Source organism: Oncorhynchus keta, chromosome 7 (genome assembly GCF_023373465.1).
Source record: "Oncorhynchus keta strain PuntledgeMale-10-30-2019 chromosome 7, Oket_V2, whole genome shotgun sequence".
In the NCBI taxonomy this organism is placed as follows: domain Eukaryota; kingdom Metazoa; phylum Chordata; class Actinopteri; order Salmoniformes; family Salmonidae; genus Oncorhynchus; species Oncorhynchus keta.
This window is the reverse complement of record NC_068427.1, coordinates 20,521,343-20,593,431: the sequence shown is the minus strand read 5'-3', so window position 1 is coordinate 20,593,431 and position 72,089 is coordinate 20,521,343. Positions and strand designations below refer to the sequence as shown.

General features: G+C 45.0%; 1 protein-coding gene across 3 annotated transcripts; it reads left to right on the top strand.

Annotated features, from left to right (window-relative positions):
* The first annotated feature begins 18,221 nt into the window (after positions 1 to 18,221).
* Positions 18,222 to 69,126, top strand: LOC118386136 (cytoplasmic protein NCK2-like). Of its 3 annotated transcripts, none has more exons than XM_035773594.2 (4): positions 18,222 to 18,499; positions 51,843 to 52,087; positions 64,066 to 64,886; positions 65,158 to 69,126. In XM_035773594.2, the coding sequence occupies exons 2-4, from the start codon at positions 51,859 to 51,861 to the stop codon at positions 65,350 to 65,352; spliced, it is 1,245 nt and encodes a 414-aa protein (XP_035629487.1). In that variant the 5' UTR covers positions 18,222 to 18,499; positions 51,843 to 51,858; the 3' UTR covers positions 65,353 to 69,126. The 3 variants fall into 3 exon arrangements, with proteins under 3 accessions (XP_035629487.1, XP_052378152.1, XP_035629488.1); XM_052522192.1 differs by lacking the exon at positions 18,222 to 18,499 and adding an exon at positions 40,134 to 40,155; XM_035773595.2 differs by lacking the exon at positions 18,222 to 18,499 and adding an exon at positions 42,083 to 42,211.
* Positions 69,127 to 72,089: the final 2,963 nt, after the last annotated feature.

Here is a 72,089-nt window from a genome sequence, read left to right as displayed (position 1 = left end):
CCAGGGGTTCAGTCTGGCAGCGTTCATGACCAGGGGTTCAGTCTGGCAGCATTCATGACCAGGGGTTCAGTCTGGCAGCGTTCATGACCAGGGGTTCAGTCTGGCAGCGTTCATGGCCAGGGGTTCAGTCTGGCAGCGTTCATGGCCAGGGGTTCAGTCTGGCAGCGTTCATGACCAGGGGTTCAGTCTGGCAGCGTTCATGACCAGGGGTTCAGTCTGGCAGCGTTCATGACCAGGGGTTCAGTCTGGCAGCGTTCATGGCCAGGGGTTCAGTCTGGCAGCGTTCATGGCCAGGGGTTCAGTCTGGCAGCGTTCATGACCAGGGGTTCAGTCTGGCAGCCAACTGTGCACTTTGACTAACAGAAAAACAAGGTCAACAATTGTCCTCATCCCTCAATTATAACATAACATTATTTCTCAAGATCTCTCGTTTGGACGCTAATCCTATGCTTTACAGATGTAGACTAACTGGCTCCAGACTGGATTAGATTCAAGCCGGTGACACGTTACACTATGCAACCAACTGTGACACGTTTTGCTATGGCCCTGGGTTTGTTGCTACTAGTTAGTGCCCTGTTGTAGTCAGACATGAGTTAGATAGTAAGGTGGTTCTTAAACCTGTCCTCAGCGTTCCCCAGCTGTTCCATGTATTTGATCTAGCTAGGTAGCTAGTTGGGGTAGCCAGCTAGCTAACGTGTCATCAGCTATGCTAGGTATGATAGTGATAATTGTAGCAATAATGATGTTACACAGGAAATGGAAACCAATTGTTACCGCCTTCATGGACCTGATGTGCTGGTTAACAACATGCATAGTAACGTTTGCTTAACTATATATATCTTTGTCTGTCATGACCACAACAGAAAGCATATTGAAACATGGTGGCAGCGGTTCTCAAAAGAACCCAGATCTCATCGATGTAAATGAAGTATACATCCCAGGCAGCATTTTGAAAAAGTGCCACGTTTACAAGCTAGTCATCGCACCGAATGTCGACGCTAGCTGGCTATCGTGAGTGACTCTTTGCTAAAAGCTAACTGGCTATTGGACACAAGCAGATTTGTGAGTAACTACTATTATACAAATAAAATGCACTGAAACCTCCAGGGAAAATAGACTGATGATTTCAATTCAGCACTGACCTGGAAAAAATGAAAGCAGAATTCAACATGGCTCTTACAATGGGAGAAAAATATGATGACTACAAAGTTAAGTTTCTGTATTCTCTTTGGGGAAATCAGCAGATAGATTTATGAGACCCTCAGTGTGGGCAGTACAAAAGACAATCTCTTTGTTGAGGAAGTAATTGCAGCTCTGGATGCATTGTGTGATCCCAACAAAAATGAAACAACTGAAAGGTGTTATTTTTTAATGCGCAGCCAGGGCCAAGATGAGAGTTTAGACAAATATTTCACTGAATTGAGGACTCTAGTGGCCAACAGCAACTATGGAGTAATCACAGACTCTCTTATCGGGATTGTGTGTGGGATTGTGTGTGCGCTGTGTGACACACACTAAAGAGAGCCCTTTCCTCAGAATTACTGATCTCAGTTTAGAGAAATGCATACAGATTTTAAGAGCTGCAGAACTGTCCAGGCAGAAAGCTAAAGTCATAAATGTGTAGGGCCCTGTAGCAGTGCATGCAGTAACAGAAAGAGAGACAGAGAGGGAGAGGAGACCCTACAGAGGGACAGATCATTATACAATGCAGATACAGTGAACGGACACATGAGAGAAAAAAGGTCAAATGCCCTGCACATGCGGAAAATGTGTCAGGTGACTCAGAGAGCGGTGAGGATGTTCAAGGGCCAAAGTCTGATAGCATCAACGTGGTACAAGAGAAAACCACAGATCCCAATGCAGCTCCCTTTGCAACCATGCTGGTCAACAAAAAGTCAGTCAGATTTCAGCTAGATTGTGGTGATAGTTGTAATGTTATCCCTGCAAACCTCACAAAAGCCAGTCACCTAGAGCCCTGCAGTCAGGTATTGGTGATAACAAGAGTACTCTGACACCACTGGGGAAAAGCACACTTAAAGTGATCTATCCACGCAATAAGAAAACCTACAGAGTGGAGTTCATCGCAGTCAACAAGAACATGCACATGTCAATTCTAGGCAGTAAGGCTATCCAGGCAATGGAGTTGATTACAGTGCAGCATCACAACATCCTGGTAATCGAGAAAACAACAGGATCCTGGACTAAAGAGCAACTAAAACAGGATTACACTGATGTATTCCAGGGAGACGGCTGCTTACCCGGCAAACTGAAGCTGGATGAATGAGTGGAGCCTGTTCAGCTGCCAAAGAGAAGAGTGCCAGTAGCAATATATAAACCACTCAAAGAGGAGCTCAGTGGTCTACAGAAAAGAAGGAAGATAAAAGCAATTGAAAAAAAGCACAGATTTGCAGCCTGATCATAGTGCAGAAACCGTCTGGAAAACTACAAGTGTGTACTGATCCAAAACCTCTCAACAAGGTGCTAAACAGGGTTCAACAAGGTTCCCGCTGATGAAGACATGCTGCCAGACCTGAACAGAGCATGTGTGTTCTCAGTTTGTGTATGTAAAATAACAGATTTTGGCATGTAGAACTGGAAGAGGAATCCAGCTACCTCACCACGTTCTCTACTCCCATGTGAATCAGTCCAACCCCAGAGATTTTTCAGAGGAAGTTGAACCAGGCAACCAGTCTTCCAGGAGTCAAAATCATTGCAGATTACACTGTGACAGCTAACACACAAGGACTCACTGTGGGAGTGGTCAGAGAGACATGAGCTGGCTTTCAATAAAATCAGGGATACCATTGCACAGACCCTGGTACTGAAATACTACAACCCAACAGAGCAGCTTGTACTACAATGTGATGCTTCAGAAAGTGGCTTAGGAGCAGCCTTGATGCAGAGAGGACAACCAATAGGACAACCAAATTTTAATACATATGCAAAAATGTCTAAATGTGTTTTGCTTTGACATTATGGGGTATTGTGTGTAGATTGATGAGGGGGAGAAGTTTTATTAACCCATTTTAGATAGAGCCCTGGCAGAGACTGAAAAATAGTATGCACAGATAGAGAAGGAGCTGTTTTGAGTGGTGTTTGGCAAGGAGAGGTTCCACCAATTCACATATGGATGAACTGTGGAAGTGCAGTCAGATCACATGACACAGCCTCTCCTCAGCTACAGCGTCTACAGTGCATGCTCATGAGACTTCAAAACTATGACAGTTTCCGATACGTTCCTGGAAAACATGTGGTGTTGGCCGACACCCTGAGAAGGGCGTATCTCACAGAACAAGACAACAGAGGCCCTGTAGAAGTAGAAGTGGAATCAATCAACATGGTACACTACCTGCCTGTGTCAAGCGAGAGACAAAAAGCCACCTGGTCCAGCAACTGAGGAGCTCCAGACATTGAAAAATGTGAACCTGCAGGGGTGGCCTGAAGTGAATGTACCCTTGGAAGTAGCCATGTATTTTCACAACAAAGATGAGCTGATGTGCAAAATCTTCAGAGGTGTGCAAAATCTTCAGAGGTGAGCAAAATCTTCATGCATGCTGCCCTCGGGCGGCAGCGTAGCCTAGTGGTTAGAGCGTTGGACTAGTAACCGGAAGGTTGCGAGTTCAAACCCCCGAGCTGACAAGGTACAAATCTGTCGTTCTGCCCCTGAACAGGCAGTTAACCCACTGTTCCCAGGCCGTCATTGAAAATAAGAATATGTTCTTAACTGACTTGCCTGGTTAAATAAAGGTTTAAAAAAATAAAATAATAATAATAATAATAATAATGCAGAGAATCCATTCCTAACATAGGAATCGAGGGATGTCTGAGAAGAGCTTGTGAGTGTGTCTACTGGCCGGGCATGAATGCACAGCTGAGAACATACATAGAACAATGCAGCACCTGCACTGCATGGGGTGTGAAGCAGCAGAAAGAGACGCCAAGGCCACACGAAGCACCAAAGCGTCCCTGGGAAAAAATAGGGACTGACCTGTTCCAGTTCAACGACAGAGACTACATGGTCACAGTTGATTATCTCTCAAACTTCTGGTAAGTGGACCATTTGGAGAACACGCATTCGAAAACGGTCATTCAAAAACTGAAGACACACTTTGCACGCTATGGGATACCTAAAATGCTTTACTCAGACTGGCCCCCAGAACTCTTCAGACAAGTTCCGAAGTTTCAGCAAGGCTTGGGACTTTAAACACAAAACATATTCTCCAGGATACCCGCAAAGTAATGGGAAAGTGGAATCAGCAGTGAAAGCAGCCAAAAGACTAATGGCAAAAGCAAAGAGAGCAGGTGTTGACCCATACCTGGCCATGCTAGATCAAATAAATACCCCATCACAGGGAACAGACAGCAGCCCTGCAATGGCATTCATGGGAAGACGTACAAAGACACTACTGCTAATGAGTGAAAATCTGCTGGGACCGGTGATGACAAACTGTCAGCAGGAGAAGTTCAAAGAAAGACAGCAGAGACAGGCAAAGTACTACAACACCTCTGCTAAGGATCATACAGAGCTGCCAATGAGATGACAGGGTGAGAGTTCAGCCACTCACAGAACAGAAACAGTGGTGGCAGAGGGCCACAGTAGTCAGACCTGGGGAGCAAAGGTCCTACGAGGTGAAGACAGAACAGGGACAGGTCTTCAGAAGGAACAGGAGACACCTGAGAAAGAGCAGAGAAATAGAGGAGGATTACCCACTGTTGAGGAGCCTGGACAGAGCACCAACTGATGCCCGGAAGGGTGTGGAACACAACCTAGAGGTGGACGCTGCACCTCAACAAGAAGATTCAAACATCTCAGGTCAAGCACCTCCAGATGTTATCAACACTCCTCACACAAGGTCTGGTAGGGCCATCCGAAGATCAGATCTTACACCTGAAAGACTTTGTGTGAATGTACATTTAAAAAGTTATAATGTAATGGACAGTCAGAGACATTAAACAAACATTCAGTTCACATTCAAGTTGATTGCAGACATGGACTTACAAGCCAGAGTTAGGTGGAGTCTGCCTTTGTAAAAAAATTTTTTTTTAAAATAAAAATAACTTATATTGATGATACTCATATTGATGTTACACAGGAAACGGAAACCAGTTGTTACTTACCGTCTTCATGTACTTAAGTGCTGGTTAACAACATGCATAGTAAAGTTTGCTAAACTATACATCTTTGTCTGTCATGACTACAACACAAATCATATTGAAACAGTAATGATTATCACAATATGCATAACCAGCCGTCTATGGTCTAGCTACCGGTATGTTCTCCACCACTGGGAACCAACAAACTCCAACCACCTAGTGTGCATGATAGGGTCCTTTGGCAGGGCATGCAAACTAGTTGGCTGTGAACACTGCTAGAAGCATGCATTGCATGGTCAATCTGTATATGGCTTTTCAGTCTAAAAACTGTATGTGATCTTTTGAATGCGTTGGGGCATTGAAACAATGGAGCCTCACTCAATGAAGGGAGGAGAAGTGGGCAGATGGCCGATTTGCATGTTGAGTTTGGCAGAAGGGGGCATGATGAAGTTGACATCATTTTAATCTAAACCTGATCTTCATTTACTCATTGTGACAAAACTCAGTTTTATTTGAGACTTAAGTACACTTTGTAGTCAATGTTGACACTACAATAAATGTTTGACTCTTATTGATGCCACATACGCCATTTTCAAAGGGATTAGGTTTTTAGGGGCAGTTGCTCTCTAGGTTTCATGTAAATTTCTACACTCTGCCCTACTACTACTGAAAACAAGCTAAAAATACAGGGTTCTGCCAAATGCTCAGTGCCATTACTGGGAAAACAAAAAATATGAAGGAAAGGTTTCAGTTTGAAATGAACACAAAAGGTCTCTTGAAGATCAAAGGGGTATCCTATGAAGCAGGTTTGAGGAGTTAGTGAGGTAACTTTGGTCAACTATGAGTTCAACTCGGGATCACCAGTCATACGAAAGTAGCCCTGAGTTTGTCAGGTAAACTTCTATGACATCGAATCATTCAGAACTAACTTTCTCAGGGTCAGGCTAACTCAGAGCTAACTCCAATTATCCTGAATGAAGTGTCTGAGCCATGAATTGTGGACCAATGAAATCAGATACCCTCCCTCTCGCGAAGATTGTGTCCTCATCCCATTCATGTGAGGAAGATGACTGAAAATATTTTATTGATTTAAAGTGTGTAAAAAAATTGTAATGTTAAAATACCTACATATAAAATACCTATGGCGGAGGCTCAATCAAGCTAATCGTTTTGACTACTTTCTTATGTCATTCTCGCTGGCACCAAAAGTTTTTAAAAAATGTTGATAGGGGACAGAATGCGGTCGGACCATTAAATAATTTCCACGTGAGAATATTGGAAATGTAATCAAAGCCTATTGGATGATAACTTGTTTTTAGCTAAGACAGAATAATTTATAACTGACATTTCGACATTATATACGCACAGTACAACAGGTCCCCTTATTATATGGGACACTTTTAAATGTGCCTTTAGAAGCCATGCAATTCAGTACTCAGCTCTAAAACAAAAGCAATTTAGGTCAAAAGAGTCCATATTAAAGGAAATTGTAACGCTTGTCTTTGTCCTCCTCAGACGAGGAGTAAGAAATATCAAACCAATGCGCAGCGTGGTAGGTGTCCATATTGTATTTAATACGAATACTGAACACAATAAAACAACAAACCTGAACAGTCCTGAACGGTGAAGCAAAACACAGAACAGAAAATAAATCACCCACAACTCAAGGGTGAAAACAGGCTGCCTAAGTATGGTTCTCAATCAGGGACAACGATTGACAGCTGCCTCTGAGAACCATACCAGGCCAAACACAGAAATCCCAAATTATAGAAAAAAGAACAGACTGCCCACCCCAACTCACGCCCTGACCATACTAAAACAAAGACAAAACAAAGGAACTAAGGTCAGAATGTGACAGGAATGGAAGGACTATCAGTGCAGGTAGATCAAAATAAAAACTGTACCATAGAGGCACAGAATAAGTTAGAAGAAAAACAAAAATAAATTGAGGACCTTATTCAAGAAAGATCAAGTGTAATATACAGTTGTGTAAAGTACTTATTTAAGTAAAAATACTTTAAAGTACTACTTAAGTAGTTTTGGGGGGTATCTGTATTTTACTATTTATATTTTTGGCAACTTTTACTTCACTACATTCCTAAAGAAAATAATGTACTTTTTACTCCATACATTTTCCCTGACACCCAAAAGTACTTGTTACATTTTGAATGCTTAGCAGAATAGGAACATGGTCTAATTCAAACTTATCAAGAGAACATCCCTGGTCATCTCTACCACCTCTGATCTGGAGAACTCAGTAAATTATGTCTGAGAGTTGGAGAGTGCCTCTGGCTATCCGTAAATACAAAACAACTAGAAAATGTGTCGGTCTGCAGTGCTTAATAATGAATTTGAAATGATTTATGCTTGTACTTTTGATACTTAAGTACATTTTAGCAAGTACATTTTTATACTTAGTACAGACAGTACCAGACAAAAGTTGACACACCGACTCATTCCAAGGTTTTTCTTTATTTTTACTATTTTCTACATTGTAGAATAATAGTGAAGACATCAAAACTATGAAATAACACATATGGAATAATGTAGTAACCAAAAAATTATATTTTATATTTGATATTCTTCAAAGTAGCCACCCTTTGTCTTGATGACAGCTTTGCACACTCTTGGCAGTCTCTCAACCAGCTTCATGAGGAATGCTTTTCCAACAGTCTTGAAGGAGTTCCCATATGTGACAGACCGGCTCAAATCGGTCTTGTGTAGCAAAATTTGAAATTGTGTTTTTTACATTGGATAAAATTAGAGACTCAGAGCTACAAAATTGTATATCATATACTACAGTTGAGGAACAATGGGCAAGTAATTTAGCTTTAAAAGTTGATTAACTTGTAAACTCACTTTTGAGAAAATGGCCTTTGAATGTTTTGGTACTACTACTGGAGATCCCTTCTTTGTCTACAGCCATTCAGCATTCTCCACACCCTCTTAAGCTTTAGCCACACCATCTCTTTAAGGGTTGATCTGAGCAATTTGTACAAACTACAGCAGTCAAGCACCCCTGTAAAGATATTTTGTTATACACAGATTCAAAATAGCAATTGATAACAAATGTGTATTTTGTGGTTGTGACCCAGAGACACTTGATCATTTATTTTGGGACTATTATGTCAGAAGATTTGAGTGAGTTAGAACATTTTATTTTAAAATAAACTACTATTAATGCTAATTTGATAGACTCTGATATGTTTTTTTTTAATCCAAATTATATAGACCCTGGTTCAAATTTCATTGTTAACCTCGACATGGTGCCGGAGGAGATGGACGCCGTTTTACGGTCTCCTAACCAATTATGCTATTATGTGGGGTTTTTTCGCGATATTTGTAAATTATTTTGTATATAATGATTCTGCAACCATATCTTTTGGCAGAAAAAAGCTTCTAGATACCAGGACAGCGATCACTCACCTTGGATTAGACTAAGATTTTTTCAACAACAACAACAACAACAACAGCAAGCAGAACTCACACGATATTCTCCAAATACCCCGCAGGGTAGACATCCCAATTATTTGCAAAAGGAAGCGACGCAGAGGAAGAAGAGCCGGATGCCTCATCCGGACCCGCAGAAGACAACTAGGAAAGCTGCCGTTACCGTCTATTACTCGCCAACGTGCAATCATTGGACAATAAACTAGACAGGGTACGATCACGGACATCCTACCAATGGGACATCAAAAACTGTAATATCCTATGTTTCACGGAATCGTGGCTGAATGACGACATGGATCTTCAGCCAGTGGGATACACGCTGCACCAGCAGGACAGAACAGCACACTCCGGTAAGAGGGGGGTCTGTGCAAATTTGTAAACAACAGCTGGTGTACGAAATCTAAGGAAGTCTCTAGATTTGCTCACCTGAAGTAAAGTATATTATGATAAATTGCAGACCACACAACTTGCCTAGAGAGTTCTCAGCTATACTTTTTGTGGCTGTTTATTTACCACCACAGACATATGCTGGCACTAAGTCTGCAATCAGCCAGCTGTATAAGGAAATCAGCAAACAGGAAACCACTCACCCAGAGGCGGCGCTCCTAGTGACCGGAGACTTTGATGCAGGGAAACTTAAATCAGTTCTACCAAATCTCTATCAACATGTTAAAAGTGCAACCAGAGGGGAAAAAAATAGATATTGTAGATCACCTGTAGTCCACACATAGAGATGCGTACAGAGCTCTCCCTCGCCCTCCATTTAGTAAATCTGACCACAACTCTATCCTCCTGATTCCTGCTTACAAGCAAAAATTAAAGCAGGAAGCACCAGTGACTCTGTCTATACAAAAGTGGTCAGATGAAGCAGATGCTAAACTACAGGACTGCTTTGCCATCACAGACTGGAACGTATTCCGGGATTCTTCCGATGACATTGAGGAATACACCACATCAGTCACTGGCTTTATCAATAAGTGCATCGAGGACGTCGTCCCCACAGTGACTGTACGTACCCCAACCAGAAGCCATGGATTACATGCAACATTCGCACTGAGCTAAAGGGTAGAGCTGCCGCTTTCAAGGTGCTGGTCTCTAACCCGGAAGCTTACAAGGTGAGAGGTTGTAACCTAAGTTGTGACCTGCTTGACATCATGGGAAAATCAAAAGAAATCAGCCCAGACATCCTACAGTCCCATCCTATTTTCCCATGATGTCAAGCATGGTTACAACCTCTCACTTTCTGTTATTTGAAATGGAAATCATCTCCAACATGTCTCTATTTTTAAAACAAGCCATAGAAAGTAGGTTGCAATTTCAGTTTAATCCTCCAGAGAAAACAGAACAAATAATACAACAAATATTGTGGCTAAACTCATATACTACTTGATTTTTAAAAAATGCATTCATTTATTTTTTATTTTTTAAAAGGTAATCTTTGTAAATGATATCATACAAAGGACTGGTGGAGTTATGTTACACATGCAACTATAAAACATAATTTGAAATGTCTGCTCAACTCAATGACTTCCAACTAATTGCAGCATTACTGAAAAAATGGCAAGTGGAAGGGGGAGAAAGTCAAAAACTTGTCTGTCAGCCCAGATTTAAAGACCAAAATTGGCTAAAGAAAATTATGATGAATAAAAAAAGTATACCAGTTTCATTTAAGGACTTAAAAACATAAAAATTAACAGCTGCGCCATATATATTGCAAAATAATTGGGAAGAGATTTTCAATGTACCGATTCCATGGCACATGGTTTATGAACTGATACACAAAATAGCGCTGGATTCAAAACTTTTTTCAATTTATATTATTATACAAAATTCTTGCAACAAATAGAATATTATATATATATATATATATATATGGGGGATACAACCATCCCAGCTCTGCAAACTAACATTCAAGACTCTTGGTGCAAAGAGACAGAATCATTAGATCATTTGTGTTGGTACGGTGCATATGTAGCTTGTTTTTAGTCGCAGGTTCAGGAATGGCTGAAGAATAGCAACATTTACCTAGAACTAACTAATAGCACTGCTGGGTGATTTAAAAAGTCATAGTCAATCAATCAATAATATAATAAAACTCTTAGCAGAAATGTTTCTTTAATTTACAATCTGTAGAATCTGTGAGAATAGAAAGGTTCAGAACTTTAGTGAAACATCACAGCACAGTTAAAAAAATTATGGCAAATAGAAATCAAAACTGGTATTTAGAGATAGATGGGAGGCGTTGAGTGGAGCTGAAGGATGGAATATTGACAAAATAAAATATGGGGGATTGGAAATTATACAGAAATTTACATTGATGGAAGCCACAATCTATCTGCAATATAAATAACAATACCTATCACATGACACATTTAATGACAGCATTTTTTCCCCAAACAATGTTTTTCGCACAATTGATATTTTGAAATTTGCAAAAGACAAATGACAGCGGCAATCAACCATAGACATAGATTATGGAAGGCAGTCGGAAGGCAGTCGGAAGGCAGTCGGAAGGCAGTCGGAAGGAGGCAAGATCAGGTGGGACTTTTCTAGCTAATGAGAGAGCAGATACTAGTTATTACAGCTTCAAAGTCAAAATTGGTTATCATAAGAATGTGCTTTTTGGTCTTAATTTAGAGTTACACTATGCAGAAATTGTTCCACCATTTCCTGTTTGCTGAAACTCTAATAGTTTGCCTAATTTCATTTTGTGACAAAATAAGATAGTATAGTGTAAAGAATCATTGTACCATCTGTGTATACGATAACTGCTAGAAATAATAGAACACCATGAAACATTTAAGAAGCCAGGCCTGGTATTTATAGCGGATTTTGAAAAGGCTTTCTATAAAGTAAGACCACATTTTATTTATAAATGCCTTGATAGTTTCAATTTCAGTGATTCTCTTATAAAATGGGTAAAGGTAATGCATAGCAACCCCAGTTGTAAAATAGCAAATAGTGACTACTGCTTAGAGAGTTTTGAATTGTCAAGAGGAGTTAAACAAGGGTGTTTGCTGTCACCATATCTATTCATTATGGCCATCGAAATACTAGCCATCAAAATAACAACAAAACGATTAGAAATCCAATACTTAAAAACAAAGGTGTCCATGTATGCCGATGACTCAAGTTTTATATTAAGTCCGTAAACTAGATCCCTGCAATGTCTCATTGAAGATCTAGATAACTTTTCTGGACTCTCTGGACTAAAAACTCATTATGATAAGCGTAAAATATTATGTATTGGATCTTTTAAAAAATACAACTTTTACATTACCCTGCAGTTTACCTATAAAATGGGCTCATGGTGATGTAGACATACTTGGTATTCATATCACAAAATACATAAATGAGCTCTCCACATTAAATTTCAATAGAAAAGGTGTAAAAATAGACAAGATCCTGCAATCACGAAGAGGTAAATACCTGTCTATTTATGGAGAAATTGCCCTGATTAACTCCTTAGTCATATCTCAGTTTATTTATTTACTTATGGAACTGCCTATTCCTGATGATTAGTTTTTCAAAACATATTAGCAACAAATATTTAGCCTTATCTGGGACGCTAAACCAGACTAAATAAAGCGTGCCTATCTATATAATTAATATGAACTGGGTTGGTTGAGATGATTAAATATAAAAGCACTAAACCTCTCTCTAAAAACTGTACTTATCCAAAAGTTTTACTTGAACTCTAAATGGTTCGCAACTAGATTACTAACAAAAGCTCATCCATTGTTTTAAAACGTCTTATGGCTGTGATCCTTTTAACAGAAATCTCATAATTAAAATTCCTCAAACATTCAAGTATTTCACACCATTTGAAAGATACACTTCTTGTTAATCCCATCACAGTGTCCGATTTCAAATAGGATTTACAGCGAAAGCACCACAAACGATTATGTTAGGTGAGTGCCTATTCACAGAAAAACAGCCAAAGAGGAGTCAGTAATAGAGATAAATGAATCACTAACCTTTGATGATCTTCATCAGATGACACTCATAGGACTTCATGTTACACAATACATGTATGTTTTGTTCGATAAAGTTCATATTTATATACAAAAATCTCAGTATACATTGGCACGTTCTGTTCAGTAGTTCCAAAAACATCCGGTGATATTGCAGAGAGCCACATCAATTTACAGAAATACTCATTATAAATGTGGATGAAAATACAAGTATTATACATGGAACTTTAGATAAACTTCTCCTCAATGCAACCACTGTGTCAGATTCAAAAAAACTTTACAGAAAAAGCAAAACATGCAATAATCTGAGTATGGCGCTCAGAGCCCAAAACAACATGTTGGAGCCATGTTGGAGTCAACAGAAGTCAGAAATAGCATTATAAATATTTACGTACCTTTGATGATCTTCATCAGAATGCACTCCCAGGAATCCCAGTTCCACAATAAATGTTTGTTTTGTTCAATAATGTCCATAATTTATGTCCAAATAGCTCCTTTTGTTAGCACGTTCAGTTCACAAATCAAAATTCATGACGCGCGTTCACTAGGAGCAGACGAAAAGTCAAAATGTTCCATTACAGTCCATAGAAACATGTCAAACGATGTACAGAGTCAATCTTTAGGATGTTTTTAACATAAATCTTCAATAATGTTCCAACCTGAGAATTCCTTTGTCTGTAGAAATGCAATGGAACAGAGCTCGCTCTCACGCGAACGAGTGTCAACAGCTCGTGGCTCTCTGGCAGACCTCTGACTCATTCCCCTCTCCCCTTCACAGTTGAAGCATCAAACAAGGTTCTAAAGACTGTTGACATCTAGTGGAAGCCTTAGGAAGTGCAACATTACCAATATCCCACTGTATCTTCAATAGGGAATGAGTTGAAAAACGACCAACCTCAGATTTCCCACTTCCTGGTTGGATTTTTCTCAGGTGTTTGCCTGCCATATGAGTTCTGTTACACTCACAGACATCATTCAAACAGTTTTAGAAACATCAAAATGTTTTCTATCCAATACTAATAATAATAATATGCATATATTAGCAACTGGGACTGAGTAGCAGGCAGTTTACTCTGGGCACCTCTGGGCACATTATTCATCCAAGCTACTCAATACTGCCCCCAGCCATTAGAAGTAAAACATGTCATTTTTACCTTTATTCAGATTGCCATGTCTCATGTTTGATTAATTGAAAAAAAAAATGTTTTCAAAGTATCTCTCTTTTTCCAACAAGCATTGCAGAGCTGGCTAGAATTTCAATGTCATCCCCCTGAAAAGATATAACAAATATTACAACAAATATTATGGCTAAACTCAAATGTATTGGTTAATAAAATACCTGTATTTATGGAAAATAGTATTTTTTGTTTGAAAAGGGTATTTTGTTTTTAAATTATATTTGAAATTGGAATGGTAGAGTTATGTCTTTCATGGAGTTATCAGAATTGTAAAGGAAGGACTGCTCAATCCCAGATTACAACCAATTGATAACAGCGTTACCCCAAAAATGGAGGACAGGTGGCAGCGGGAGCAGGTAGGGAACTGGTCTGTCTGCCCAATATAAAGGATCAAAACTGGCGGAGGAATAAAAATAGCATAAATAGCAAAGTATACCAGTTTAATTTGAGGACCAGGATGTTGACAGCTGTGCCGTACAGATTGCAAAATAGTTGGGAAGAGATTTTTGATGTACCGATTCCATGGTACAGGGTGTATGAATTGATATATAAAATGTTGCAAGATTCAAGACTTTTCAGCAAAAATTATTGTACAGAATTCTTGCCACTAACAAAATGTTGAATATTTGGGGCATACAATCATCGCTGCTCTGCAGATTTTGTTGTGAGGATACAGAATCATTAGACCATTTGTTTTGGTATTGCTCTCAGGTAGCCTGTTTCTGGTCTCAGGTTCAGGAATGGCTGAAAATGACATTGATAACAGTCAAGTTGCCAGGTTTAGAGGTTCCAAAACCCTTCTATGGATTATATGTCTATGGCCACAACACAACAAGCTGTTCCACAGATATAATAAGTGATTGGAGGGGGTAGAAAAGGTTATTGTGCATTGGTGAGCACACCAAAGACGGCATTAACGATAAGTTAAAAAAATAAAGACGGCACTTCTAAAAGCCTATTTCACACCATCACCAGCTTTCACGCCATCGTCTCTCCTACAGCAGCACCCTGGAGAGGTGCGCTGGGAATGGACAAGATAAATATTTTGCACCTCCGTCTTTGAAAAAGTGTGAACTGCTTATCATAGGACAGCATCAGCGTTCACATAAAAAGCCCATACGCCACTGGCTGTCATTGTTTTTGGCCAGAATTATGTGAGATTTGTGTTGTTGGATATGCGTCTTGGTCAGTTTAGTTCAGAAAATGACGCCCTCTTCAAACCGCCTAATCTTACCTAATGAGCGGGTCAGCTCTGCCTGTATTAGCAGATCAATCGCGGTTTTCTGCAGTGCAAAAAAAATGTATCTGAATTGACACAGCTTTCTGCAGCGTGGGGGAAATTGTTTTTCTCCCATAACCCCCCCACCCATGCAAAATATTCACAGCACCCCCATACAACTTCCCACAGCCATGCCAGACGATCAGTTACCATCATAGAGCGTTCTTCCATCTGTTGGGGATAGTAACAGTAATAACGATGTCTGCGGTGGTCTCCAAATGTAATGGTCTCCTCGGTCATTCTTCAAATCACTGATTATCTGTTGGCCCTATGTTGCCACAGTAAGGACCACTCATTAAGGAGAGAGCCGATTCAGTCTAATTGAACCCATTACCCAATTAATTGTTCTCCCATTTTGCAATGACCGCATTCAAATTGTCTCCATTAGAGGAATTCACATTGTCTCCTTCCTTGCATTGTATCGTTGTCATGTTTGTTTACACTATGCTATTAAATGGAGCATGTAATGCAATGATTTACTTCTAAAGAACCAAAGCCAAACCAGACCAGGGAGGGAAATGGAAGTGCAACAGAGAGATTAGTTGTTTGTTGTTCTTTAGCCTCATCGAGAACCAGGTTTACCTATACTGAGGGGTGTCACGCCCTGACCTGAGTATTCTTTGTTTTCTTGATTGTTTTTGTTAGGTCAGGGCTTTTACATGGGTGATGTATGTGTTTTTGTAAGGTCTATGGGTTTTGTAGGTTTATGCGGTTGTTTATCATCTAGGTGTTTATAAGTCTATGGTTGCCTAGATTGGATCTCAATTAGAGGCAGGTGTTTATCGTCGTCTCTGATTGGGAACCATATTTAGGCAGCCATCTTCTTTGGGTATTTCGTGGGTTATTGTCTACGTCTATTTGTCTGTGTATGCACATTTATAGTATAGCTTCACTTTTGTTTAAGTGTTCTTTGTCTTATTAAAGAAGATCTATTCATATCACGCTGCCGTTTGGTCTCCTCCATACGACGAAAGTGACAAGGGGGGACACCGACCTAATTTTGTAGGTCTGGCTACACCAGACTAGTTGTTCTGTAATTACACGGAGATCAGGGTTTCCTTATTGGAATTAAGAGCTGGTCAAAGGCAGGGTTGGCCCTCTTCTTCTTTGAGGTTTAACGGTGGTTGGCATCCAATAAATGTTGCAATGCCGCCACCAACTAGACTGGGGTATATATCCCTTATACTTTGTGTGGAAAAAGGGGAAAGGGAAAAAATAACCAATATATTTTAAAAATACCCTGCCATCTGACCCTGCACTCATTAAAAACCCACCACCCTATTACACTATTGAAACCTATTTGGTCCTAGCTCAGGCCAACGGCCTGAGAGGACAGGATTCAACCACTCAACACACCCTGTAACTCTTCTGACATCAAATCTCGTACACTCAAATTCTTCTCTACAGCTGCCACCGCACAACCTCTATTTTCTGCAACTGAAGTTCCATCGCTGAAATACAGTTAACTATTGCTATGAACGTTATAAAGTACGTCTTACTGAAGCATATATCACTCAAGGTCCTGTCCCTCTGTGTTGGCACAGATCTACTGCTCACACGAATCCTCTCAGGATCCCTCCCCATTGACCCATCTTCCTCTACTTAAAAAAAAATATGTATTTCATCTTTATTTAACCAGGTAGGTCAGTTGAGAACAAGTTCTCATATAACTTTCTTCACTGCCTCATCATATGACACCCTCTGCACTACTCTAATACTGGTAACCTCAAACTGCCTCTCTCATACTGGACACTTCTGATCCCCAACCCCATGGGCACCCCTACAATTAACACATACCACTTATTTCCCCAATACTACACATTCCTTTGTCTCATGCCCTTCTGCACACCTACCTCCCTCCTACACACTGCTGCCACATGCCCATAAGCTTGACACCTGTAACAACGTAATGGATTCGGCACAAAAGCTCGTATGGGATAACAGAAAAGCTCGTATGGGATAACAGAAAAGCTCGTATGGGATAACAGAAAAGCTCGTATGGGATAACAGAAAAGCTCGTACGGGATAACAGAAAAGCTTGTACGGGATAACGGGCAAATACTCAATATCAACTCAAAAGAACTCTTCTGTTCAATGAGTCTTCTGTTCCACCTCTCACGCCACCTTGTCTGCGTCACACCAAACAATGAGATTCACAAATACCTGGAATCTTCCCCATCAGTTGGTCCACTTTTTCATGGCACTATTTTTTGAGGACAAAACAAGCCACAGCTCTTGACCCCATTCGTGTGGCGTGGAGCGCCTGCTCCCTCGGACTGGCAGAAACACAAACAGAAACACAAACAATTATCACAAGACCACTTCGTATTACCTTCACCGATTCCACAGCAACCAACTCCATTTTCACCCACCCTGAAACCACATATGGATCAGCCAAAAGGCAGGGGGTCCACTTTCTCCAAAAATATGACTCATTTTTTGTGTACTTGCAATGTGGAGGAGGTCGAAGAGAGTGAGGGAGGGAGAGGGTGAGCTTGAATCGGTTGAAGGACCCCCTTCCACTTTCTCCAAAAATATGACAAATTTTATTCCCGCCATCTTCAACCGATTCAAGCTCACCCTCTACCTCCCTCACTCTCTTCGACCTCCTCCACATTGCAAGTACACGTCTCCTAACATGGTAATATTGCACTTCTCCTAACATACATCTAGCTTTGGACCTCCACAGTGGTGTTTATTTTTATTCCCTGAGACATGGGTCACGTTCAGTAGTGACAAAAATGTTTTGAAATGGGGTGAAACAGGAAATTCTGTACAAAATAATACTGAACATCACAGTGGGTTGCATTCAGTGGTCACAAACTCCATTTAATTGGTCATACTTCCTCAAAATAAAAATGTATAATTGTTCGGGCTCCTGAGTGGTGCAGTGGTCTAAGGCACTGCATCTCAGTGCTACAGACCCTGGTTGGATTTGAGGCTGTATCACAACCGGCCGTGATTGGGAATCCCATAGGTCCAGCATTGTCTGGATTAGGATTTGACTGGGGTAGGCCGTCATTGTAAATAAGAATTTGTTCTTAACTGACTTGCCTAGTTAAATAACGTCCGAATGCACAATAACCAGTCATTCAACAACGTATATTGTATGATTAGTGGAAGTAAATCAATCTCCATGTCATTTTTTAAATTTTTATTTTTATTTTTTTTATTAACAACAAATCAATACATAAAGCACATGAGGGAACACAAGCATACATAGATTACAAACAATGATCAATCTCCATGTCATACCACGCATTGTCCCTCGGCGGTGACGTCACCAGTCGGACGAGTGGATCGTGGTGGAGGCAGTTTGTGCTAGAGAGGGAGAGAACTAGCAAGCAGCGAGTGGAATAGCTGGGCCAGAGAAAGGAATCGTTCTGAGAAACCGAACCAAATACGTGAATTTAGTTTTGTTGCGCTTTTGATCACGACTCGGTTGGTTTGTGAAAAGGTTTTCTGTTTCTTCCCCAGTGTGTGTGGCTCTCCAGTCCCCGTTGCTCGTTGGAGTGAACACCAAGGTAAGGACAATTTTCAACTGAGCGTAAAGTTGGTGTGGTCGCCCGGGCTTGATGTTTGTGGCGTGAACTATAGGCTATGGCTGCTGTGTTTTCTTTTCACAAATGTAGTAATGCAAACTATGACACGTCAGTGGGTACAAACATACAAAGTCGCCTATCCATTGTTTGGTACAAGGCCTAGACGGGGACAATATCCATGGACCATGTTGTCCGTTCACTAGTGTAGACCGTCACTTTCTGATTCTTTAGGGCACTTGTCTTTGTGTCCACACTCCACACGGTGCAGTTGATAGGCTATATGTGCGTTATTACAGGCTTCCAGTAAAATATGGTTAACATACAAATGTAATGTTTTCATTTTACATTAAAGAATGCACTTATTATATTAAGTAGGCTCGAATATGTTATTACCGAGTAGCCTATAGCCTTCGACTCATTCATTAACATCACTTGTGTTTCCACTGTTTTAAACGGTCGTGTTTGGTTTACATCGTAGGCTGTCTGTTTTCTTTAAATAATTCTAATTGCTTCCCAGTTTTTCCATTTTGTTTCAATTTGTTTTGTGCTTAAATCAATTGGGGAATTTCTAAATGCTATCCCATAGCCCATTGGCTTGTTCCACAATGGGTCTACAATCCGAAAATCAAATTCCCGCATACAGCTCATATTCGTTGGGATGATTATTGTTAGCCTATTGTATCGCTGGTTGTTACACTGTTGCTTTAACAGCTTCGCTTAGATGGACATTAAACACTCTTCATAGCACACTTTTCTTTCTCCACACATTGCAGAAAGTGATGTTTATTTGCCAGAATTAAAGAGCTTCACATTGTAAGCTACTGTAGCCGACAGGGTTTACATACAGTAGCCTGTTTTGCAGTCTGGCTGCTCTCACCCACAGCCCAGACAAAAGAGCAATGACAGCAATGTGTAAGTAAATCCCATTAGAATCCACCATGGTGTGTCCACTCTTTTGTCTACTACAGTTTAAAAACTAATGTGCGGTTTGATAGCCTGAAATGCACACGGTTTTGAGTAGCCTAATGTAGCTTCCAGTTTCTATCCACCTACACCCCACAGTTCTCTAATGTTATTCCTTCCATTAGGCTTCCGGATGTGTGAAGTGGTTCCAGCTGAGAGATACTGGACTTTACAGTCAGGCCCTAATACTATTTTACTCACATTATACTGCAAATGCCGCATAAATGCCAGAACTAACCCATTTTGCTCCTAGATGTGGACAATAGCATGAACATGTTCTAGGGATTAAGAGACCTGTATGGAAACTGAGTTCATCAGTGTTCTTCTCCTTATCAGACAGTTTTATGTGATGACAGATTAAGGTACTGTAGGCTATCTGGGACAGTCAGACAGTACGGACGCTCAGGGGTAAGGAGTAGTTTCAGGGCGCACCCACAGCGCCGCCACACCCCTGTGTTAAGGTAGGTCACCGTGGCAACACAGTTTTTATGGTACACGGTTTGCTGCCGCTGTTGCAATGACAGGTATGTGTGTGGAATGCAGGGTTTGGCCTTCTCTGTAGTCCTGTTGTTACATTTGGGAGGGGACCTGTTTGATTTTGGCATTATGTAAACTACTGTTTGCTGACTGAGGAAGGGCAAGCCATTCTGCTGCTCTGTGTGGCCTGCACTTGTGTTTTTGGTTGGGGGGGAAACGTGGCCTAAAGGACAGAAGTCAGAAACTACCACAGAGTCTTCTCGGCACACAACCATTAACCTCAATCCACGCCTAAAATGATCAACGAATCACCAAGCTGTTGATTAGTTGAAGGGGTGTGTTAGTGCCGGGTTAAAGGGAGACTTCGGGATTTTGTCAATGAGGGCCTTTATCTACTTCCCCAGAGTCAGGTGAACTAGTGCATAGCATTTTTATTGGTAGTTTCGCGAGTCAATGTTAACTAGTGTTAGCTCAGTGACTGGAAGTGTACGGGTTTCTGCTAGTGTGCACGTGAAACTACCTCTTTCGTATACTGGACACAGAGACAGAAATGGTATCCACCAGTTCACCTGACCTCTGGGGAAGTAGATAAAGGGCCTCATTGACAAAATCCCAAAGTAACCCCTTTATAACTTACAATACAGAAATAGATTGAGCAACACTGCTGTACAACCTGATTGGAAATCAAGGTGCTAAATAATTTAGTGCTGACAGTAGAAATCATTAGTTTGTTAGCGAGACCGAACACTAGCCTAGCCCAGTTGGGTTTTCTATGGCTGACTCAACCGTTTTAAGAAAGGCCGACACAACAGTCTTAAACTCAATCACGTCAGGTCTGATAAAGGGGATACCTAGTCAGTTGCGCAACTGAGTGCATTCATCGGAAATGTGTCTTCATCATTTAACCCATCTGAATCAGAGAGGTGCGGGGACTACCTTAATCAACGTCCAGGTCATGTGCGTCCGGTGAAACGAAAGACCGTCATGCTTCCCAGACGAAACAGTTTGTTCGAGTTCATGCATATATTACAACATTTTGTGACGTTTTTGTTCAGACTTTGGTGAGGGATTTTTGGGAGCACACTTTTTTCTGGAGATAGACTTCGTCTTTGAACTTTAGTTTATGCCCCTGCATCAGTGATTGGTCAACAGTAGGCATTCTTCAAAAGTCTTTGTCATTCAACCAGAGACGACTCGTTTTCATGCTGATTTTCCTTTAAAAAAAATATATAAAATTGTGCGACTAAGATCTCATCAGCAAAAACGTATTAACTCAAATCTGTCATTAATTATCTTAGATGAATTCAGACTATATTTTGAGGAAGTCTACTGGCTACGGTGTCTCAAAATGGACAAACTGCACTATTGCCCCTTTTTGTTTTTCAAACGAAGGTCTTTCAAGGGAGTTTGTGAGCACACTCGTTCGGCTGGGCGTCAGCCAAACTGAAGCATGCTGATGCCTTAAACCTGCTTTGTCATATCACAACAACTATGGGACAGTGTTCTTTCTTAAATAGCCAGAACATTTAGGCCTAATGCTATCACAACCCACCATCCTACTGAGCTCTGGAATTTGTTGTGTACACACTGTGCCCCTTCAGTGCCATTATCTGATTTTACACAAAAGAGCTGTATGGAGCTCCCACTTGGTCTGGTGTATTTGTAGAGAGGGTGTATTGACCCCACTGAGAGAGAAACCACTATTTGTCCCTTGACAACATGGGCTCTTTCAGGCTCCTAGACATATGAACCTCTAATGCGGCGGTCTCCAAGTCCGAGCTACCGGGTTCTTACATTTAAAAAAAATATAGGCTACATGCAATGGTAAAGAAACCTCATCTGTTGTGCTTGTTATAGAGAAAATCAACAAGCTCCACATCAGAAGCCATGTTGGAAAACCACTGCATCACAACACAACTGATTTGGTAGCAAAGTAGCCAATGCTGAAAATATCTTTCTGTGACCTCTTTCTCCCACTGGAAAATGTTAATCTTCCCAAAAGGGGTGGACTAGATGGGCACAGCCCCAGATGAATGGATCATCAGTGGACATGGAGAGAGATTATTTCATACGGGCAGATAGAGTGATGGGAGCCAAATGAATTCATATAGCCCTTCGTACATCAGCTGATATCTCAACGTGCTGTACAGAAACCCAGCCTAAAACCCCAAACAGCAAGCAATGCAGGTGTAGAAGCACGGTAGCTAAAACTCCCTAGAAAGGCCAAAACCTAGGAAGAAACCTAGAGAGGAACCAGGCTATGTGGGGTGGCCAGTCCTTTTCTGGCTGTGCCGGGTGGAGATTATAACAGAACATGGCCAAGATGTTCAAATGTTCATAAATGATCAGCATGGTCAAATAATACTAATCACAGGCAGAACAGTTGAAACTGGAGCAGCAGCACAGCCAGGTGGACTGGGGACAGCAAGGAGTCATGTCAGGTAGTCCTGAGGCATGGTCCTAGGGCTCAGGTCCTCCGAGAGAGAGAAAGAGAGAATTAGAGAGAGCATACTTAAATTCACACAGGACACCGGATAGGACAGGAGAAGTACTCCAGATATAACAAACTGACCCTAGCCCCCCGACACATAAACTACTGCAGCATAAATACTGGAGGCTGAGACAGGAGGGGTCAGGAGCCAATGGTTCTCATTGTTATTCTCCCTCTAGTCATTGTAGTAATCTAGAGCATGGCAGTCAGGGCAGGGCAGCCGTTAACCGTGGCAGCCGCTAACCGTGGCAGCAGTTACAGTAATAATGGAACTGAACACACTGACCAGGAAGAGAAAGAGGATTTGTTGTGCCATTGAGAAGACAAGACACAGTGACGGCAATCGACAGTGGTGTTAGTGTGTTTTGTTCTGTATGCCATATCGATCTGTGCACACACACATTGCAAGCCTAATGATAACATGGGGAGAGCAAATGTTGAAGAGATTCATGCCATTATAGGCACCCAATACATGATTTCATAAGAACCGGCCCTTCGAGCTTGGAACTCTTCAAAGAGTTCTCCGGACACAGACAGTTCCAGGAGTCTTTGGACTTTGGCTGAACCTTCTTCATTCTGCCCTCTCATCAATTATGGTTTCACAGCCTTCACCTTTCCTCTATTTTATTACAGAGTGTACCAGCTCTCCCTCTTCGTCGCTCTTTGTTGCTCACTCACTCTCCCTGACTCGCTCTCTCACTCATTCTCCCATTAATGATTTTAAGCTGTTTATCTCACTTCTGTCTCAATGCTCCCACTCCCATCCTTCCCTCCCTCTTTGCCCTCTCTCTCAGGCCCTCACTCTGCTTGAGTCCACCTGAACCTCCAATGCCCTTGTGTCACCACTGGGAACCCAGCCTAATCCTGTTCTGGGATGCATATATGGACAGAGAGGGGGACAGATAGAGGGAATGGGATTGGTGTAGGGAGTGGGAGATGGCACTGGCATGTCTCTCTCACTACCCATCCACACCCCCTGCCCCCAGCCCCTTAAACTAGGCCCTTAAAAAGACTGACCTCTCCCATGGCTGCTGGAGGACAGGGAAAAGAAATTGAGCATGCTTGGGATTTCACACCACCACAACTCTCCCTATTTGTCCCCCTCGAACTGATGTCTCCACCCCCTGACAGACAAGAGGCCATTAATTCATAAACACCCCCAGAAGTGCTCGTTAAAGAGTAATTAAGGGTCGAAGGCACTCCCGTGCCCTCTCCCAGTTTGAATGGCTGGCTTCGAATTACCCCGGTGAAAATTGCCACTTTGGGCCGTGGAGCAAGACGGAGCGAGCAGCGAAACCCAACACTCCCTGAGAGAGAGTCCTCAGTTCAGGACCTCCACACACACACAGTTAGGTAATCGCGGCATCAAGGTCTGGATTTACTTGGCTTGCTATCTAGTCACAGGAAATACAGTGGGCGGCGGGATTCTGTGTGTGTGCACTTGCCTTTGCCTGCCACCCTAGGTGCAGCCTGATTGTAGGGCTCCCAAGTAGCGCAGCGGTCTAAGGGACTGCATCTCAGTGCTTGAGGCGTCACTACAGACACCCTGGTTCAAAACCAGGCTGTATCACAACCGGCCGTGATTGGGAGTCCCATAGGGCAGCACATAATTGGCCCAGCATCGTCCGGGTTTGGCCGGTGTAGGCCGTCATTATAAATAAGAATCTGTTCTTAACTAACTTGCCTTGTTAAATAAAGGTTAAAAAAATGTATGCTGAAACTGAAATACAAAGACAACATAATTTAGTTCCGTGCAACTTGTGCACTCTCCCTGACAACTCATGCCAGGGCTGTTCTGTGAACGTTGTGAAAAACATCCTTTCAACTTGAACACTGGGGTACTAGTGTGACTCCCCCAGAGGCAGCAGTCATATGCTGCTGCCAGTTTAAAGCAGCCAGTCACTAAGAGAAGGCAGGTTGCCAGAAGTAGCATGGAGCTGTGATTTTCCCCCTCTGCCTTCTGGCTTCAGTCATGTTCAGATAACAACCCAGATCCCCCGTGTGTTCTGAGGAGAGGTCAAACCCTCAAGGAGCTGGACCGGCATTACGGAGAGAGGGAAGGCCGAGTGAAGGGTAAAAGAGATGGGGGGGGGGAGGCAGTGGAAAGATGGAGGGTACAAGGAATGGAAAAGGTCAGGCTAAAGGAGGGAGGATGGAGGACACGGTTCTTGAAGTTTAAATAGCGAGGGAAGGTATGAACACACAGTAACTGGTAGAAGAGTGATGTTTGTCAATTTGTTTTAGTTAGAGCATGAAGGGCCTACCAACATATCTACTAAGTGGACACTGCAATCCTCTCTCTCTATCTCTCTCACACACACACACACACACACACACACACACACACACACACACACACACACACACACACACACACACACACACACACACACACACACACACACACACACACACACACACACACACACACACACACACGTGTTGTGATATTTTAATGGGTTTGCTGCAGGACATCAGTTTGGCTCAGTCCCAAAATGATGGAGAATGCTTTCATGAGTGGCTCACACCTGTCCAACGGCCTCTCTGTCTCTGGGGGTGTAAATGGCATTTCTCCTCTCATGAAAAGGGAGAGGTTTTTTTCACTCCATCTCTTCTCTTCTTACCTCCCCATTGCTGTGTTGGATGTGATCCTCTGTCCCGCTGGCTGTGTATGGATCACATAGCCATAGCCCTGATGATGAGACGGCTGTAAGGGTTAGACGTGGCTGCTATACCCTATCCCTGCTATACCCTATGTAGGTGTAATATGGCCTCCTTTGCGTACACACTCGCACATGTTGAGGATGCACTACGAAACCACTATTTATGAGACGGATGGCTTAAGAGTGACAGGGTCCTCGGGATTACCAGGGCCAAACAAATACACAGTGGACACAGTGATGCCTGTTGAATGTGGCTGTTCAGTGTTTTGTGTGACAGGGTTTCCGTGGAAGGAGACATCACCATTCTGCCTGGTAATACAAAACATAGAAACACTTCTGTTGTCAAGAGCTGGGTTGTTTAGCATGCCATTTTCAGGGGGGAAATCTATTTCATGGGGTGTTATTCTGTGACTACTTGTTATGGTGTAATGCCAGAAGTTTGTCCTTACCAAAAAATGTCAAGCTCGACAGACACACGCACACACAGGTTGATGCAGCAAGTCGTGACATTTATTTATTTTGTCCTGGGCCAGAGATGTTCCACCACACACAGACTGCTTCCGTTTCTCTCTCTGATTGTGCGTCAGACTTACTCCCTGGGTCTGAGGGCCTTGTCACGACGTCAGAGCAGGGCTTGTGTATATATAACACACACGTGCTTGGGCAAGTGACTCACCCCCAGTATATACCCGCTGCTCACCAGGCCAAAGGCCATGACAGACTCACTCACTCACACAGAGAGATCTCTTCAATCAAATAAAATACATCTAATTTTATTTGTCACATGCGCTGAATACAACAGATTTAGACCTTACAGTGAAATGCTTACTTACAACCAACAATGCTTTAAGAAGTAAAAAAAAAAGTGTTTAGTAAAAAAGAAGAAAATAAAGAAGAAAATAAAAGAAACAAGTAATTTCACAGCAGGAGTAAAATAACAATAGTGAGTCTATATACAGGGTATTACGGTACAGAGTCAATGTGGAGGCTATATACAGGGTATTACGGTACAGAGTCAATGTGGAGGCTATATACAGAGTCAATGTGGAGGCTATATAATATACAGAGTCAATGTGGAGGCTATATACAGGGGGTACCGGTACAGAGTCAAGGTGGAGGCTATATACAGGGGGTACTGGTACAGAGTCAATGTGGAGGCTATATACAGGGTATTACGGTACAGAGTCAATGCGGAGGCTATATACAGGGGGTACCGGTACAGAGTCAATGTGCGGGGGCACCGGTTTGTCGAGGTAATATGTACATGTAGGTAGAGTAAAAGTGTCTGCATAGATAATACACAGAGCGTAGCAGCGGCATAAAAGAGGTGTCTGGGTAGCCCTTTGATTAGCTGTTCAGTAGGCTTATGGCTTGGGGGTAGAAGCTGTTAAGAAGCCATTTGGCTACCGCCTACTGTGCGGGAGCACAGGAACTATGGTGGTCTGCTTGAAACATGTTGGTATTACAGACTCAGTCAGGGACACGTTTAAAATGTCAGTGAAGACACTTGCCATTTGGTCAGCGCATGCTTTGAGTACACGTCCTGGTAATCTGTCTGGCCCTGCGGCCTTGTGAATGTTGACCTGTTTTAAAGGTCTTACTCACATCGGCGTGAACACACACTTGTCCAGAACAGCTGATGCTCTCATGCATGTTTCAGTGTTACTTGCATCGACACGAGCATAGAAGTAAATTAGCTCATCTGGTAGGCTCGTGTCACTAAGCTGTGCTTCCCTTTGTAGTGTGTAATCGTTTACAAGCCCTGTCGCATTCGCCAAGCGTCAGAGCTGGTGTAGTACGACTCAATTTTTACCTGTTTGATGGTTCGTCGGAGGGCATAGCTTCTGGTTTAGAATCCCACTCCTTGAAAGCGGCAGCTTTACCCTTTAGCTCAGTGCAGATGTTGCCTGTAATCCATGGCTTCTGGTTGGGGTATGTACGTACAGTCACTGTCGGGACGACGTCATCAATGCACTTATTGATAAAGCCAGTGACTGATGTGGTGTACTCCTCAATACCATCTGAAGAATCCCGGGAACATATTCCGGTCTGTGCTAGCAAAACAGTCCTGTAACTTAGCATCTGCTTCATCTGACAACTTTCTTGTTGACTGAGTCACTGGTACTTCCTGCTTTAGTTTTGGCTTGTAAGCAGAAATCAGGAGAATATAATTATGGTCAGATTTGCCAAATGGCGGGTAAGGGAGAGGTTTGTATGCATCTCTGTGTGTGGAGTAAAGGTGGTCCAGAGTGTTTTTCCCCCTGGTTGCACATTTAACATGCTGATAGAAATGAGGTAAAGCGGATTTTGAGTTTCCCAGCATTAAATTCCCTGGCAAATAGGAGTGCCACCTCTGGATGAGCATTTTCGTGTTTGCTTATGGCCGTATACAGCTCATTGAGTGTGGTCTTTGTGACAGCATCGGTTTGTGGTGGCAAATAGACAGCTATGAAGAATATAGATGAAAACTCTCGTGTGGTCTACAGGGTATCATGAGATACTCTACCTCAGGCAAGCCAAACCTAGAGACTTCCTTCAATCCCTATGTTTCTTCACCCATCAGTTATTTCTGGTGAACCACTGTGTATTTAAGAGGTTGTGTGCCAAGTTAGTTTTCCGTCATAAGTAATCATCTTGCCCTGAGTTCTTGGCTTTAGCTCAGTGAGCTAACACTCTTGTGGTATGCCAACAACCAGCAATGAAGGGTCATACAGTAAACATACACTCGTCACTCCAAATTGTTCTCTTCACATTCTCTCGTTATCCCTCTCTCTCTGTCAACCCCCGTGTACTGTCACTCTGTTCACTCTGTGGGGCACTGGGTTGCACTTAATTCAGCTATTCAGAGCAGTTGTAGAGGAGAGAGGGATGGAGAGGAGGAGAGCAGGAGGTACAAAGAAAGTGAAGCACATGCTGGGAGAGAATCAACAGCACTTTAATGGAGGTAGAGCAAGAGATGCTTGTTACTTTTTATTATGGAGTGTGACTTTATATACAGTATGTAGCAATACGACTATTATAGCCTTTCTTAAAGTGTGGGTTGCGGACCTGTTAATGGTTGTGACGTGTCCGAGTAAATGTATAATTATTTAATTAATTACTAAGAATACTGCGCCCTCTGTTCGGCGGCGCCCTCTGTTCGGCGGCGCCCTCTGTTCTGCGGCGCCCTCTGTTCGGCGGCGCCCTCTGTTCGGCGGCGCCATCTGTTCGGCAGGGCCCTCTGTTCGGCGGCGCTCTCTGTTCAGCAGGGCTCTTTGTTCGGCGGCGCTCTCTGTTCAGCAGGGCTCTTTGTTCGGCGGCGCTTTCTGTTCGGCAGGGCTCTCTGTTCTGCAGGGCTCTTTGTTCGGCAGGGCTCTTTGTTCGGCGGCGCTCTCTGTTCAGCAGGGCTCTCTGTTCTGCGGGGCTCTCTGTTCGGCGGCGCTCTCTGTTCGGCGGCGCTCTCTGTTCGGCGGCGCTCTCTGTTCGGCGGCGCTCTCTGTTCAGCAGGGCTCTTTGTTCGGCGGCGCTCTCTGTTCGGCGGCGCTCTCTGTTCAGCAGGGCTCTCTGTTCGGCGGCGCTCTCTGTTCAGCAGGGCTCTTTGTTCGGCGGCGCTCTCTGTTCAGCAGGGCTCTCTGTTCGGCGGCGCTCTCTGTTCAGCAGGGCTCTCTGTTCGGCGGCGCTCTCTGTTCAGCAGGGCTCTCTGTTCGGCGGCGCTCTCTGTTCAGCAGGGCTCTCTGTTCAGCAGGGCTCTCTGTTCGGCGGCGCTCTCTGTTCAGCAGGGCTCTCTGTTCGGCGGCGCTCTCTGTTCAGCAGGGCTCTTTGTTCGGCGGCGCTCTCTGTTCAGCAGGGCTCTCTGTTCGGCGGCGCTCTCTGTTCGGCGGCGCTCTCTATTTAGCAGCGATGTCTGCTCAGTTTGGTAGCGGCGCGAAGCCACTGGCTTCTCATTCCCACTCGTCGTCACTCACCTCTCTCATTGAATTGACTCAAGCTAGCCACAAGTTATGACTGAGCTCAATCGTCATGAAACGCAAATACAGCGATAAGTTTCTCTCTTGGTTTCATACAAACTTTGAGAAATAACTAGGAGCGCCCACAATGTGTTTAGTTTGTGAAGTACTTAGCATTGTAAGATGTAAGATGCTCCCGAGTGGTGCAGCGGTCTAAGGCACTGCATCTCAGTGCTAGAGGCGTCCCCACAGACCCTGGTTCGATTCCAGGCTGTATCACAACCGGCCGTGATTGGGTGTCTCATATGGCAGCGCACAGTTGGCCCAGTGTCATTAGGATCTGGCTGGGGTAGGCTGTCATTGTAAAATAACAATTTGTTCTTAACTGACTTACCTAGTTAAATAAAAAACAAAACGAACAAATCAAAACAATACATCCTGACCAAACATCCACAGCATGACAGTAAACCAAGGGACTTCTTTCAGAGCAGGGCAAAATGCTTCAGGACAGTTGAGTACTTCAGCTAGCATGGAATTATCATTTTATTACGTGTTGATAGTACTCCCTTATTTTTGCTTATTATATCTCATAGTAGTCGATGGGAGTTTCTCTTTCAAACAATCCCCTTGTACACAGCTAATAGCTATCTAGCTAACATTAGCCAAAGCAAGCTAGCTAGCTACTGATAGTTCAACCCTAAGTAACTGTACAGATTAAAGAATATCAGGCCTGCTGTTAGGGATGCACTATATATAACGTAGGTAGATGTTGTAATGACACCATGAAAAATGCAGCGCTACACAGAACAAAAGCAGAAAAATACTAAGCGCTACACTTCCAACAACTAAACAAGTTCAAGTCCAGCAGTCATTTGAAATAATAAGAACATTTCAGCAAGACAACACAAAGGCAAAATCCATTAACGCCAAGATAATGGAATTAATTTCCCTTGACAATCAACCGTCCTCTGTCGTGGATGATGTTGGCTTTCGCCGACTGGTCGAGCCCCGGGACTATATTTCAGATGTTGCCCTACCAGAGTTACAGTATTGTTGAAACATACGTCTATGATCTACTTGCTATGGGCGTCACTGCTATTAGCTTCACGACTGACATTTGCACCAGCAATGTCAACCCCAAGAGCATGCTGAGTCTGACAGCACAGTGGGTCCATGAGGATTTTGTACTGAGGAAAGCCGTATTGCTCGTATTCCCTCTGAGCCTCTACTCTTTTGCCACCATGCTCAATGCTAGGTACAAGGACTGCTACTTCGATGCAGACAAGAAACATGGTTTACGTGAAATGTTACACACATAGCTGGACAAGATGGAAACGGGCACCAAGGAAGAGAAGCCACGGACAGACAGCTGAAACTTCACTGCTTGACATGTATGATGAAATCCTGGTTGAGAATGAAACAAATGAACAATGAAACGGCACAGCAAGTAAGGGAAATAAATAGGTTTTGATTATGTTCTTCTGGTAATGGGGACATGGGTAAATGCCAACAAAATAACTTTTGTGTGTGTGTGTAACCTTAACTAGGCAAGTCAGTTAAGAACAAATTCTTCTTTACAATGACGGCCCTACCCCGGCCAAACCTGGAGGACGCTGGGCCAATTATGCTCTGCCCTATGGGACTCCCAATCACGGCCGAATGTGATACAGCCTGGATTCGAACCAGGGACTGTAGTGACACCTTGCACTGACATGCAGTGCCTTAGACCGCTGTATCCGTGTGTGTGTGTGTGTGTGTGTGTGTGTGTTAACTATTTAATTGTACTAAAATGCTTAAAAGGGCGCTAAATATTCTAAGTACTGGTGGCGTTTTTTACCAAGGTAAATATCGGAAATCGGTATCGGCCAAACATGTCATATCGGTGCATCCCTACCTACTGTATTATTGTTGAACAAGTATATGTTGGAACTGTTGCTGTTAAAATACAAGGAATCATTTTTATTCTGAACTGGAATAAACTGATTGAAGCAAGATGCTTTTTGAGGCCAACACTCACACAGTTCTGGGTTGCTCATCTACAGCAGGAAACGGTCTCCTGCCTAACTGAGAAAGCAGTAGATGTTCTGATCCAGTTTGGCACCACATACCTACGCGAGTCAGGGTTCTCAACTCTGACGCACTTAAAAAAACACGTACAGAAACAGACTAAAAAACGAAGCCCAGAATAGACCTGCTTGTTAAACTTCAACCAGCCACACACCTCTTATTAGGAGTGTTTTTGTTTGTTTGTCTTTCTGGTCAACATCTGTGTGATGTGATCAGTTTATTCTAGTTCATAATAACAATGACATATTTTATTTTAAGTCACAGTTCCAACAATCATTTGTGCAGTAAGATGTACAGTAGGCCTGACCATTTATCTGTACTGTTACTTAGGGTTGCACGATCAAACGGAGCCTGTGTGTGTTCTGTTAGATACCTGTGTGATGCGATCAGATTCTTCCTGTTCAGAATGAAAATTACTTATTGTATTTTAACAGCAACAGTTCCAACCTTGACAAATATATGTAAGTGTTTTTAATGGGGAACAATAAACATCCATAGCTATTCATATGGGTATCTAATTTCATTGTTATTGTCTATATTGCTATAGTTTTAGGCATAAGGGCAATGTAATGTACCCATATTTATGTATAGTTGCATGTTTTCCTAAGCTTGGGTCCCGTGCTGAAAAAGTTGAAGAACCCAATGGCTATTAGCATCGAGCAGTGATGTCATCTTCCTCAGGGCTTGAAGTTCAGTTGCAAGGGTACACGACTGCCTGGTGTAGTCTGATGGAGGGCTGGGAGATGTATTGAATTCATGTTTTTGTTCCAAATGCCTGTACCACAAGATTAAAGTTTTTTTGTATTAGTTTTTACGTGCGTTTCTTGTCCGCTTGTTCTCATGTCGTCTTTTTACATTTCATTTTTAGTCTCGTCTCCTTCTTCTGTGCTGTGTGCACATTCCCATTTACACCAGAAATCTGCATATAATGACGAGATGCTCATGTCTCCGACCTTAACAATGGGAGTCGTTGTCCCAAAGGCGGGAAGGCAGGCGACAAGGTTTGTAGGTCCAAAATAATCCCATAGAAATGCATTGGGCTTCTTTTGGATCGATTTTGGTGAGAGAAACTTCTCTCTTTTTATACACACACACACCAAGCCCCTCCCCCTGCCACTCACACCAGTTTAAGTTTAGAGATCACTTCTTCCTCTCTGACATTTGCATTTGAGGTTTAGCTCAACAGAATCGGTCATATAGATACCGAAACGAACACATTGAGACATTATTTTACTGTAATAGAGGTAGGGCTGTCCCCGACTAAAAAATAACTCGGTCGAATGAAAGTCTTGTATCTTGTATCGACCAATCGAATGGTCTAAATGATAAAACCTGTATTTTTTCATAGACACACCCTATGCGTTTTAATAAAATCAATTATATATGCATTGAGCTTGTCTGATGCAGGAAGCCTAATGGTTAGAGCGTTGGGCCAGTAACCGAAAGGTTGCTGGATCGAATCCCCGAGCTGACAAGGTGAAAATCTGTCGTTCTGCCCCTGAGAAAGGCAGTTAACCCACTGTTCCCCGGTAGGCCTTCATTGTAAATAAGAATTAGTTCTTAATAACTGACTTTCCTAGTTAACTAAAGGTTCAATAACAATAAATAAATACAATTTAAGGGCACTGTTTGATGAAATCAGACACAAATGACTTGAGGGAGCCAGAGATCAAGATAACCAGGAAATATACCCTCCTACTGGTTATTGCAGATTCTGCCGTTACTCTCCTGAAGTTGCGGGTAATAGGCTACATGAGGAGTCTCAACCTTTCTCATGTGGAATGGCAATTTATCTGACCATTTCTACCGATCTGTGTTGCGTGCCAGTTATGGTTTTCAGATGCACATTTTTGTGGAACGTTTTCATTTAATTTCAAATTTTGTCTCAACTAATCCAAATGCGCGCAGAGCAGACACTACTAAAACAAGAGTATCAATGAACATTGATTTTGTAATAAAGTATGCCCAGTTTGTCTCGCGGCATTGCACATACCACTAGCTGCATTTCAGCCAACGTCTGTTATACTAGCTGTCTAGTCTGTTTTAGAAATGGACAATAATCATAACACACAATTATATAAGGAATTGTCAACTCGTTCTCATTCTGAGAAATAAGGTAGACCACTTGAGTTCAACATCTGAACGAAGTGGACAGTCTGGCATGCTGTTCAAACAGTTGGAGATGGACAGAAGGGTTTGTTCATAACAATTCAAATGTTCCACCTTGTTCTAGTAAATAGATCAAATGTGTCTAAACTTGAAACATAAATATTAGCTGGCTACTCACTAGCATGTGGGCTTGTGCTGGAGAGATGAGACCTGTGTTAATGTTCTATAAAACCTACCACAAGAAGTTATTATTAGTGAATGTGCATTATGCATAGTTCTGGGTCAATTTGTAACAAAGGGAAGAAAATTGTTTTGTACAGACTTCAATGCCAGATCAGTGCTTATTTTTGATAAAATGATTAGTGGGGCTTATATTTAGTGTAATTTCACACACCCTTAATTCATTCAATTATTGCTGACGGTTTGAAATGCTGTTTATTTGACCTTTTTAATTGTACAACAAAGCTTATTTAGAGAACATTTGAAATATGTAGCTGTGTTGCCCAGCCCTAGTCAGACGTGTTGCCCAGCCCTAGTCAGACGTGTTGCCCAGCCCTAGTCAGACGTGTTGCCCAGCCCTAGTCAGACGTGTTGCCCAGCCCCATTGTAGTACCAGACCTCTTCTTAACCCCCCCCTCCCTTTAGGCTTCTATGTTTCTTAACTCAAACTCGTAACATGAACACCCACGTGCACACTGGTCTCCTGCGTCTGTTCTCCCAGGTAGGCACGGCACCGGTACTATTGAGCAAAACAGGAACAGTTCACTAACAGGAGTAGCTTGGAGGTTCGTGTTTCTGTTCACGTACTTGTGAACAACGAACGAGAGAGTTTGTGGCATCTGAAGCTAAATCTCCCCCCACATTGATTCTGAAGTTCAGACAATGTTTTCCCCCTATACGTGTTTGCTGTGTGTGTGTTCAATTCAGCTGGCATAGTGGTCTCCATTGTGTTGAGTGACAGATAGTTAGGTGGAGCTCTACTAAATCAGAGAACACATGCATCATGTTTTGACAGGTGTTTTAACAGCCAATCACAGGAGAAGGACACATCCTGACCTGTACTAAATGGCAGGGTAAACAGTAGTGGGAGACTAACCTGCAGGTAACTGGACACTAGTGGCATCACAGTCCCTCTGTGTGCTGAGTGTGTATAAGCTACAGACAGCTGAGTTTACCCTTTTGAGCTAACTGTGTTGCTTACACCAGCAGATCTGTGTTCTGCTCCACTGTTTCTTACTCTTTCCTACATACCGGAGGGTTGTGGAGGGGTTGTGGAGGGATTGTGGAGGGTTGTGGAGGGATTGTGGAGGGCGTGGAGGGGTTGTATAGGGTTGTGGAGGGGTTGTGGAGGGGTTGAGGGTTGTGGAGGGGTTGTGGAGCGTGGAGGGGTTGTATAGGGTTGTGGAGGGGTTGTGCAGCGTGGAGGGTTGTGGAGGGATTGTATAGGGTTGTGGAGGGGTTGTGGAGCGTGGAGGGGTTGTATAGGGTTGTGGAGGGGTTGTGCAGCGTGGAGGGATTGTATAGGGTTGTGGAGGGGTTGTGGAGCGTGGAGGGATTGTATAGGGTTGTGGAGGGGTTGTGTAGCGTGGAGGGTTGTGGAGGGATTGTATAGGGTTGTGGAGGGGTTGTATAGGGTTGTGGAGGGGTTGTGTAGCGTGGAGGGATTGTATAGGGTTGTGGAGGGGTTGTGTAGCGTGGAGGGTTGTGGAGGGATTGTATAGGGTTGTGGAGGGGTTGTGCAGCGTGGAGGGGTTGTGGAGCGTGGAGGGATTGTATAGGGTTGTGGAGGGGTTGTGGAGTGTGGAGGGATTGTATAGGGTTGTGGAGGGGTTGTGCAGCGTGGAGGGGTTGTGCAGGGTGGAGGGGTTGTGGAGCGTGGAGGGGTTGTGGAGCGTGGAGGGATTGTGGAGCGTGGAGGGATTGTATAGGGTTGTGGAGGGGTTGTGGAGCGTGGAGGGGTTGTGGAGTGTGGAGGGTTGTCGAGGAATTGTATAGGGTTGTGGAGGGGTTGTGGAGTGCAGAGGGGTTGTGGAGTGCAGAGGGGTTGTGGAGGGGTTGTGCAGCGTGGAGGGGTTGTGTAGCGTGGAGGGTTGTGGAGGGATTGTATAGGGTTGTGGAGGGGTTGTGGAGTGTGGAGGGTTGTAATAGGGTTGTGGAGGGGTTGTGGAGTGTGGAGGGGTTGTGCAGCGTGGAGGGGTTGTGGAGCGTGGAGGGATTGTATAGGGTTGTGGAGGGGTTGTGGAGTGCAGAGGGGTTGTGGAGGGGTTGTGCAGCTTGGAGGGGTTGTGGAGGATTGAGGGTTGTGGAGGGTTGTGCAGCGTGGAGGGTTGTGGAGTGTGGAGGGTTGTGGAGGGGTTGTATAGGGTTGTGGAGCGTGGAGGGTTGTATAGGGTTGTGGAGGGGTTGTGCAGCGTGGAGGGTTGTGGAGGGATTGTATAGGGTTGTGGAGGGGTTGTGTAGCGTGGAGGGTTGTGGAGGGATTGTATAGGGTTGTGGAGGGGTTGTGCAGCGTGGAGGGTTGTGGAGGGATTGTATAGGGTTGTGGAGGGGTTGTGTAGCGTGGAGGGTTGTGGAGGGATTGTATAGGGTTGTGGAGGGGTTGTGGAGCGTGGAGGGATTGTATAGGGTTGTGGAGGGGTTGTGGAGGGATTGTATAGGGTTGTGGAGGGGTTGTGTAGCGTGGAGGGTTGTGGAGGGAGGGTTGTGGGAGTGGAGGGTTGTGGAGTTGCAGAGGGGTTGTGGAGGGGTTGTGTAGCGTGGAGGGGTTGTGGAGCGTGGAGGGATTGTATAGGGTTGTGGAGGGGTTGTGGAGGGTGGAGGGATTGTATAGGGTTGTGGGAGGGGTTGTGCAGCATGGAGGGTTGTGGAGGGATTGTATAGGGTTGTGGAGGGATTGTATAGGGTTGTGGAGGGGTTGTGCAGCGTGGAGGGGTTGTGGAGCGTGGAGGGATTGTATAGGGTTGTGGAGGGGTTGTGGAGTGTGGAGGGATTGTATAGGGTTGTGGGAGGGTTGTGCAGCATGGAGGGTTGTGGAGGGTTGTATAGGGTTGTGGAGGGATTGTATGTGGAGGGTTGTGGAGGGTTGTGGAGCGTGGAGGGTTGTGGAGCGTGGAGGGATTGTATAGGGTTGTGGAGGGGTTGTGGAGTGTGGAGGGATTGTATAGGGTTGTGGAGGGGTTGTGGAGCGTGGAGGGGTTGTGGATGGGTTGTGGAGGGTTGTGGAGGAATTGTATAGGGTTGTGGAGTGCAGAGGGGTTGTGGAGTGCAGAGGGGTTGTGGAGGGGTTGTGCAGCGTGGAGGGGTTGTGCAGCGTGGAGGGTTGTGGAGGGTGGAGGGTTGTATAGGGGGGTTGTGGAGCGTGGAGGGGTTGTGGAGGGGTGTGGTGGGGTTGTGCAGCGTGGAGGGTTTTGCAGCGTGGAGGGGTTGTGCAGCGTGGAGGGTTTGTGCAGCGTGGAGGGGTTGTGCAGGGTGGAGGGGTTGTGGAGGGATTGTATAGGGTTGTGGAGGGGTTGTGGAGTGTGGAGGGATTGTATAGGGTTGTGGAGGGGTTGTGGAGCGTGGAGGGGTTGTGGAGCGTGGATGGGTTGTGGAGTGTGGAGGGTTGTGGAGGAATTGTATAGAGTTGTGGAGGGGTTGTGGAGGGGTTGTGCAGCGTGGAGGGGTTGTGGAGGGATTGTATAGGGTTGTGGAGGGATTGTGGAGGGGTGTGGTGGGGTTGTGCAGCATGGAGGGTTGTGGAGGGGTTGTGCAGGGTGGAGGGCTTGTATAGGGTTGTATAGGGTTGTGGAGGGGTTGTGCAGCGTGGAGGGGTTGTGCAGCGTGGAGGGGTTGGCGGTGTGGAGGGGTTGTATAGGGGTTGTGTAGCGTGGAGGCTGGAGGGTTGTGCAGCATGGAGGGGTTGTGGAGGGTTATGCAGCGTGGAGGGGCGTGGAGGGTTTGTGTAGCGTGGAGGGTTTGTGGAGGGGTTGTGCAGCGTGGAGGGGTTGTGCAGCGTGGAGGGTTGTGCAGGGTTGTGCAGCGTGGAGGGGTTGTGCAGCGTGGAGTGTTGTGCAGCGTGGAGGGTTGTGGAGGGGTTGTGCAGCGTGGAGGGGTTGTGCAGCGTGGAGTGTTGTGCAGCGTGGAGGGGTTGTGCAGCGTGGAGGGTTGTGGATGGGTTGTGCAGCGTGGAGGGTTGTGCAGCGTGGAGGGTTGTGCAGGGTGGAGGGGTTGTGCAGCGTGGAGGGTTGTGGAGGGTTGTGCAGCGTGGAGGGTTGTGCAGGGTGGAGGGGTTGTGCAGCGTGGAGGGGTTGTGCAGCGTGGAGGGTTGTGCAGCGTGGAGGGGTTGTGCAGCGTGGAGGGGTTGTGCAGCGTGGAGTGTTGTGCAGCGTGGAGGGGTTGTGCAGCGTGGAGGGTTGTGGAGGGGTTGTGCAGCGTGGAGGGTTGTGCAGCGTGGAGTGGAGGGTTGTGCAGCGTGGAGGGGTTGTGCAGCGTGGAGGGGTTTTGTAGCGTGGAGGGTTGTGCAGCGTGGAGGGGTTGTGCAGCGTGGAGTGTTGTGCAGCGTGGAGGGGTTGTGCAGCGTGGAGGGTTGTGGAGGGGCAGCGTGGAGGGGTTGTGCAGCGTGGAGGGTTGTGCAGCGTGGAGGGTTGTGCAGCGTGGAGGGATTGTATAGGGTTGTGGGAGGGGTTGTGCAGCATGGAGGGTTGTGCAGCGTGGAGGGTTGTGGAGGGTTGTGCAGCGTGGAGGGGTTGTGCAGCGTGGAGTGTTGTGCAGCGTGGAGGGGTTGTGCAGCGTGGAGGGTTGTGCAGCGTGGAGGGGTTGTGCAGCGTGGAGGGTTGTGGAGGGGTTGTGCAGCGTGGAGGGTTGTGCAGCGTGGAGGGGTTGTGCAGCGTGGAGGGGTTGTGGAGGGTTGTGCAGCGTGGAGGTTGTGCAGCGTGGAGGGGTTGTGCAGCGTGGAGGGTTGTGCAGGGTTGTGCAGCGTGGGGGGTTGTGCAGCGTGGAGGGGTTGTGCAGCGTGGAGGGTTGTGGAGGGTTGTGCAGCGTGGAGGGTTGTGCAGTGTGCGTTTTGTGTGTGATCAACAGAACCAGTAATCTTGTTGATGTTCAGGGGATGGGTTTTTACATAAGGCATGATTTCCTCCTGTGCTTTAATCATTCTGCTTCTCTGGTTTTGTTTCAGTCTTTAACTCAAGGCATCTAATCAGTCTAAATTCCAGGGTAATACTGAGATGGCATAGTACCTTAAACAAACTAAGGACATGGGCATCTGGTGTTTAGCAGTGGTAGATGGGGTCTTCCCAACTCAAATGCAACATTCTGTCTATATCGCACTGCCGTTACATTATAAGTGTTACCTACATTACTACATTACTGTGTTACATATCCCAACCCAGTCCTTGAGGACCTCCACATTCCACGGCTTTGTTCTATTCGAACATTAGCACTTGATTTGACAAGTCAACTATTTGTTGTCATCTGAGAAATATGATACGTATCTGTCCCTGTATCAGTTCTTAGGCTGGGCCAACGTCTAGCTACTCTGTCACTCCTGTCCTTGCTGTTCCACCGAAAGGGAAAGTAATCAACTCATGTTAAATCACACCGCTAACCCACAGGAGGTCAGTGGAGGGGCTGGCCTTATGTGTTTCAGACGAGAAACATGATCTGTCTCTAAGCCTCATTAGTCAGCTGGGTCGGTGGGCTCCCCCTCTCTTTGCAGACTGACTACCCTAATTTGTTGTTCCTCTACTGGCGGGCTGGACGACAAACGCCACCATCTTTGCCTCGTTTTTTTTGTTCATTTTTTTGAGATTGCGGTACACGTCCAGACCCCTAACGACGTTCGGGCTGTAAAATCACTAGACTATTACACCAGTGATAATGGAGAGTCTCAAAGTGCTTCACATTGTGTCTAATTCTATGTAGCACCTAGCTGGACAATTCAGATGCCCCAGGAGTCATATTTGCTCCAGGTGGTTGTGCCACAGAACCCCTTCCTGTACGGTCACTCACACCAACACAAAGGAGTTTGCATAAGTAAAGTGATGAGGATTGTGTTGGAGTGTGCTGGGGAGAGAGAGCGTGTAGTACTATAATCAATGATGATGTTCAATACAGTGCAGTGGCTTTAGCCCACAGGCATTTCTGTTGTATTTTCCCCTTTGGTTGACCCTATGGCTGATTACATTGGCACTGTGGCACACATACGCGCACACACACACACACACACACACACACGCACACGCACAGGCATTTACCCGAACTCACAAACCACAGCGTTACTCCTCCAGACAGGACTTAACAGACAGATCTGTACATCAAAGCTGTTATTTTCAGTCCATTGCCTGTCATTTGCTTTGTATTGTGTGCTTTGTGATGCGGTGCCCAGGGACATGGCGCAAGCGGCCAGACTCACCTCTCCGGGAGTAAAAATAGAGAGAACATGATTAACACTGTTGTCGGTGCACTTCCATTGAAGCGATAAGAAATGAACAAAGAAGGGGAGATTAACAGGAACTAAACAACGGTCATACAATAGAACCCTGAGGTAGTGAGTCATGAAAAGGAAAGGGAGGGGTTGAGACTAGTAATGTAAATAAATCAACTTTCTCCAGCACCTATACCTTTATTGGTTGACCACATTTTTAAATTCCGATTTCAATCCAACTCCGATCTGAATACTTTCTGAGTGTACAGGCATAGCTTTATTACAAATATTTTTGTCCCAGGACCCGTTTGCGTAAGTCATTTTTGTTTGATCTCCTACGTCATCGTTTCCCGAGCTCTGTCCTTGGGACCCCAAGGGGTGCATGTTTTGGTTTTTGACCTAACGTTACACAGCTGATTCAAATGATCAAAGCTGGATGATTAGTTGAACATTTGAATCAGCTGTGTAGTGCTAGGGCAAAACCCTGAGTTTGGGAAGTCCTGTCCTATGTAGATGGTGGGACACAAGGATGCAGGGAGGTAATGTTTATAAATGTATGTTTAGAGTAACGGAATTCAAGGGTCAAATTATCTTTATGATAGACATATTCATGATGGATGATCAGGAGAGGTGGAAAATGGGGGTGTGTGTGGGTGGAGGGGAGTAAGAGATGGTAGCGTGGGAGGTAATGAGAGGAAGGAAAACTCAGGAGATGTAGGAGCCATTAAATGGAGAAGAATAAGTATGGAAAGAATGAACAGAGAGCGAGAATAGAAGAGTAGCAGAGGAGAGAAAGGAGGATTTCAGGGGGGGGGGGACCAGTTGCAGCCTGACCAGTCTGATATAGGACCAAGTGGAACCATGGAAACTCACTAAACAGTGTCTCTCCCACTCAGGGGGAGGGAAAGAAATGACAGAAAACGAGTGATGTGAGAAAGGAGAGTGAATGGAGGAAAGAAGTAGGGGGGAGGACAGCCATAAAGGGAGCAATCCCTCATTTCTGTAGTCAGCTGTTTAATGAAGATGGGCATAAGTGTGAAAGCGCTGTCCAAACGCTGTCCAAGGCTGCTTACAAAAATGTGGGTGGACAGAAGAACCCATGCTACTATTTTCTCTGTGCAGAGGAGAAAGATGGAGTGGGGAGTGATACTGTCAGAAAATAATCACATCGCTGCTTTCTGAAGCACTAACTGAGTGGGAAAGCATTCACCGAAAGTAGACTATATCCTGATTTAGAAACGGTGTAGCTTTGATGTGTAACTTTTGTAGAAATGATGAGGAAGAGAAGGGAATCTGGCTATTTCAGTCTAACACTTACTTACACTCCATCCAATCCACTTTGCCAAACAGGGTTTTGTCAGTGATATGGTTTAATCAGAGTTGCTTTGATCAGGACTTGCAGGAGCTTCTTCAGTCCCTATGATATCAACATGAAGTGGCTGGCTAAGTGACTGCAGGAGTTGTTCTCGTTCTGTGGTCAGAGCGTTCTGTCAGTAGCTTATCTCCTGAGGGTTTATTTTGAGTAGGCAGTTGAAAGGATGGCATGATGTCGTCTGCCTTTCGGACCTCCCTGAACCATCAGAACATTCGGTCTGACATTTTTCACTCTGTCCTCTTTGATGACTTCAAACATGACAGTAATTTTCTACCGCTCAACCTGAACCCTGTCAGAGAGATGGGCCTAGCCAACTGCATTGCATACCGGGGCAGGTGTGGAAAGAATGCTCTGGCATGACAGTGGCACTGGGCTCACTATAAAACAGATCATTAACATTGACAGTGTTCCAATTCATTTGGCCCCGATGACGAGGGCTTTGACCTGTTTTCAGCAGCCATTCACAACCAGCCAAAGCAGTCTGTTGTGGGTGCTTGTATTAGGCCTTTTCAGATCACAGTGAACCGGTTGGTCTATGGGAGTACCAGGAGCTGTTTCTGTATGCTGCAGTGTATTTATTCAGGATGGTCCAAATGGATATTAACCAGCTTCCTACTCTGAGAAACAACTCAAAGCAAACAGCATCAAACAAATGAGAGTACTGGGAAAAGAAGGGAAGGAGGAGAACAGTTTGTTCCATTGGTTTTTTCTCTTACTGTGTTTTTGACCTGAATGCCAAACAGAGAACTGTGCCAGTCTTTTTCTCTTTAAAAAAAAACTTTTATTTTCTTTAATCCTCTTTTACTACCCCTTTCTCTTTGTGTTGTGCTGAAAAGGCCTGGGAGCTTTTTTCTCTCCCCCTCAATGAGGAGCTGTGAAGTCCAGGAGGAATTCAACTCAGCATTCTGTCGCGCTTCTCTCCTTTTAACTCTCTCAATAGAGGGATGGGGCGAGCAGAGACTCCCTCTCTTTCTCCCCTTTATTCTCCCGCTACCTCCTTTTTTTATTTGTTTACCTCAATGTCTCCCTTCCTTGGTTTCTCCCAGATTTATCCTTTACAGACGAAATTCGACAATAGCAGGCAGGCACACATGGCAATGCAGCTAAAGCTAGATGGCTGTAGGGAAAGAGACTCAGTAATTGAATTAACAGAGTTATATACTACAGCACTGCCTGGAGACCAGAAGTGTGAGCTGTAACACATCTCACACAGAACTGAGGTAAGCTGATCGTGTGTGACTGATGGTGTGTTTGCCGCCTGGTGGCGTGTGTGTGAGCGTCCAGCGAGGAGGATTGATGTGATTCTGAGTGGCATCCTCATCACTCTCCCTAATGAGCACGGTCATTGGGGAGACTGAATAATCATCGTGGATACGGAGGGAGGCAGGGCCATCACTCTGAGGGAGAATGAGACAGTATTAGAATGCTGATAAATGGGGGCGATAAATGAGAGCGAGAGAGGAGAGGGAGAACGAGAGGAGAGAGAAGGGAGGGATACAGGTGGTTTATTGTAATACTCTTTTTGCCTGTCGGATCCTTGCAAATCTACACGAGTGTGTGCGGTTGATTTGCAATTGGATGTGTGTGTAATCTCGATACCAGACACTTCCGCCCCATTATCACCTGGGGACAAAATTGGTGTGTAACTGTGACATACAGCTGTTCTGTAAGCCACATTGGTTATACCTCACTAACTCATCCTTCTACATTCCTCCCAGGGCAAGGATCACAGGCAAGATTTGACCTGCTCCTCTCCTCCCAAAGTCCCTCCTCCTCCCTTCCTCTACCTCCTCCCTTCCTTCCCAGGCCTGTGAGGGAATCCTGTTGTGCAGCTTTGGGGTGTGCAAGCAGGGTCACGTTCATTGTATGTTACACAATGCTACACAAATGCTTGTACTCTCTTGTCAGACTCATGGCACTCCAGAGTAGAGGTCGACCGATTAATCGGAATGGCCGATTTAATTAGGGCCGATTTCAAGTTTTCGAAACAATTTTTGTACAATTTTTTACACCTTTATTTAACTAAGCAAGTCAGTTAAGAACACATTCTTATTTTCAATGACAGCCTAGGAACGGTGGGTTAATAACTGCCTTGTTCAGGGGCAGAACGACAGATTTTCACCTTTTCAGCTCGGGGGATCCAATTTTGCAACTTTACAGTTAACTAGTCCAACGCAATAACGACCTGCCTCTCTCTCGTTGCACTCCACAAGGAGACTGCCTGTTACGCGAATGCAGTAAGCCAAGGTAAGTTGCTAGCTAGCATTAAACTTATCTTATAAAAAACAATCAATCATAATCACAAGTTAACTGCACATGGTTGATGATATTACTAGATATTATCTAACGTGTCCTGCATTGCATATAATCTGACTGAGCATACAAGTATCTAAGTATCTGACTGAGCAGTGGTAGGCAGAAGCAGGTGCGTAAACATTAATTCAAACAGCACTTTCGGGCGTTTTGCCAGCAGCTCTTCGTTGTGCGTCAAGCATTGCGCTGTTTCTGACTTCAAGCCTATCAACTCCCGAGATGAGGCTGGTGTAACCGATGTAAAATGGCTAGCTAGTTAGTGCGTGCTAATAGCTAGTTAGCGCGCACTAATAGCGTTTCAAACCTCACTAGTAGTTGTTCCCCTTGCTCTGCATGGGTAACGCTGCTTCGATGGTGGCTGTTGTCGTTGTGTTGCTGGTTCGAGCCCAGGGAGGAGCGAGGAGGGGGACGGAAGCTATACTGTTACACTGGTAATACTAAAGTGCCTATAAGAACATCCAATAGTCAAAGGTTAATGAAATACAAATGCTATAGACGGAAATAGTCCTATAATTCCTATAATAACTACAACCTAAAACTTCTTACCTGGGAATATTGAAGACTCATGTTAAAAGGAACCACCAGCTTTCATATTTTCTCATGTTCTGAGCAAGGAACTGAAACGTTAGCTTTATAGCACATATTGCACTTTTACTTTCTTCTCCAACATTTTGTTTTTGCATTATTTAAAACAAATTGAACTGGTATGCATGTTTCATTATTTACTTGAGGCTAAATTGATTTTTATTGATGTATTATATTAAGTTAAAATAAGTGTTCATTCAGTATTGTTGTAATTGTCATTATTACAAATAAATAGCTAAAAAAAATTGGCAGATTAATCGGTATGGGCTTTTTTGGTCCTCCAATAATCGGTATCGGCATTGAAAAATCATAATCGGTCGACCTCTACTCCAGAGGCTGTGACAAGAGTCTAGTGTGACAGTAGGAGGTCTGATAAATCATATTTATATTTTACCTTTATTTAACTAGGCAAGTCAGTTAAGAACAAATTCTTATCTTCAATGATAGCCTAGGAACTGCTTTATTCAGGGGCAGAACGACAGATTTGGGGATTTGATCTTGCAACCTTTCGGTTACAAGTCCAACGCTCTAACCACTAGGCTACCTGCTGCCCCAATTGACCCACACATTTAGCTAAAACACCCGTAGACACTGCATTAAGAGATGAGCCTGTCCTGGATAGCATTCATAGGGGATAGTTGTGTAGAATTTCTTCAGCCTCTCTGTGGATCTGGCCTTATTGAAGTGGAGTTTAATATCCTGTGTTAAACGCCCGAGTATCGGAGTAATCCATTTGCATTTATGAAATACAGTGGTCTATATCTGAAGACAATTATCTTTCCAGCGGTAATGGAATCTTTTATGTGGTGTAATTGTGTGGCTACTCTTCTCGTGAGTTATACGGTCCTTTGTGGCAGAGCTTCATCTGTGAATTGCCCTCATTAAAGAATAAAGTGTAGAAGACGGTATGAGAAAGGAAATGTGTGATCCCTAGTGTCTCTCTTTTGTGGGACTGGATGTTTTGTCATTTATTGGTGTGTGTGTGTGTGTGTGTGTGTGTGTGTGTGTGTGTGTGTGTGTGTGTGTGTGTGTGTCTGTGTGTGTGTGTGTGTCTCTGTCTGGTCTGTCTGTGTCTGTCTGTCTGTCTCAACTCCAGTTTTTTGACACACACCCACACTGTAGCAGCATTCTGTTTTTCCCACTGGGTTGTTCCACCTCAAAAAACACAAGAACAAGGATTTTGACCCCCAACAATGCAAAGTGTACAAAGCTGTCATCGAGGCAAAAGGTGGCTACTTTAAAGAATCTCAAATATAAAATATATTTTGATTTGTTTAACCTCTCTAGGGTATCTTGCCAACATCCAGTGAGATTGCGCCAAATTCAAATACAGAAATGCTCATTATAAAAATTCAGAAAACAAAACATATTTTACATAGGTTTAAAGATAAACTTCTTGTTAATCCAACCACGGTGTCGGATTTATAAAATGCTTTTCGGCGAAAGCATACCTAGCCCAGAACATACCTAGCCCAGAACATAGCCCAGTTGACAAATTATTACACACAGTAACCAGCCAAGCAGAAGCGTTACAAAACTCAGAAATAGAGAGAAAATGAATCCCTTACCTTTGATGATCTTCATATGGTGACACTCAGAAGACATTCATTTACTCAATAAATGTTTCTTTTGTTCGATAGTCTCTTTATATCCAAAAAGCCTGAAACACTTTCTAAAGACTGTTGACATCTAGTGGAAGGCATAGGAACTGCAAATTGAGACCCACGTCAATGGATACTGTAATGGCATTGAATAGAACTACAAAACCAACAACAACAAAAATACTTCCTGAATGGATTTTTCTCAGGTTTCGCCTGCCAAATCAGTTCTGTTATACTCACAGACACGATTTTAACCGTTTTAGAGTGTTTTCTATCCGAATCTACCAGTTATGTGCATATCATATCTTCTGGGCCCGAGGAGCAGGCGGTTTAATTTGGGCATGCTTTTCATCCAAAATTCCGAATGCTGCCCCTACCCTAGAGAGGTTAACACTTTTTTTGGTTACTACATGATTCCATATGTGTTATTTCATAGTTTTGATGTCTTCACTATTATTCTACAATGTAGAAAATAGTCAAAATAAAGACTGGAATGAGTAGGTGTCAACTTTTGATTGGTACAGTATTTCTCTATTAACATGCTGATTTGCTGGTGCTTTGTCTTTATGTTAAAAAAACAACAACACTTTTTGGGAAACAAAATATAGGCATACTTTACTAAAACAGGTTTGTCTAAAATAAAATGGTCTATGTGACATTTCTACAAACATGGCTAAACCATGATATTAGACATTATTATTAAACACCCCATTAAAAAATACGTATCGGTAGGCTATTCATGTACGTATCTAGTTATTGTGAGTCAAGCAAAGCAACACTACCGTCAGAGGCTCCATGTGTGGCAAGTGAAGTGGGAGATTTCCAATCAATGCCAAATGGAATTACGATTATACGTTGGCTAAATGAGAAGGGGTACAAGGATCAACCAACAGATAGGCTGTTTAATATGAATGAAGTTGTTGTAGACAAGATTGCGGTGAGAGCAGACAAAATAGACTCCATTAGTCTCGCTAGCTGGCTAACTAATTTAGCTAGATAGTGTAGCTAGCCTGGATTCTATGCATGGATTTGATGCAGTCAAGATAGACACTACCAGATGAGATGTTAATCTATTGCAGCAACACGTTTGTCTAGATAACATGAGCGAGTTGGTTTGGCTACTTTCTCTCGCTCTCTCTCTCCTTGTGAGACACACCTGCTTCTATTGTGCCCCTCCCCCACCCATCTGTACTGAAACAACAAGCAGAGTGCCTCTCCTGAGTCATTCAAGTAAGTCCCAATTGAAGTGCAAAGGAATATATATATTATTAGTGATGCACCGATATTACATTTTTGGCTGATACCCAATATTTTCCTTGCCTCCCCCCCAAAAAACGATACCGATAACCAATATTTAAAATGTGAGCAACCTTTTAAGCGTTCCAGTACAGTTAAATAGTTACACATGCACGCAGCGGTCTAAGGCACTGCATCTCAGTGCAAGAGGCGTCACTACAGTCCCTGGTTCGAATCCAGGCTGTATCACCTCCGGCCGTGATTGGGAGTCCCATAGTGCGGCACACAATTGGCCCAGCATCGTCTGGGTTTGCCCTGGGTAGGCCGTCATTGTAAATAAGTATTTGTTCTTAACTGACTTCCCTAGTTAAATAAAGGTTACACACACGCTGACCAAAAAGTTATTTTGTTGGCATTTACCCATGTCCCCATTACCAGTAAAACCTATTTTTATCCCTTACTTGCTTTGCTGTTTCGTTGTTCAGTTGTTTCATTCTCAACCAGGATTTCATCATGCATGTCAAGCAGTGAAGTTTCAGCTGTCTGTTCCTGGCTTCTCTTCCTTGGTGCCCGTTTCCATCTTGTCCAGCTATGTATGTAACATTTCATGTAAACCCTGTTTCAAATCAAAACAAACTTTATACGTCACATGCGCGGAATACAACATGTGTACAACCTTACCGTGAAATGTTATAAGCCCTTAACTTTTCTTGAACTGCACTGTTGGTTAAGAAACTATTCACTAAAGAAACTAGAGTAAAAAATAATAAATAGTAACACAATAACGAGGCTATATACAGCGAGTACTGGTACCGAGTCAATGTGCGGGGGTACAGCTTAGAGGTAATGTGTACATGTAGGTAGGGGTGAAGTGACTATGCATAGATAATAAACAGAGAGTAGCAGCAGTGTACAAAACAAATGGGGGGGGGGCAATGTAATGGTCCAGTGGCCATTTGATTGTTCAGAAGTCTTATGGTTTGGGGGTAGAAGCTGTTCAGGAGCCATTTGGTCCTAGACTTGGCGCTCCGGTACCGCCTGCCGTGTGGTATCAGAGAAAACAGTCTATGACTTGGATTTTAGGAAGCTTGGCCCCAGTCATGTACTGGGCCGTATGCACTTGTCTGCATCGAAGTAGCAGTCCTTGTACATAGCATGGTGGCAACACAGTGCAGAGAGAATACCACCAAATCGCTTGTTCACAGTCTGTGTCTGCATTTTTGTTGAGCAGGTGTTTCAATGCCATGACAGAGGGTATCACGTCTGCTGCAGGCATAGTTGATGAGCTTATTTCTCCAGTCCGTTGTTTGAATGGAGCTAGAAGTGTGTTCATGTGTCCAAGTTTCAAACATGTTCCCAAATGCCATTGAAATGGCAGCAGCGGTATGAGAACCAGCACATTATTGAGCAATACGGCTCAGTACAAAATCCCCATGGACCCACTGTGCTGTCAGACTCAGCATGCTCATGGGGTTGACATTGCTGGTGCAAATGTCATCAGTGACGCTATTACTGTGTAACTCCGGGAAGGCAACATCTGAAAAATAGCTCACTTGGTAGTGTGTACCGGTGCTTGACCAGTCGGCGAATGCCAACTTCACCCACGACAGAGAACGGTTGATTGTCAAGGGCTTTATCTTGCCATTAATGGATGTCAACTTTGAGTTGTCTCGCTGAAATTTTCTTACTCTTTCAAATGACTGCTCAACTTGTTGACTGCTCGATCCTCACAGCAGAAATTGTGGGCTAGTTTAGGAATGCTGTGTTGCACGTGTAGCGCAACATTTTACATGGCGTCATTACGTCATGTACTTACGATATATAGGTATGGACGTCAGCTTTGACATTGGTTTTGCACATCGGGCCGATGTTGGCATTTTTAGCTAATATCTGTCGATTTCCGATATGTTCACCGATATATCGTGAATCCCTAATATTTATACGATCTGGATATCATAAAATTATTCATGATGTTCTTATAGTGAAACCATTTAAAATGCCCATCCCAAGTTAACTTTTACACGTTTTTAGTGTTCTCCTTTAACAGTTGGACAATGTTGATTATTGGAGAACATTCATTCTTTTTTTCCTCTTAGTGATCATCGCTGTTTCATGTTAACTAGGCAACGCTTCCTTAATCTATTTGAATGTTCAGTTTCCCATCTGCAGTGGTTGAGCTCTACCGTTCAAAAGTTTGGATCACTTAGAAATGTCCTTTAAAAAGAAAGGAAAAGCAAATTTTTTTGTCCATTTTAAATAACATCAAATTGATCAGAAATACAGTGTGGACATGGTTAATGTTGTAAATGACTATTGTAGCTGGTAATGGCAGATTAAAAAAATATATATCTACGTACACAGGCCCATTATCAGCAACCATCCAATGGCACGTTGTGTTAGCTAATTCAAGTTTATAATTTTAAAAGGCTAATTGATCATTAGAAAACCATTTTGCAATTATGTTAGCACAGCTGAAAACTGTTGTCCCGATTAAAGAAGCAATAAAACTGTCCTTATTTAGACTAGTTGAGTATCTGGAGCATCTGCATTTGTGGGTTCGATTACAGGCTCAAAATGTCTAGAAACTCTGAAACTCGGCAGTCTATTCTTGTTCTGAGAAATGAAGGCTATTCCATGCGAGAAATTGCTAAGAAACTGAAGATCTTGTACAACGCTGTGTACTACTCCCTTCACAGAACAGCGCAAACTGGCCCTAACCAGAATAGAAAGAGGAGTGCGAGGCCCCGGTGCACAACTGAGCAAGAGGACAAGTACATTAGTGTCTAGTTTGAGAAACAGACGCCTCACAAGTCTTCAACAGGCAGCTTCATTAAATAGTGCCCCTCAAAACACCAGTCTCAATGTCAACAGTGAAGAGGGGACTCTGGGATGCAGGCCTTCTAGGCAGAGTTCCTCTGTCCAGTGTCTAAAGAAGGCCAGTTGTGTTGCTTCTTTAATCAGAATAACAGTTTTAAGCTGTGCTAACATAATTGCAAAAGGGTTTTATAATGATAAACTTGGATTAGCTAACACAATGTGCCATTGGAACACAGTAGTGATGGTTGCTGATAATGGGCCTCTGTATGCCTAGATATTCTAGAAAATAAGCCGTTTCCAGCTACAATAGTCATTTACAACATTAACAATGTCTACATTGCATTTCTGATCACTGGACAAAAAATGTGCTTTTCTTTCGAAGTGACCCCAACATTTTGAACGTTAGTGTACGTTCTCACATAGACACTGAATTGTGAGGAAGCTTTTCGTTCCACTGGCACTGTGGGACCCAGAGAATATCATTAGGCTGTCAGAGGGCTTGACGGCACAGAACTGTTAGACTGAGCACATCCAGCCTGGGATTGTGCTGAATTCACAATGATTTAAGTTCTTGTTGGTGCTTTTTCCATTGATAATCCTTGATGTTTCTACAACTTGGAGTCCATAGAGCTCAGAGACAGGATTGTGTCGAGGCACTGATCTAGGGAAGGGTACCAAATAGTTTCTGCAGCATTGAAGGTCCCTAAGACCACACTGTCCTCCATCGCTCTTAAATGGAAGAAGTTTAGACCACCAAGACTCTTCCTAGAGCTGGCCGCTCAGCCAAACTGAGCAATCGGGGGAGAAGAGCCTTGTTCAGGGAAGTGACCAAGAACCTGATGGTTACTCTGACAGAGCTCAAGAGTTCCTCTGTGGAGATGGGAGAACCTTTCAGTAGGACAACCACCTCTGCAGCACTCTACCAATCAGGCCTTTATGGTAGAGTGGTCAGACGGAAGCCACTCCTCAGTAAAAGGCACATGACAGCCGCTTGGAGTTCGCCAAAAGGCACCTAAACGACTCTTAAACCATGAGAAACACAATTCTCTGGTCTGATGAAACCAAGATTGAACACTTTGGCCTGATTTCCAAGTGTCAGGTATGGAGAAGGATGGTAGTGGCAGCATCATGCTGTAGGGATGTGGTTTAGCAGCAGGTGCTGGGAGACCAGTCAGGATCAAGGGGAAAATGAACGAGCAAAGTACAGAGAAATCCTTGATGAAAACCTGCCCCAGAGAGCTCAGGAACTCAGACTAGGGCAAAGGTTCACTTTCCAACAGGACAACGCCCCAAACACACAGCCAAGACAACGCAGAAGTGGCTTTGTGACAAGTCTCTGAATGTCCTTGAGTGGCCCAGCCAGAGCCCGGACTTGAACCTGATCTAACATCTCTGGAGAGACCTGAATATAGCTGTGCAGGGACACTGCCAATGCAATGTGACAGAGCTTGAGAGGATCTGCAGAGAAGAATGTGAGAATCTCCCCAAATACAGGTGTGCCAAGCTTGTAGCTTCATATCCAAGAAGACTCAAGGCTGTATTCACTGCCAAAGGTGCGTGAACAAAGCACTGAATACTTACGTAAATGTGATTTTTTCCGTTTTTATTTGTAATATATTCGCAAACGTTTAAAAAAAACAACAACATTTTCCTCCATTTTAGAATAAGGCTGTAACGTAAAAATGTGGAAAAAGTGAACAGGTCTGAATACTTTCCGAATGCACTATACGTACATGTACGGATGCGCGCATACGTGCACACACACTTTCATTTACATTCTCGTGCTAACACAGAGTAGCTAAGGTGGTGCTGTAAAACTGTGTTCACCTGACTCCTCTCCTGCACTGTGAAATAGAGCATGCTTAATCCCTGTCACTCACACATACACACACACACACTAAGCAGTGCCCTCATGCCTGCGGTGTGATTGGATAGATGTGGTCTGTAGTTAGATAGATGGTAAAGCTGATGATCTAATGTGAATGTAGTAGTGATTTATCTTATCTGACGTCGTAATTCTGGCTTGTGTGAAATGGAGAGAGGTTTACATTAGTATGATTTCTGTATATTAGTGTGCTTTTTTTTCAATCTCTCACACACTTATCTCACCATTACCATAATTGTCTCATCGTTAATTTATTTCTAGCATTAAGATCAGTTCATCGCACATTCCCGTGATAATAGGTGGCTAATGCTTTGGCTAACATTTAGACAACCCTCTGTCTTTCTGTCTCTCGTCTTATTTGGGGTCGATGTGTAACTTTCCATCTCTCCCTCTCCTTTCCACCCCCCCTGCCAGGGGGACTCCATGAAAAATGATGGAGGAGGTGACAGTTGTAGCCAAGTGGGACTACACGGCCCAGCAGGACCAGGAACTTGACATCCGGAAGAATGAGCGGCTCACCCTGCTGGACGACAGCAAGACGTGGTGGAGGGTGAGGAACGCCTCCAACCAGACAGGCTACGTCCCCTCTAACTATGTGGAGCGCAAGAACAGCCTGGTGAAGAAGGCATCGCTGGTCAAGAACCTCAAAGACACACTGGGTAAGAGGGGTGGGGCTGGGTAAGAGGGGTGGGGCTGGGTAAGAAGGGTGGGGCTGGGTAAGAAGGGTGGGGCTGGGTGGGAGGGGTGGGGCTGTGGGAGGGTGGGGCTGGGTAAGAAGGGTGGGGTTGGGTGGGAGGGGTGGGGGTTAAGAAGGGTGGGGGATAAGAAGGGTGGGGCTGGGTGAGAGGGGTGGGGCTGGATAAGAAGGGTGGGGCTGGGTAAGAGGGGTGGGGCTGGGTAAGAAGGGTGGGGCTGGGTAAGAGGGGTGGGGCTGGGTAAGAAGGGTGGGGCTGGGTAAGAGGGGTGGGGCTGGGTAAGAGGGGTGGGGCTGGGTAAGAGGGGTGGGGCTGGGTAAGAGGGGTGGGGCTGGGTAAGAGGGGTGGGGTTGGGTAAGAAGGGTGGGGCTGGGTAAGAGGGGTGGGGCTGGGTAAGAAGTGCTGAAGATGGAGAGGTCGTAGAGTATGTTGTTGGTAGTTAATCAGCAGAGAAGAGTGGAGCGTCTCTTGACTCCCTCCGCCTCTATTTTTTCATCCTCCTCTAAACTCCAGCTAGAAATGCATGAATTAATTCTTTGCATCTATCCTGAATTGTGTGTGTGTCTCATCCCGCCCTCACTCAGTCTGTCTGACAGGATCTGGTACCGGGGTTGTGTGTCTCATCCCGCCCTGACTCAGGGTCTGGTACTGGGGTTGTGTGTCTCATCCCGCCCTCACCTCAGTCTCTGTCTGACAGGGTCTGGTACCAGGGTTGTGTGTCTCATCCCGCCCTCACTCAGTCTCTGTCTGACAGCGTCTGGTAATGGGGTTGTGTGTCTCATCCCGCCCTGACTCAGTCTCTGTCTGACAGGGTCTGGTACTGGAGTTGTGTGTCTCATCCCGCCCTCACTCAGTCTCTGTCTGACAGGGTCTGGTCCTGGAGTTGTGTCTCTCATTCCGCCCTCACTCAGTCTCTGTCTGACAGGGTCTGGTACTGGGGTTGTGTGTGTCATCCCGCCCTCACTCAGTCTCTGTCTGCCCTCACTCAGTCTCTGTAAGACAGGGTCTGGTACTGGGGTTGTGTGTCATCCCGCCCTCACTCAGTCTCTGTCTGACAGGGTCTGGTACCGGGGTTGTGTGTCATCCCGCCCTCACTCAGTCTCTGTCTGACAGGGTCTGGTACCGGGGTTGTGTGTCATCCCGCCCTCACTCAGTCTCTGTCTGACAGGGTCTGGTACCGGGGTTGTGTGTCATCCTGCCCTCACTCAGTCTCTGTCTGACAGGGTCTGGTACCGGGGTTGTGTCTCATCCCGCCCTCACTCAGTCTCTGTCTGACAGGGTCTGGTACTGGAGTTGTGTGTCATCCTGCCCTCACTCAGTCTCTGTCTGACAGGGTCTGGTCTGACAGGGTCTGGTACTGGGGTTGTGTGTCATCCCGCCCTCACTCAGTCTCTGTCTGACAGGGTCTGGTACCGGGGTTGTGTGTCATCCTGCCCTCACTCAGTCTCTGTCTGACAGGGTCTGGTACTGGGGTTGTGTGTCATCCTGCCCTCACTCAGTCTCTGTCTGACAGGGTCTGGTACTGGGGTTGTGTGTCATCCTGTCCTCACTCAGTCTCTGTCTGACAGGGTCTGGTACCGGGGTTGTGTCTCTCATCCCGCCCTCACTCAGTCTCTGTCTGACAGGGTCTGGTACCGGGGTTGTGTGTCATCCTGCCCTCACTCAGTCTCTGTCTGACAGGGTCTGGTACTGGGGTTGTGTGTCATCCTGCCCTCACTCAGTCTCTGTCTGACAGGGTCTGGTACCGGGGTTGTGTGTCATCCTGCCCTCACTCAGTCTCTGTCTTACTGGGTCTGGTACCCCTCACTCAGTCTCTGTCTGACAGGGTCTGGTACTGGGGTTGGTCTCTCATCCCGCCCTCACTCAGTCTCTGTCTGACAGGGTCTGGTACTGGGGTTGTGTGTCATCCTGCCCTCACTCAGTCTCTGTCTGACAGGGTCTGGTACTGGGGTTGTGTGTCATCCTGCCCTCACTCAGTCTCTGTCTAACAGGGTCTGGTACTGGTCATCCTGTCCTCACTCAGTCTCTGGGGTTGTGTGTGTCATCCTGCCCTCACTCAGTCTCTGTCTGACAGGGTCTGGTACTGGGGTTGTGTGTCATCCTGCCCTCACTCAGTCTCTGTCTGACAGGGTCTGGTACTGGGGTTGTGTGTCATCCTGCCCTCACTCAGTCTCTGTCTGACAGGGTCTGGTACTGGGGTTGTGTGTCATCCTGCCCTCACTCAGTCTCTGTCTGACAGGGTCTGGTACTGGGGTCGGTGTCATCCTGCCCTCACTCAGTCTCTGTCTGACAGGGTCTGGTACTGGGGTTGTGTGTCATCCTGCCCTCACTCAGTCTCTGTCTGACAGGGTCTGGTACTGGGGTCGGGTGTCATCCTGCCCTCACTCAGTCTCTGTCTGACAGGGTCTGGTACTGGGGTTGTGTGTCATCCTGCCCTCACTCAGTCTCTGTCTGACAGGGTCTGGTACTGGGGTCGGGTGTCATCCTGCCCTCACTCAGTCTCTGTCTGACAGGTTCTGGTACTGAGGTCGGGTGTGTGGATGTGAGCCTTTGTGCTATTTTAGAGGAGCTCTCCACCAGCAACCCAAGGACTGTGTTCAGTTGGCCATCGCTCTGAGCTGCCACACCTTGGTGTCTGTAGGTCCTCACATTTGTGTGTGCGTGTGTGTGTGTGTGTTTGCTATTGTGCGTGTGTGTGCAAGGACTGTGTTCGTGTGTGCATGTGTGTGTGAGTGTGTGGTGTGTGTGTGTGTGTGTGTGTGTGTGTGTGTGTGTGTGTGTGTGTGTGTGTGTGTGTGTGTGTGTGTGTGTGTGTGTGTGTGTGTGTGTGTGTGTGTGTGTGTGTGTGTGTGTGTGTGTGCTAGGGTTATCAAATGGCTGGTGGAGACTGGAGAAAAACTATTGCATGTTCCGTCTCTCTGTCTCCTTATTCCACTGATCTTATTTTTCAGTAACTTTTTTTATACCTTCTTATACATACATTGGGGCAAAAAAGTATTTAGTCAGCCACCAATTGTGTTCTCCCACTTAAAAAGATGAGAGGCCTGTAATTTTCATCATAGGTACACTTCAATTATGACAGACAAGATGAGAAAAAAAATCCAGAAAATCACACTGTAGGTTTTTAATGAATTTATTTGCAAATTATGGTGGAAAAATAAGTATTTGGTCACCTACAAACAAACGAGCAATATTTCTGGCTCTCACAGACCTGTAACTTCTTCTTTAAGAGGCTACTCTGTCCTCCACCTGTTACCTGTATTAATGGCACCTGTTTGAACTTGTTATCAGTATAAAAGACACCTGTCCACAACCTCAAACAGTCACACTCCAAACTCCACTATAATAATTAGGAAATGGAAGACCTACAAGACCACTGATAATCTCCCTCGATCTGGGGCTCCACGCAAGATCTCACCCCGTGGGGTCAAAATTATCATAAGAACGGTGAGCAAAAATCCCAGAACCACACGGGGGGGCCTAGTGAATGACCTGCAGAGAGCTGGGACCAAATTAACAAAGCCTACCATCAGTAACACACTACGCCGCCAGGGACTCAAATCCTGCAGTGCCAGACATGTCCCCCTGCTTAAGCCAGTACATGTCCAGGCCCATCTGAAGTTTGCTAGAGAGCATTTGGATGATCCAGAAGAAGATTGGGAGAATGTGATATGGTCAGATGAAACCAAAGTATAACTTTCTGGTAAAAACTCAACTCATCGTGTTTGGAGGACAAAGAATGCTGAGTTGCATCCAAAGAACACCATACCTACTGTGAAGCATGGGGGTGGAAACATCATGCTTTGGGGCTGTTTTTCTGCAAAGGAACCAGGACGACTGATCCGTGTAAAGGAAAGAATGAATGGGGCCATGTATCGTGAGATTTTGAGTGAAAACCTCCTTCCATCAGCAAGGGCATTGAAGATGAAACGTGGCTGGATCTTTCATCATGACAATGATCCCAAACACACCTCCCGGGCAACGAAGGAGTGGCTTCGTAAGAAGCATTTCAAGGTCCTGGAGTGGCCTAGCCAGTCTCCAGATCTCAACCCCATAGAAAATCTTTGAAGGGATTTGAAAGTCCGTGTTGCCCAGCAACAGCCCCAAAACATCACTGCTCTAGAGGAGATCTGCATGGAGGTATGGGCCAAAATACCAGCAACAGTGTGTGAAAACCTGGTGAAGACTTACAAAAAACGTTTGACCTCTGTCATTGCCAACAAAGGGTATATAACAAAGTATTGAGAAACTTTTGTTATTGACCAAATACTTATTTTCCACCATAATTTGCAAATAAATTCATTAAAAATCCTACAATGTGATTTTCTGGATAGTTGAAGTGTACCTATGATGAAAATTACAGGCCTCATCTTTTTAAGTGGGAGAACTTGCACAATTGGTGGCTGACTAAATACTTTTTTGTCCCACTGTACATTTTCTGAACTGCAAATTTCAGGAATCAGTCAATATTTCTTGCCTGCTTCAAAGAGAGAAACATATGAAGCTGAGCACACATGCCTTATTGTTCCTGTCAGTTGTGAGTAATTCAATTAAATCTTGTTTGTAGACTGTCAACAGACATTAATGGAATTTGTAAACCGCTGGGTTTGAATATCTGCTGCTGGTTAGAGAGAGAGTGTGAAGTTTACAAAGAGAGAGACAAACATACAGAGAAAGAGAGAGTCTGTGAGGGGAGGGCGGAGTGATGGGAGGGGAGAGCAGGGCAGAGTGATGGGAGGGGAGAGCAGGGCAGAGTGAGGGGAGGGGAGAGCAGGGCAGAGTGAGGGGAGAGCAGGGCAGAGTGAGGGGAGCGGAGTGGAGGGCAGAGTGAGGGGAGCGGAGTGGAGGGCAGAGGGGAGGGGAGTGGAGGGCAGAGTGAGGGAGTGCAGGGGAGGGCAGAGTGGGGGAGTGCAGGGGAGGGCAGAGTGAGGGGAGGGGAGAGCAGGGCAGAGTGAGGGGAGAGCAGGGCAGAGTGAGGGGAGCGGAGTGGAGGGCAGAGAGAGGGAGTGGAGGGCAGAGTGGGGAGGGGAGTGGGGGCAGAGTGGGGAGAGGAGTGGGGGGCAGAGTGAAGGAGTGGAGGGCAGGGTGGGGAGGGGAGTGGAGGGCAGAGTGAGTGAGTGCAGAGGGGGCAGAGTGAGGGGAGGGGAGGCTATGCGAGGGGATGGGCACAGTCTGTTACTGTCACAGGGATTCCTCTCTGCTCCGTGGACCTCTGTGTGGGCCAACACTGCACAGCCTGTCACTTTCATTCATCAGCAGTACGTTGTGTGTGGTTGTGTGCGGCATGCTCAGATCTTTAATAACTATCAATAAGAACATTTCACATAATCCTAGAGCAGGGATGGGCAACTTTGAACCTTTCAATCATGAGGAGCTGCATTTGCTTGTGGGTCAGCGTACATCACGCACACACACATTACGAGCAAAAATATACATTTCATGCAATTCTAAACATTTTGCCATGGGGTGTAGAGACAGCATCGCAGTTTTAAAGAACATTTGCTACAATTCTACACATTTTGCCATGGGGCGGAGAGAAGATTTAGCTAAATGTAACTAATTTCACGCAATTCTATACATTTTGCCGAAATGTTTGCAATTTTTAATATGATATGAGTTAGACCAACAAAATCAATGGGGCCACCCCGTACGGTAATTCAATCATGATATCCAGTTTAGATAACTGGCCACTAAACGAACTTGGCAATCTAAAAAAAAATGTAGCTGGCATGGGCTAATTGAGTGACTGTCAGTGACTGACATAACAAGAGGAGAACTGCTGATGCACAGCCACATTTCCAAATGGCACTTTTAGTATTCTACTATTCAACTCGCAACAGTCAGTTGAGACCCCAACTGAGTTCTCCCCCAACCCCACCTCCCTAAAAATGTGTTTTATCCGAGGGCCAGTTACCCATCCCTGCCCTTGAGGCACTGAGCCATCATTCAACAAACATTCTAATCTCACTCTGTTATCCCCTGTACTCTGTTATTCTGACACCACTATGAGTGTATCCATAATTAAAGGGAAGTGTGTCTGTATATTCCATTAAAGGATGAGTCATGTTTGCAGGCCAGTGAACCTAACCAGGGTTGTAGTGTGGCCCCTAACACAGCCATGCTGTTCCCCATCCATCCATTAGAGCATTGAACAGTGCTCCACTCACCAGCCTAATGGTGTTACAGCCCGTGGCGAAACCACGGAAACAACCAATCATCCCCATCCCCATCTGTTATTGAGTTATACATTATGCCCATGTTCCTATTCAACCCCTAGCATTTCAATATGTTGTATTTGATCATGAATCTGTACTCGGATAGTTACGATTCGGGCTTGGCAGTAACTTCTAATGTGTCTTATTTTGAATCGGTTCTGTGTGTGTGTGTGTGTGTGTGTGTGTGTGTGTGTGTGTGTGTGTGTGTGTGTGTGTGTGTGTGTGTGTGTGTGTGTGTGTGTGTGTGTGTGTGTGAAGTCAGCGCTCTATAGGTTATGGTTGGACTGGGTTCCTCTTTGCTCTTCTTGAATGGAATAGAAGCTCAGCAACACTGACTCAAAATGGCTGTGCCATTGACAGACTCTGCAGGGCAACCATCTCCCCAGTCATCCAAAATGGCTGTGCTCACTCATCCAGTGACACCTACTGCAGGCCAATACAGGGAAACCAATGATCTCCAGACTGAATCAAAATGGTTCCCTTGGCTTTAGTCCATCTGACAGATTTACAGGGTGCACAGTACACACTGTCACCGTGCCAACGCTGCCTGCCCATAATGTTTGTGAAGACATAAACAGCTGGACGTTTATGGACTGTTTTATAGACTGGGCGCTGAGCTACAGTAGTGCTTTGTGTTAATACCACCCTGCTAACATAATGTTATGACAGGCGGTAACCTTACAGTGCAGGAAATGGAAAATATATGACCATTTCTTTTTTAAAGTGCGTGTTAACTGTTAATAGCTTCTCATTTGTAGCGGTATGCAAACTAGAATGGTGATGATGATGATGATTTATGGGTTGGATGTATAGTGTTTCTCCAAGTGCTGAAAGGGTTGGATGTATAGTGTTTCTCCAAGTGCTGAAAGGGTTGGATGTATAGTGTTTCTCCAAGTGCTGAAAGGGTTGGATGTATAGTGTTTCTCCAAGTGCTGAAAGGGTTGGATGTATAGTGTTTCTCCAAGTGCTGAAAGGGTTGGATGTATAGTGTTTCTCCAAGTGCTGAAAGGGTTGGATGTATAGTGTTTCTCCAAGTGCTGAAAGTGGGGGGCTTACCTCATCCACTACCTCTCATAACACCTGTTACTATATTACCTCTGACTCCCCTGGGTTTCATTGTATTGCTCCCTGTGACCCTGTCAGGTGGTCCTGTGTATTTACTATATTACCTCTGACTCCCCTGGGTTTCATTGTATTGCTCCCTGTGACCCTGTCAGGTGGTCCTGTGTATTTACTATATTACCTCTGACTCCCCTGGGTTTCATTGTACTGCTCCCTGTGACCCCGTCAGGTGGTCCTGTGTATTTACTATATTACCTCTGACTCCCCTGGGTTTCATTGTACTGCTCCCTGTGACCCCATCAGGTGGTCCTGTGTATTGGTATGCTAACCTCTGATGCCCCTCTGGGTTCTTATAAAGACATGCTGAGGTAGGAGTCTCCTGGGTCAGGCTCCAGTGCTGAATGAGGTCTCTGTGTTCAGGGCAGTGAAAGAATGGAGGGATGGAAGGAGAGGGAGTGTGGGAGGAGTGAATTGAGACTGTTCCCCTGCCAACCAGCAGGCCAGAGCCTTGAAGTGGAAATGAGCGAGAGCAAAAGAAAGTGTGTGTGCACGATTCAGCTGGGCTGTGTGGGTCTCAGGGGAGTTTTATGTCTGCTGTTCCCTGCATATCTCTGCTCTCTATCCTGTGACAGTCGACAGCATAGTCTCTCCACGGGATGGCTTGAAGTAGACCCCGGAGGAGAGCATTCAAGTTGGGTCACATCAAGTGGGGCCACACACACACACACACACACACACACACACACACACACACACACACACACACACACACACACACACACACACACACACACACACACACACAGTGCATTTGGAAAGTTTTCCGACCCCCTTCCCTTTTTCCACATTTGGTTACATTACAGCATTATTCCAAATGTATAAATACATTTCCTCAATCTATACACAATACCCAATAATGACAAAGCAAAAACAGGTTTCTTTTGCAAAAATGTTGGCAAAATAAAAATAACAGACCCTTTGCTATGATACTAGACACTGAGCTCAGGTGCTTCCTGTTTATATTGATCATCCTTGAGATGTTTCTACAACTTGATTGGAGTCCACCTATGGTCTTTTCAATTGATTGGACATGATTTGGAAAGGCACACACCTGTCTATATAAGGTCTCACAGTTGACAGTGCATGTCAGAGCAAAAACCAAGCCTTGTGTCGAGATGGGAGAACCTTTCAAAGGACAGCCAACTCTGCAGCACTCCACCAATCAGGTCTTTATGGTAGAGTGGCCAGATGGAAGCCACTCCTCAGTAAAAGTCACATGACAGAAGCCACTCCCCAGTAGAAGTCACATGACAGAAGCCACTCCCCAGTAGAAGTCACATGACAGAAGCCACTCCCCAGTAAAAGGCACATAACAGAAGCCACTCCCCAGTAAAAGGCACATGACAGAAGCCACTCCTCAGTAAAAGTCACATGACAGAAGCCACTCCTCAGTAAAAGTCACATGACAGCCCGCTTGGAGTTCGCCAAAAGGCACGTAAAGGACTCTGACCATGGGAAACAAGATTCTCTGGTAGACGAAAAACAAGAGAACTATTTGACCTAAATGCCAAGCGTCACATCTGGAGGAAACCTTGCACCATCCCTACGGTGAAGCGTGGTGGTGGCAGCATCATGCTGTGGGCAGGGACTGGAAGTCAGGATCGAGGAAAAGATGAACAGAGCAAAGTACAGAGAGATCATTGATGAAAACCTGCTCCAGAGCACTCAGGACCTCAGACTGGGTCGAAGGTTCACCTTCCAACAGGACAATAACCCGATTGACTTGAACCCGATCGAGCATTTCTGGAGAGACCTGAAAATAGCTGTGCAGCGATGCTCCCATCTAACCTGACAGAGCTTGATAGGATCTGCAGAGAAGAATGGGGAAAAACTCCCCATATACAGGTGTGCCAAGCTTGTAGTGTCCTACCCAAGACGACTCGAGGCTGTAACCACCGCTGAAGGTGCTTCAACAAATTACTGAGTAAAGGGTCTGAATACTTATGGAAATGTGATATATTTTTTTATATATACATTTGCAAAAAACACACACACACACACACGAAGATGATTACGTGTTGTTTGAAATAGCACACAGAGGGTGAGACACTGTATGCTCTTTCCATGACAAGCTGACTGGGTGAAAGCTATGATCCCTTATTGATGTCACCTGTTAAATCCACTTCATTCAGTTTAAGGGAGGAGACAGGTTAAAGGAATTTCAAGCCTTGAGACAATTGAGATGGGTCTTTCATTCTTAAGCGTCTGTATCGAGAATGGTACACCACCCCCAGAACATCCAGCCAACTTGACAACTGTGGGAAGCATTGGCGTCAACATGGGCCAGCATCCCTATGGATCGCCAGCATCCCTATGGAACGCATGTGACACCTTGTAGAGTCCAGGCCCTGACAAATTGAGGCTGTTCTGAGGCTAAAAGTGGGTGCAACTCAATATTAGGAAGGTGTTTTGTTCACTCCGTGTGTGATGTATGTTTGTGGTGTCTTATGTCTCCTACCCTGCCGGCACTTCTCAGGTGCTCTGAAAAACAAGCCTCTCACATAACCCTTGTTTTACATGGACCTTGACTATTCTATTAAACATTATGGTCTGTTCAATATTTCTGTCTTGTTTGCATTTGCCCATCCCTTTGTCCTTTTCATTCTCTCTTTCTGTCAGCTCTTTCTGTCAGCCCTTTCTGTCAGCCCTTTCTGTCAGCTCTTTCTGTCTGCCCTTTCTGTCAGCTCTTTCTGTCAGCTCTTTCTGTCAGCTCTTTCTGTCAGCCTCTTTCTGTCAGGTCTTTCTGTCAGCCCTTTCTGTCAGCCCTTTCTGTCAGCTCTTTCTGTCAGCCCTTTCTGTCAGCCCTTTCTGTCAGCTCTTTCTGTCAGCCCTTTCTGTCAGCCCTTTCTGTCAGCCCTTTCTGTCAGCCCTTTCTGTCAGCTCTTTCTGTCAGCTCTTTCTGTCAGCCCTTTCTGTCAGCTCTTTCTGTCAGCTCTTTCTGTCAGCTCTTTCTGTCAGCTCTTTCTGTCAGCCCTTTCTGTCAGCCCTTTCTGTCAGCTCTGCCCTGTGATGTCTGGTCGTCTGTGTGTTAGTAACAGCTGCCAAGGGACTCCTCTCCTGCTCCCATCTCCGCTCTCGCACAACAAAATAGCAGGAAAGTTTAGTGCCACTCTGTGTGAACCCCATAACTCCCTGAGTTAACTCACACAGTCATCTAAACAGATGTGACCTAGCTCTATCTACACTGCAACACACACACACACACACACACACACACACACACACACACACACACACACACACACACACACACACACACACACTTGTCACTTTTCCCTGTGTTGTGACTAAACAAATGACAGCATTGGGAATTTTTGTGTGCAGTGGAATGTAATTGTGCTTACTTTAGTTATGCAGTATGTTTGGTTACATTTGTATTAGTCAGATGTAATTGGCTTGTACAGTAAGAGATGCCCGGATGTAGGTCTGTCTGATATGTTCCAATCAACCACCTGAGCCACGAGACATCTGTTTGCCAGTCATCCGTCTCCCTGGGTCCGGCAGCTGAACGCATCAGAACAACTCTTAGTTGGCCCCGGCCAGCGCTCCCACGTGGGTTACACGACGGGTAACCAAGCAGCATGGAGGAGACGAGCGCTTTGTTGTTGCTGCTGCCTGCTGTCTTTTTGTTGTGCAGAAAGAGGCAAGGAGACAGGTAGGAGGAGAGGAACCTTTGATCCCCTGCTTGCCTGTCAGTCAGGACCACAGCAGAGCCACGCACCAGACACCCTGTCTACTCCACTTTCCTCCCCAGCCAGCATGCACTAGTTTCATCCTTTTGATGCGTGGAGACGCAGGTAGCTGAGTGGTGCTGAACACCTGGTTTAATGAGGAGATGTGAGTTGTGACAAATACACTAACAGTTGTGACCGAGGGAGTGTGTCTGTGTGTCTGTCACTTGGGTGCATTTACTGTATGTGGGTAGAGAGAATTTCTGTGTATGTAGAGTCTGATCTTGTACTGTATGTATGTGATTGTGAACTATAGTATGTGTGTGCTTGCCCTCTCTCAGCTCTTTGAGGAGGAGGTCCTCTATCTTCTATTTTAAGTGTTGACATCTCCACTGGGCCTAGGGTACAGCCTGCAGCCTCAATTAGTGTCCCCCCCCCCAACCCTAACTCCTGCCTGGTCTCTCACTGGAGCTTAAGGCTGCCCTGCCCACACACACAAATCCACTTCGTCTCCTGCTGCCTCATTTACTCAAAGCTTTGTCAGTACCACTGGATTAATGACTTATCAAAGGACTTGGGTTGTAGATATGCGGCAGGTGTGGCAGAGCGTTGGGCCGAAAGGAATCCCCGAGCCGACTGTGAAAAATCTGTCTGTGCCCTTGAGCAAGGCACTTAACCCTAATTGCTCCTGTAAGTAGCTCTGGATAAGAGTGTCTGCTAAATGAAAAAAAATGTAGATTTAGTGTCTGGTTACACAGGTGTTGTAGTACCAGTTTCTGCCACCTGCTAGAAGAAACCTGAAATGCTTTTGATTCATTCCACTGGTAACAACAGACTGTCTTTCACTGGCTGTCTAAAATTAAATAAAATGTCAGGTCATGTTAGCTTAACATACTGATGTAGTGATTATCTTCCTCTCTCTCCTCTCTCTCAGGACTGGGTAAGGGCAGAAGGAAGCAGAGTGCCCGTGATGCCTCTCCCACACCTAGCACGGATGCAGAGTACCCCTCCAATGGGAATGGGGGAAGTGGAGGAGGAGGAGGCGGTGCCGAACGCATCTACGACCTCACCATCCTGGCCGTTGTCAAGTTCTCGTACATGGCGGAGCGCGAGGATGAGCTGACCCTAGCCAAGGGGTCCCGGGTCACGGTGATGGAGAAGTGCAGTGACGGTTGGTGGCGGGGCAGCCAGGGAGGTCGCGTGGGCTGGTTCCCCTCCAACTATGTCCTGGAGGACCCCACAGAGAGAGAGGGCGAGGGGGGTGGAGGAGGAAGGGACTCTCCAGGTTATCCAGGGCAGGGCAGGGGGGCCACGATGACCAACGGGCGGGCGGGAGGTGGTGGCGGCCGGGATGGAGAGGGAAGTGGTGCGCTCCATCTGGTCCAGACTATTTACCCGTTCAGCTCAGTGACGGAGGAAGAGCTGAACTTTGAGAAGGGAGAGGTGATGGAGGTTGTGGAGAAACCAGAGAATGACCCAGAGTGGTGGCGCTGCAGGAACGCCCAAGGCCTGGTGGGCCTAGTGCCTAAGAACTACGTGCTGGTGCTGAATGATGCTGACGGGCCTCCCGGGCTCCCTGCCCTGCCGCAGTCGCCCCCTGGCTCCCCACAGATCCGCTACGTGGGGCCGGCGATCGTGGGCAAGTTTGCAGGCAGGGACTGGTACTATGGAGGGGTGACCAGACACCAGGCAGAACTGGTCCTCAACGAGAGGGGAAAGGAGGGGGACTTCCTCATACGGGACAGCGAGTCATCGGTGAGTGGGGGAAGAGAGGATGAAGGAATGATTGAGGATAGTGGGAGGAAAGGAGTGTTAAGGGAGCAGGATGGAGGGAAGAGTAGAATAATAAGTTGGAGAATAGGAGAGATCTGCACACACGAACAGCAGAAATATTGACCTGTGATTTATAAATGAAGTCATGGTGCCCTCTGCTGGTGGATAGTGAGTAGCGTTAGTAAAGGAAAGCATGTTTGTTGGAGACAAATTGGTGAGTAAATGAACTGACTCTCCCTTTCTCTCCCTCTAGCCCAGTGATTTCTCTGTGTCTTTGAAGGCACCTGGGAAGAACAAGCACTTCAAGGTGCAGTGTTCAGAGGAGGTCTACTGTATCGGCCAGCGCAGGTTCAGCTCCATTGATGAACTGGTGGAGCACTACAAGAAAGCCCCCATCTTCACCAGCCAACACGGAGACAAGCTCTACCTGGTCAAACCTCTGCTGTGACACACATACATGAACACGTATACACACACAGGCACTCAGACATGCATATACACACACACATACGCACTCCACCAAATGCCCATATCCCAGCAATCCTCAACATGCTGAACTTGGGGAGATAACTTAGTCTGTTTTAGCCTAGTCACATTGCTGGTCTTGGTTCTGTTTCCTTTCTTTGGTTTTAGGTTTTCTGTTTGTTTGGAATTCCCACATTTTTGTAACTCATTTAAAACCCTTTCCAGAGGTTCCGATGATTTCTAAAGGAAATAATGACTTCACTAAGTGACCATTTGTAAACACCCTCTTGCCTTTTCTCCTCTTCTCTGCCTTCATCCTCCTCAGAACTGTAGTCATTTTCTTCCACCTCTACCTCCTCTTCATCGCTCTATCATCGAGGAGAAGTAGGAGAAAGCGAGAGAGCAAATTGAAAAGAGTGGAGAGTATGAATGTCTGTCAATGTACAACACGTACTGTATTGCTCTTCTATTGGCTCCAGCTCTACACTACACTTATGGCACATCACCAGTGTTTTACACACAAGGCTCAGACTTTTCTGTGAGCCATGGCTCCGGCGGTCCTGCTCTCATTTGGGGCCAATAACAGGCCACAGGTACTTTTCATTTGGCATTTACATACATGGCTAACTGAACTTTAACACCTCACAAAGCAACTGTTTTTGATTATGCAGAGGTTGTTTATTCAGTTCTTCACAAATCTTCATTGTCAGTCCTAGCTATGGAAACATAATTTCCCTAGTATAACATTAGGCTGTATACACTAACTAGTGTAACGCTGGTGTTACAGTCCAAAAGCAGCATTACTGTTTTGCTAGTCTATTGCTTCCAGCTCTAGCCGACACTTACTGTTCTGATGTTCTATTGGCTCCAGCTCTACACTACTTCTATTTGATTGTCTCCAGCTCTACACAACACTTACTGTACTTCCTCACTCACTCATTCCCCGGCCCTAGTGCAGTTTTCCAATGAAGATCAGGTCTTCAGGGCGTTTTACTCTCAAGGTTATATACAGTGCATTCAGAAAGTATTCAGACCCCTTGCATTTTCCACATTTTGTTACATTAGTCTTATTCTAAAATATATTCAATTATTTTTCCCCCTCATCAATCTACACACCCCCATAATGACAAAGTAAAAACAGGTTTGTAGAATTTTTTGTAAATATATTAAATATAAAAAACTGAACTGAAATCAAGTATTCAGACCCGTTACTCAGTAGTTTGTTGAAGCAGCGATTACAGCCTCTAGTCTTCTTGGGTATGACGCTACAAGCTTGGCACACCTGTATTTGGGGAGTTTCTCCTGTATTTGGGGATTCTTCTCTGCAGATCCTCTCAATCTCTGTCAGGTTGGATGAGGAGCGTTGGTGAACAGCTATTTCCAGGTCTCTCCAAAGATGTTCGATCGGGTTCAAGTCCGGGCTCTGGCTGGTTCACTCAAGGACATTCAGAAACTTGTCCCGAAGCCACTCCTGTGTTGTCTTGGCTGTGTGCCAAGTCCTGGAAGGTGAACCTTCGCCCCAGTCTGAGGTCCTGAGTGCTCCGGAGCAAGTTTTCATCAAGGATCTCTCTGTACTTTGCTCTGTTCATCTTTCCCTTGATCATGACTAGTCTCCCAGTCCCTGCCGCTGAAAAATATCCTCACAGCATGATGCTGCCACCACCTTGCTTCACCATAGGGATGGTGCCAGGTTTTCTCCAGACATGATGCTTGGCATTCAGGCTATAGAGTTCAATCTGTAAATAAGGTATTCATGTTTTTTTATTTGTATTACATTTGCAAACATTTCTAGAAACGTGGTTTTGCTTTGTCATTATGGGGTATTGTGTGTAGATTTATATGTATTGAATCCATTTTAGAATACGTTCTGTAACTGAACAAAATGTGACAGAAGTCAAGGGGTCTGAATACTTTCTGAATGCACTGTATGTGTTTATGTAGCTGACGGCAGGCACTAATTCAAGAGTACTTAAACTGTTGTTTTGATTTGCTCTGTGCGTCTGTTTACCAATGTGTCGATCATGGGGTTCTCAGCTTTTCCTAGTTGATATATCTGAATGTTATTGAGCACTGTTATTTCATTCTTGTTCCCACTGTATGTATATATTCAGAAGACGATGAGGTACGTAATATGAATCATTTCGATCCAACCTACGGGACTGTGCCGCTAATGACGTGGTGAGAATCATAATACTTTTGTTCAATAAACGTTTTTGCAGAATAACTCAAATCATGGGCTGTGTGGCAGCGTCTACACTTTCTGCCTCAGATGTTGTACTGTGTGACAAGTGGTGATTGCTGCTGGTCTCTGGGAGTGGATGGATACAACATGTTGTTATTATTCTCCCCTATAGTTACCATCAGAGCCATGTATTTACCTCGTTGCCATTGAGGTTTCTGCATTATGATGCATTTACACGACACTATAACATTCTATTTCAACCATGTTGGCGCCCCGTTAACATTACATGGGGAATATTTAAATCTTGCTATGTAACTGCCCACTAAGCATTAGGCGATGTCTTCTGGACGCCTTCTTGTCTTGTCTTGTCTTGACTGGTGGTGTTATGTTTTTTTGGTGCTGTCCGGACTGGCCTTGATTTGTCGTCTATATTTGGCCTTGATTTGACCCCCCCAAAAAAGACACCTGTGATTTGGTTCGGACTGGCCTTGATTTGACCCAAATATAGACGTGTATGATTGGTCCAGTATGGTGTTTGCCTTTCACGCCACAACCCGGATTTGTCTGTCGCTACATTGGTGTCAGAAATGGGTTGGCAGCTATGACTTTAACACCATGACTGGTAGCCTAAGCAATATGGTGAAATCTCCTACTAGCCCAGAATTCCACGTATCCTCCTTTTAGATTTGTGGGGAGTACTGTAGTGAACAAGTATAGGCCTACACTTCCCACTTAGCATTTACCAATAGCAATGTCTTTTGGCCATATTTTTGGGGTCGTATTTTTTGGGGGGCAGTCTGGACTGGCTTTCATGTCATTGTCCAAGAACGTTGATTCTTGGTCCGGACCAAATTGGAACTAATCATAGACCTCTGTTTGGTTCAGATTTGGTCCGGTTTGGACCGGCCTTGATTTCAATGTCCATTGTCCACTGTACAGTAAAGCACCGCAGCAGAGCACAGTAAAGAAACATAGAGCACAAAGCACAGTATTGTACTGTATTGTACCCTACTTTACTCTAATGTACTTTACGGAACTAAACTGTACTGTACTATACTGTTTTTACTGTACTGTAATGTACTGTACTCTACTGTAATCTACTCTACTGAATAAAACTTGACTGTCCTGTACCATATTGTACTGTGCTACTGTACTAAACTGCTGTACTGTAATCTATGATTTGTCTATGATTGTCTATGATTTGTTCAGATTTGAATCTGGTCCGCACCGACCATATTTGTATGTGGCGGAGGTCATTCGAATAATACCAGTATGCTTTACAAGTGTTTGTTTTTATGTTTACATTTTGGTCATTCAGCAGACACTCTAATCCAGAGCGACTGACCATCATTGCGTTCAACTAAGGTATATAAACATATCACAGTCATAGCAAGAAAAAATCAAAATCTGTAACCATTACTGAGAATGTTAATGTAGCTGAAGTGGTCTGATGGTTTATTCTGTAGGTTGGACTACTTTGAACATCATCGCTGCCAGTTTTAGAGCTTTTGAAAACGCTAACATAAGTCAATGTGACAGATAGGAGCAATAATAAATATTCTGTTGCACTCTTCAGTTGGCTCTTCTATATTATTGTCATGTGACGCTTACTTCATTGAGAATGCAGTCAATTTCTCCATAGAATCATGACTGAAAAATACACAATCAGCAATAAAAGAAACAGCCCTTTTTCAGGACCCTGTCTTTCAAAGATAATTAGTAAAACTCCAAATGACTTCACAGATCTTCATTGTAAAGGGTTATAACACTGTTTCCCATGCTTGTTCAATGAACCATAAACAATTAATGAACCTGCACCTGTGGAATGGTCGGTAAGACACTAGCAGCTTACAGACGGTAGGCAATTAAGCTCACAGTTATGAAAACTTGGGCCTTTCTACTGAATCTGAAAAACACCAAAATAAATATGCCCAGGGTCCCTGCTCATCTGCGTGAACGTGCCTTAGGCATGCTGCAAGGAGGCATGAGGACTGCAGATGTGGCCAGGGCAATAAATTGCAATGTCCGTACTATGAGACGCCTAACAGCACTACAGGGGGACATGACAGCCAGCTGATCGTCCTCGCAGTGGAAGACCAACATGGAACAACACCTGCACAGGATCGGTACATCTGAACATCACACCTGCGGGACAGGTACAGGATGGCAACAACAACTTCCTGAGTTACACCAGGAACGCACAATCCCTCCATCAGTGCTGACTGTCCGCAGTACGCTGAGAGAGGCTGGACTGAGGGCTTGTAGGCCTGTTGTAAGGCAGGTCCTCACCAGACATTACCGGCAACAACGTCGCCTATGGGCACAAACCCACCGTCGCTGGACCAGACAGGACTGGCAAAAAGTGCTTTTCACTGATGAGTGGCGGTTTTGTCTCACCAGGGGTGATGGTCGGATTCGTGTTTATCGTCGAAGGAATAAGCGTTACACCGAGGGTCCATCATGGTCTGGGGCGGTGTGTCACAGCATCGTCGGACTGAGCTTGTTGTCATTGCAGGCAATCTCAACGCTGTGCGTTACAGGGAAGACATCCTCCTCCCTCATGTGGTACCCTTCCTGAAGGCTCATCCTGACCTGACCCTCCAGCATGACAATGCCACCAGCCATACTGCTCATTCTGCTCGTGATTTCCTGCAAGACAAAAATGTCAGTGTTCTGCCATGGCCAGCGAAGAGCCCGGATCTCAATCCCATTGAGGACATCTGGGACCTGTTGGATCGGAGGGTGAGGGCTAGGGCCATTACCCCCAGAAATGTTTGGGAACTTGCAGATGTCTTAGTGGAAGAGTGGGTTAACATCTTGTCAAATCTGGTACAGTCCACGAGGAGGAGATGCACTGCAGTACTTAATGCAGCTGGTGGCCACACCAGATACTGACTGTTACTTTAGATTTTGACCCCCCTTTGTTCAGGGACACATTATTCAATTTCTGTTAGTCACATGTCTGTGGAACTTGTTCAGTTTATGTCTCAGTTGTTGAGTCTTGTTATGTTCATGTTAAGTTTGCTGAAAATAAATGCATTTGACAGTGAGAGGATGTTTCTTTTTTTGCGTGCGCAGTGCCAAGCGTCGGCTAGAGTGTATTTAAAGCTTGCCGCCATTGGACTCTGGAGCAGTGGAAACGCTTTCTCTTGAGTGATGAATTACTGTTCACCATCTCTTTTTTTCTCCCCAATTTTGTGGTATCCAATTGTTTTTAGTAGCTACTATCTTGTCTCATCGCTACAACTCCCGTACGGGCTCGGGAGAGACGAAGGTTGATAGTCATGCGTCCTCCGATACACAACCCAACCAAGCCGCACTGCTTCTTAACACAGCGCGCATCCAACCCGGAAGCCAGCCCGCGAATACAGCGCCCTTAACCGCTGCACCACCCGGGAGGCCAGATACTGACTGTTACTTTTGATTTTGACCCCCCCTTTGTTCAGGGACACATTACTCACATGTCTGTTGAACTTGTTCAGTTCATGTCTCAGTTGTTGAATCATATGTTCATACAAATATTTAGTTTGCTGAAAATACTGAGTGTACAGTGAGTGAGAGGATGTTTTTTTATGAGTTTATTTTCCATCTGTAAATTATGCATTTTCAACTTCTGTACAAGACGTCTCTTTCGACGCCCAGAAAATTACTGATTTTGCTTACTCGGTGAATCTCAGATTAGAGCAATATAAAAAGGATTGGTTGGCCGAACTCTCTAAATACATGGCTCTGATTATCACCATAGATCTGTCTGGCTGTTTAAATTCAGTCTGGCTGGCTGCTGATTGACTCGGGCCAATCGATAATGGATTGACACGGTCTGCCACGGATCTGATGACACCTAGCTGTCAACATGCAGCTTGACTGATTGATTGGACTCGCTTGCCTCAATCTGATAAGAGTACATGACTAATACTTTATCTCCCTCTCAGACATGCTGTCAGCCCCCATCACCAGTACAAATTATGTTGATGATTGTGAGAGGGTAAATGAACAGACGAGCCAACTTTTTTTCTACACTTACACCCACAACTTTGTCAGACATGGATTAGGGGTTTGTTAGTTGTCAACATGGTGTGAAATTGTAGCTTCATTTCAAAAACAAAATGTTACTGTAACAACAACAGGTACTCTCACTACAGCAGCTAAATCCCCACATTAAGAGAAAGTGGGGGAGAGGATGGTGGAAGGAGAGAGGATGGTGGGAGGGGAGAAGGAGAAGATGATGGAGGGAGGAGAGAAGGAGAGAGGATGGTGGAAGGGAAGGAGAGAGGATGGTGGAAGGAGAGAGGATGGTGGGAGGAGAGAAGGATAGAGGATGGTGGAAGGGAAGGAGAGAGGATGGTGGGAGGAGAGAAGGAGAGGATGATGGAAGGGGGAGGGGAGGAGAGAAGGAGAGAGGATGGTGGAAGGAGGGGAGGAGAGGAAGGGGAGAGGAGAGGAGAGGATGGTGGAAGGAGGGGAGGAGAGGATGTTGGAAGGAGGAGGGGAAGGAGAGGAGGAGAAGGATGGTGTAAGGAGGAGAGGAGAGAAGGAGA

Excerpts from the sequence above, each read along its gene's own strand:
- LOC118386136 (XM_035773594.2), top strand. The coding sequence starts at position 51,859 with ATGATGGAGGAGGTGACAGTTGTAGCCAAGTGGGACTACACGGCCCAG. Across the intron at positions 52,088-64,065 it reads GAACCTCAAAGACACACTGG|GACTGGGTAAGGGCAGAAGG; the intron begins GTAAGAGGGGTG and ends CCTCTCTCTCAG. Across the intron at positions 64,887-65,157 it reads TACGGGACAGCGAGTCATCG|CCCAGTGATTTCTCTGTGTC; the intron begins GTGAGTGGGGGA and ends CTCTCCCTCTAG.